Source organism: Drosophila mojavensis, unplaced genomic scaffold (genome assembly GCF_018153725.1).
Source record: "Drosophila mojavensis isolate 15081-1352.22 unplaced genomic scaffold, ASM1815372v1 contig_108, whole genome shotgun sequence".
NCBI lineage: Eukaryota > Metazoa > Arthropoda > Insecta > Diptera > Drosophilidae > Drosophila > Drosophila mojavensis.
In genome coordinates this window covers 1,266,976-1,339,064 of record NW_025318636.1, presented here as the reverse complement: position 1 = coordinate 1,339,064, position 72,089 = coordinate 1,266,976, and the positions used below count along the sequence as shown (strand labels likewise).

At 41.5% G+C, this 72,089-nt stretch overlaps 4 protein-coding genes across 14 annotated transcripts in view; 1 reads left to right on the top strand and 3 right to left on the bottom strand.

The window, feature by feature from the left end:
- Window positions 1–2,736, bottom strand: part of LOC6578211 — a 75,412-nt gene extending 72,676 nt beyond the window's left edge. For 2 of the 10 annotated variants that reach the window (XM_032728430.2, XM_032728433.2), the window contains exon 1: window positions 2,427–2,575. The gene's annotated coding sequence lies outside the window, so the exon portion shown is untranslated. The other 8 variants (XM_044010360.1, XM_032728435.2, XM_032728434.2 and 5 more) reach the window with 8 other exon arrangements.
- A 16,815-nt stretch (window positions 2,737–19,551) lies between these two features.
- LOC116803960 lies at window positions 19,552–21,081 on the top strand. Its single transcript, XM_032729256.2, has 2 exons — window positions 19,552–20,844; window positions 20,900–21,081. The coding sequence occupies exons 1-2, from the start codon at window positions 19,888–19,890 to the stop codon at window positions 20,909–20,911; spliced, it is 969 nt and encodes a 322-aa protein (XP_032585147.1). The 5' UTR covers window positions 19,552–19,887; the 3' UTR covers window positions 20,912–21,081.
- A 9,209-nt stretch (window positions 21,082–30,290) lies between these two features.
- Window positions 30,291–51,201, bottom strand: LOC116803947. 2 transcript variants are annotated; one of them, XM_032729213.2, is made up of 2 exons: window positions 51,070–51,201; window positions 30,291–31,120 (listed from the first exon to the last, which is right to left on the bottom strand). In XM_032729213.2, the coding sequence occupies exon 2, from the start codon at window positions 31,074–31,076 to the stop codon at window positions 30,516–30,518; it is 561 nt and encodes a 186-aa protein (XP_032585104.1). In that variant the 5' UTR covers window positions 31,077–31,120; window positions 51,070–51,201; the 3' UTR covers window positions 30,291–30,515. The 2 variants fall into 2 exon arrangements, with proteins under 2 accessions (XP_032585104.1, XP_043864575.1); XM_044008640.1 differs by lacking the exon at window positions 51,070–51,201 and adding an exon at window positions 37,563–38,185.
- A 16,020-nt stretch (window positions 51,202–67,221) lies between these two features.
- LOC116803883 (zinc finger protein GIS2-like) lies at window positions 67,222–67,909 on the bottom strand. The gene is made up of 2 exons (XM_032728990.2): window positions 67,388–67,909; window positions 67,222–67,332 (listed from the first exon to the last, which is right to left on the bottom strand). The coding sequence occupies exons 1-2, from the start codon at window positions 67,544–67,546 to the stop codon at window positions 67,321–67,323; spliced, it is 171 nt and encodes a 56-aa protein (XP_032584881.1). The 5' UTR covers window positions 67,547–67,909; the 3' UTR covers window positions 67,222–67,320.
- Window positions 67,910–72,089: the final 4,180 nt, after the last annotated feature.

Genomic DNA, 72,089 nt, shown 5'->3' with positions numbered 1-72,089 from the left:
ATAATTTTACGCGACGCTTAGGCACGTACTCTGTAAACTAAGTAGTTTATGCGCTTTGGTTAAATATGGACTTCTCTATTGGAATTTACTTGTACAACTTTTATTCTACATGAACTTTATTAATCTGCTCGACTAGGAGATACCCTGAATCCTCTAAACATTATGCACTTCTTTTATGCACACATACATACACTAGCATCCACACGCACGCATAAGCAGGCACTCTGTTAACTACGCAGTTAGCAGCAACTACGCTTTCTGAGAATTTATTTGTTGAATAATTTCTCTTGTAGTAGGACTTCATGAAACTTTCAGAACGTGATCATAATGTTCAAATGTATGTACATATATTCCGAAGCACAAGTCTCTAGTATTTGAAATATATTTTTACAAATTCTGTAAATTACAAAATCTTCGTATTCATCAAATGTACTAGTATATACAAAGAAAATCTGAGGCCTCCAGGTCTAAAAAAGTTCAAATTAGGCTTAAAAAAAAAAAACAAAATAAATGTATCGATTATCCTCGATATAAATATATCGAATGAGTTATCGAGAAAATATGATAAACACACACAGACATACGTACGCACGCATAAACACGAATTGGCTGCAGTGCACTGACAATGGTGGCTTACTATGGGAACTTGATTGTTTAATAAGAACTTTTTTCATGAAACTTTCAGATTATGATTATAGCATGGATGTGCGTGCATTTTCCACAAGTCTCTGGTATTTGAAATACGCCTTTTACAAAAGTGATGGTGAGGGTGGGTGGGTGTTGGTAAATTTTAATAAAAGCTGAAATTGTCTAAAATGCATATAAATATACATTTAAAATTTGGAGACTGTAGCTCCAAAGATGTAGGAGATATAATTTTATAACTGATTTTCGATTAGGTTTTTTATCGATTAAAAATATCGGGATGAATTATCGATTTTTAGGGATAATCTCGACATCCGCGCTGTAAAGACGGACATTAAAAAAAGTCTCTAACTCTTATATCTTCTGAAATCGACGCGTTCAAGCATACGGACAGACAGACGGACGGACGGACAGACAGACAGACAGACAGACGGACAGGGCCAAATCGACTCAGCTCGTCGCCCTGATCAAGAATATATATACTTTGTGATAATTGCATTATCTTATGACTAATTCCACAAGAAAATCCATATACATATGTATATGAATATATGCTTATACATATTTAATTGTTATTATATTCATGATTGCCTGATTTATACTTCTCCACTCTGCCTATTTTTCCCAACATATGTACATAACATTTCTTTCATCAATATTTAATGTTTTTATGTCCACAAAATTATATTGAACTGATATAGATGTTTTTAATATTCTGCACCAATAACTTATTTCATTCGTCTGACCACTGTGTATTTAGTAAGAAAAAAAAAAAACCCTTTGAAATTTGCGCTATTTTTAATACTTCCGAGTAACAGCGCGAGTGTACGTTTGTTGCAAAATCTGTATTACCTTATCTGCGTTGCTTTTCGAAACAAAATTCTTGACTTGCCTTAACACAATCTTCTTCAAGTATGCATTTTGTCAAAATGACATGTATTTTTTTTATCGAAACAATAGAAAACCGGGACAATTTCGGGTCAGGTCGGGACACCCGGATTTCCAGGATGGATGGTCACCCTAGTGTTGATGCATCCATTCAAATGTTAATACAGAGGAACATACATATGTATTTATTTATGTACATACTTATGTATATAGATAGCATCTATCTTTACATTTTGTAAAAATATAATATATAAACACAAGGGCATAACACATATCCTCAAATGCACTGTATATACAATTTGTACGTATTTAGATAAATATATAACTATGTACATATGTAGAAGTACACTCACACACACAAATATTTATGAATGAATTTTATAAAAACATTCTTTGCTGCACACATACAATGTATTTATATATACAATGTATGTATTTGTATTTACCAATTTTTGAACTTACAAATGTGTCTTTTACATATAATATATACATACATATATTCGTTTTGGACTGTGAATAATTTTTATTGTTTTTTAAATTTCATCCCATTTATTCGCGATGATAAACTTTACATTAAGCAGTTGCCGTGTGATTTATATTTCTTTATGTAAAGGTCTTTTTATTCAAAGCACTGCACGAAGACTAAATAAGAGTTAACAAGTATACTCTACGTAACTCTCGCAATCGCATTCTTGAAACTTATAAGTAAACCAATGGGAACAGTGATGTGCGTACTGCTACACCTCTAGAGCTCAGTATAATTTTGTATGCAAATATGTAAGTACATATTTACATGTTTGAACTTAAGAGAATCCTGTATTCATACACATACGTATACCTACATACTACGTACATACATACTTATGTATCTACATGATAAATTTTGTACATACACTCGAAAACATGTTGACGTGACTGAATACTCAAGCTAATTAAATGCTGCCTAAGTTTAAAATCCCGTAACTTGACCACTACTTTTAGGAAGCAATTTTAGGATATTTATGTGTCCATATGCATCTACATCTGTCTATAAACTGGGGTTGATTCAGCTGAAAGAGAAGAGAGTTTAGTACCTTCTCTTACAATCAACATCAACATACATATGTACACACTTATGAGGAGAGTGTTATTTTCGACTGTTTTCATGCAATTGCTTTACTCTTCGACATCAACAAAAATGGTATGGAACTTAAAAGTAAGGAGCCGACCAAATACAAAAAAAAAAAAAATTGTTTACAATTTTCAAAAAAAAGGGGGCAAAAAACTTTACACTGAACACCTAGACCGGAAACGTAGTGTAAAGCTTTTTGCAAACTTTTTCGAGCAGTGCGTCCCACACAACTATATACGTATTTGCACGACTCTTTTTATGTTCGGGCTACCAAACTACAGTGGGCCAAAAAAGTGTTGGCACACTTGTTTCATTAAGACTTGTTTAATTAAATTATTCAACAAATAAATTCTTATAATGTTGCCCACACTAGCGCAGCCCAATCGCAGTAGCTGCTTACTGCGCAGTTATTAGAGCGCGTTCTAATACGTGTGTGTGTATGTATGTGTGTCGAAAAGAAGTGCAGACTGATTAGAATATCAGATTAGAGGGTTCAGGGTATCTCCTAGTCGAACAGTCTCGAGTCTTCTTGTTTTTACTGTACTCATTTAGTACTGTACAGCATGAAATTGAGTGAGTACACCAACTGGTATTCATTTTCTTCTGTACAGGAAGATATGTGTACTCAGTTTCAGAGTGAATGATTCAATTGCCCTTTTGGATGCATCCATGCAGATGTCTATTATGTACATACACTACGCGTCATCAGGTTAGCGCCCCCCCTTACACTCATTATACCCTGAACCCATTGAAAATGGGAAATCAGGGTATAATGGTTTTGTTAAAAGTATGTAACAGGCAGAAGGAGGCGTGGCAGACCCCACAAAGTATATATATTCTTGATCAGGGCGACGAGCTAAGTCGATTTGGCCCTGTCCGTCTGTCTGTCCGTCCGTCCGTCCGTCCGTCCGTCCGTCCGTATGTATGAACGCGTCGATTTCAGAAGATATAAGAGCTAGAGACTTGAAATTTTTTTTCCTAGGTCCGTGTATATCACGCGCATATCAAGTTTTTCTTTATATATCGATAACTACTCCCGATATTTTATTATCGATTAAAAACCTTATCGAAAGCTAGCTATTTAATTATATATCCTTCACCTTTAGAGCTAGAGCTTGCAAATTTTAAATGTAGACTTATATGTATTTTATATAATTTCGATTTTTGTTGTAATTTACCCACCACCCCTATATTCACCCCCTCACCTTCACCTTTGTAAAAGGCGTATTTCAGGTACTAGAGACGTGTGCTTTGGAATGCACATACATTTTCACCATATGATTACGCTCTTAAAGTTTCATTACGATTGTACGTCTAGAAATTAAATTATTCAACAAATAATATATTATAATGTTGCCCACACTGTAGCGCAGCCCAAGCGCAGTCGCTGCTTACTGCGCAGATAGCAGAGCGCGTTCTAATACGTGCGTGTGTATGTATGTCTGTCGAAAATAAGTGCAGACTGATTAGAATATCAGATTAGAGGGTTCAGGGTATCTCCTAGTCGAGCAGTCTCGACTGGAGTCTTCTTACTTGTTTTCTTTTACATTTTTCTCTTTGCCTATTGCACGCAATTTCTTAGTTTTTGTTTAGATTTCATTATCATCATATGAGATGTCTCTCATACCAAAAAAAAAAAAAGCGCGAGTGAAAACCCGTTATGCTTTATTTTCTATTTTTCTTTATTTTCGCAAAGAATGCGTGCACTTATTTTGCGTCATCAGATTAGCGCCCCCAAATGCAATTGTAATTATCTTGCTTATTTTGGCAATTACACTCACCAAATTTTTTGTGATGCTCAAAGTATTCAATATATTTATAGTATGGGTATAGAAACAGTTTTATCTTTGGTTGAAAATCAAAGATTGAGGCATACTTTAAATCTGGACTATGCTACCATAAAATTGCTGAAAAAACAGGAAAAAACAGGAAACTAAGTGGCAATTTTCTTACAAATAGGGAAAACTATTGAAAAAACTATATAAGCGGCAATAATCAAATGATTTAAGAAGGAAATAGAAGAGCATTAGTTCGGGAAGCTTCGAATTCCCACGAATCGACCACCAAGATTAGGGATAAAATCGGTGTTAAGCCGAGCTTATCAACGGTCCAAAGAGCAATTAGGAAAGTTAATTACTTAAAGAAACAGAGTGTTAAAAAAAGACACCAGTCAATATGCTGAGAAAAGAAATACGTATTAATTTTGGCCGGGCGAACATGACGGGGTCTATCCAATGTCAGCCCGTTGTCTTTTCTGATGAGAAAAATTGAATTTGGAAGGAACTGATGGCTATAATTATTATATCCATGACCTACTCATAAAAGAACATTGTTTGGAATGGTTTCCAAGCCGCTGCGGCGGGGGGTGGTGTGGCATCGGTGTAGGTATCAATATCGTACTACAGCACTTGCAAGCTTCAATTTTTGACATCGCGCATGAACGCATAGGACTGTAACATCGTGTTTAAAACTGCTGTTCCGCATTTTTATAGCCTGTCTGAAAACCGGCATTAGATTTTCCAGCATGATAATGCTCCAATTCAGACCGCCCGATCCCAAAAAAACTGATCTCATGGAGTGGCCACCATACTCACTCGACCTTAATATCATTGGAAACGTCTGAGAATGGTTGGTCAGGAAAGTATATGAGTCCGAAAAGCATTATAGTACAAAGACAGAGTTAATCGAAGGTACTGAACACGCTTGGTCAACCATATCCTTGAATAATATTGAACAACTTTATAATTCCATTCCTAATCGAATTTTTGAAGAAATTTCAATCAAAAAACGGCACTACGCACTACTAATATTACTTAAAAATAATAATAGCTTAAAATACAGGTGCTATTATTGGTCATTAACTTAAATAAATTTAATTTAGCGCAGGGGGCGGTAATCTGATGACCAAATTTTTGTTACATGTTTTTTGTACAATGTGATTCTAAGAATATTCTAGAATATGTTTGAATGTATGTGTGCACACGCATAGGAAAACTGTTGTGGCTGTTGGACGTGCGTTTGTTAATTGGCCAAGCATTTTGTTATTTTTTAACGTCGATTGAATTAATGGAATTTAATGAAACTTTCAGTATATGATCTACATAGCCCATTGAATACTTGACACATTTAAAACAAGTAAGAACGTTGCAGTCGGGCGTTACCGATTGCGGAATACTCATTCACATCCCATCAACAATTTAGTAGTTAAGTTTCGCTCTAATACTGTAGAATATACAGGCTTTTCCGATTTGCCACGCCCCTACTGGGCGTAAACACCTCATTTTTGGTCAGTTTCTAGAACGAGATAACAGTACCCTAACTGCAAAGTTTGAATGCTTACTCTCAAAAAATTACAGGGTATTTTTCGATATGCCACGCCCCTAAAGAGGCGTAAAAATTATTTTTTGGGGAATCGATAGAGGAGGCTACCAGTAACTCAACTATCTAAATTTGAAGCTTCTAGCTATTATACTTTAGGAGATATACATTTTTGCGGTTTGCCACGCCCCCTGTGGGCGGACATATATCCGACAAAGCTTTTTGGTCTTGGGTGATCAGCCCGAGTATGTATACAAAATTTGAGATCTCTGGCATCAATAGTGTCCAAAAAATAGCAGAATTTGAAAAATCACTATATCTTCAGGTCCGATTTGCCACGCCCCTAATGGTTGTAGACTTATAATTTTATTTTTAGACTTTATAGAATCATAACATTAGCTGATATGCAAAATTTCAGCATTCTAGGTTTACAACTTTAGGAGATACAGTTTTATCAGATTTGCCACGCCCCCAATGGGCGGAGATATATCCGCCATAGCTTGTGATCTTGGGTTGTCGACGCGGACCTACATACCAAATTTCAGCTTTCTAGCTCTTCAACTTATATGATTTCTGGTATATCGGAAAATGCATTTTCCGATTTGCCACGCCCCTAGTGGGCGAATCGGGAAAATTTTAACACTTTATAAATCGGAGATATACACGAGTATGTGTTCCAAATTTCAAGTCTCTAGCTTCAATAGCGCCGAAATAGATTGCGTTCATACGGACAGACGGACAGACGGACGGACGGACAGACGGACGGACAGCAAGACGGACATTGCACAAAACCAAAAAATGCCAAAACATTCACAATTAGCTATATTAGCATCTGACTTTATTTCAGATGTTTTTAATCGATAAAAACATAACGGAATGATCTATAAATTTTTGGAGATGAGCTCGACGTCCGCGCTTGTTGCTTCTCATCAAGGAGATGACTGCCCGGATTGCCCCGACTGAAAAAGAGAGAATCTTTAAAAAATGATAGTAGTGCACACATTCACTCGCAGGGCAACAACGGTACTTCGGCCAATGGGAAGCTGCCACGCAATTTGGCGGAAAATTGCGTCACCCCAGATCACGCCACTTTACCGTTTTTATGGGCACGAACGGCAGAAAGACACCGTTACAGCACGAAGCAGGGCCTGTGGCTGGGCTATAAGAGGCCGCCCGCAGCTCCATACGGGTTAGTCAAAGAAATAGAAAAATGAGAGTGATAGTCAAATGAGTAAATTGAGAACTGAAAGACCGCCCAATGAAAAAGCAAAGAACGCGAATCGAAAATAAGGACATCGAAGAACTCCCAGCACTTCGTGGGAACAGCAAAGACATCCAGAAGCAATCCTTGCAACAACTTTCAGAGGAGAAGAGGCAAGCAGGAACGTCAGCGGCACCAACGAGGACATTGATGCGGACGAGGACAACAGCAGCAGCTTAAGCGAGGCCTGAAGATACAGGAGTGAGTAAGTTCATGTAGCCGTGCGTAAGAAAAATGTTGTGAGTGAAACGAAGCTAGTGTGTTGTGAGCGAGTCGTATAGTAGGAGTGGCCTGTACATCCGAGCGAACATCCGGATCCTGGCGTTTCCGAATCGCTCAAGTGAAACTAGCGTGGCTTAACACAACACTCTCCCAGCCTTAGTACGCTGAGCCAGCACTCAGCATCCTGTGGCAGGTGTGCCTTGCGAAAGCGAATCATCACACTATAAGTGAAGTGTAAAATTATAAACTTATTCAAGACAATATACTTAACGTTTTTGAACCATAAATCACAAGTGACTAAATATTATCGCAGAGGCTTCAACTAATAAATTTGTTGGCACGAACTCACAGTCAGTTGAAACTAGCCCAGCTTAGACTCGGGATAAACCGAAGGTTCTCTACAGCACATTCTTAGAATTTTGATTGATTTATGGACTTTCCAGCCGTTACTGTAGTTTTTCAGATGACGCTCTGTTATTAAGTTATTCTATTTTAGCAGTTGGCTGATAAAGCAAAGCAGTGGCGCGGGTGCTAAGGGCGACGGAAGTAATGTGAAAGTAGGGGAGGTTGAAAACCTCTTTGAGCTTGAATGAACGGCACTTAATACTTTTCTTTTTCTTAGTCGAATAATTTTATACATTTAAATTTGTTTTTTCTTAAATAGCCTTCAAATACATATACGGATATGCATACATATGTATGTATATGTAAGTCTGCACGCATGGCATCAAGAATTCCAGCCTTATACACGCGCTCATTTGTATTGGTGTATGTATGTACACATAAATGCTTACTCTGGCATATTCTAAGAATGTCTTTGCGATTGATTTGTCTTTGCATGTTTTTGAATTTCCAGCCGCTACACTGGCTTTTCTTTGCTATATGGCGTTATAACAATAATGTGTTGTTCGAAACGACGTGGTGGTGCTATAGGCAGAAGCGCCGGCGACCTTTATTTCAGTTATTTTGACAAACATGCTGTTTGGCTTGGGTGCGAGTTCAATCCCGCTGAAAACTCTTTTTTGTAAATTGCAAATTTTTGTTATTTTAGCTGCTTTTATATTTTTTAATTTCATAAAAATATTTTTTTTTTCCGTATTATGAATATCTGTTAAGCTTATTTATATATAATATAAATACATAAATAGATGGCTGACGCATATAAGTGGGCACTATAAATGCCGATTGCTGCGCCCCTAGTGGCCGTAGTGGCCAGTTCTTAAAACGAGAAACAGGTAAGCTAAATGCAAAATTTGAATTCTTACGCTCAACAAATTTGAAATGGGTGGAGATATATTCGCCATAGCTTATGATCTTGGGTGGTCGACGTGAGCCGTATACCAAATTTCAGATTTCTAGCTCTTTAACTAACATGATTTTTGGTATATCGGAAAATGCATTTTCCGATTTTCCTCGCCCCAAGTGGGCGGATCGGGAAAATTTTAACACGTTATATATCGAGTATGAGTCCCAAATTGTCAAATCTCTAGCTTCAATAGCGCCGAAATAGACTACGTTCATACGGATAGACCGACAGACGGACGGACAGCAAGACGGACATTACACAAAACCAATAGACTCATTTCACTTTCGTGAATGAGTATAAAAATTAACATCAGTTTCGAGTTCTGTTTGTTAATTGGCCGTGGCATATCAGGTAGACGTCAGTGACTTGTCTCGGGCGATACCGGAACTACTGATTGAACGGGCCGAGGACTGGTTTTGAGAAAGAGGACACCAGGCGCGACGTGGGAGGCTTTAGTCGTCTTTAAAAGCCACCCTTCGCCTTCCTTCACTTTTTCTTTCCGCCTCGGTATCAAGCGACTGGAAGATGAGATCCGCGCCCGGGCACAGTTCGTAGGCGACCCCTTTAGGGATTATCTCATCGCCTTACGAGTGATGATGCAGAGGGCAGGGTTTTCGGAGGAAGAGCAAAGGGATCGAGCGTACGGCAACATGTTGCCCACCTATCAGTTCTATATGAAGCGCGATGAGTGTCGGACGATGTCGGAACTGACTCGGTTTGCGGTCAGTTACTACGGGAGCTAGAGGGCCAGCGAGAACAGCCGAAGAGGTTGCCTCTAGTGGCCCACGCGCCGGGTGGACACATCAACCCCCCTTCAGGATCGCTCCGAACTCCCATCCACCTTTTGGACGTAACGCGGTGAATCAGTCGGGAAACTTACGCCTCCGGCCGCCATGTATGGCGGTGGCGAACCAAATAGGTGGCACATGTACGAGGAACGCACCGGCGGATGGGAACGGAAGGTCAACCGGACCGGTGCAGCCGAACTCAAGCTGGGAACTCGGTTGGCTACGATCGCACACCTATTTCTGCCTACAGAAGTGGTTAAACCACCAAAACCTGACGGCGATGATGATGACAATACGACGGAAATTATGCCCACTGCTGAATCAGAGGTATGACATATTAAGAAGCGCAGGAAAGCCGATATAGTGGTAGTGGATGACTCGGTAGTATATCGTTGCGGTGGTGACGACGTTGTGACGAAATCGAAGCCCAATGCCGAATCAGAGTTAAGGTGTATTAAGGAATGCAGGAAATCCATGATGCCGGTAGCTAGCAGGCCGTTAGTAGATAAATCAAATTTATTCACATAAGTTTCGTCTACGGAGATGTGGTAGAGCATCAACGACAACAGCCGGGGTCGACGAATCAAATGGGAGCCCATGCAAAACATCTGGCCAACATGTTCGAGAAGCCTACTGATAATTGCAGCATATCAACGCAAAATATAGCTGTTGGTAAACGACGACCACGCTTCAATGATCCGACTTTGAATGGACGCAGCTCAGTCGAAATGTCATTAAAATGGCATCCGCGCAGACTACTACTACTCTTACTACCACTAAAGAGAAAAAGAAAACGAAAAATCTATATACAACCAGCATAAGCCATGAGCCACCCGTGGACGAGGAAAGTCAGAACCAGTACCAGGATGCAGGGGTAGTCTAAGGGGGTAACCCAAACAATGTATTGGCCTTAAGATCAAAGGCACTCGCACCAGGTAGGGTCGACGCGGTAACTCCCACCAGCCCATGAAGTTTCATGGCGTTAGCAAAGGGGGTGTGAGGTATCACATTTTCAGGGCTGCTAAGCAATCTAGTAGCTCCAAGCACCTTTCTTGGCATGAAGAGAGATCAGGAAATCATAACATGTAGCTTAGCAAAACAGATATACCCAAAAAAAATCTAACGCGCTGAGCAAACGCACGGCCAGCATGGCAAAGCAACAACGACGAAACGGACAGAGACATTATAACGACAGCAACAACAACAAAGGCAAGCAAAAAAGCGACACAGCGCAGTATCGGACAGCAACAACGACGAAACGGACCGAAAACAACGCTGAAATCTAACAGCGCTCAGCCTAGGTACAGTCTGGAACTAAGAAAATAATTTCAAGTCTCCAGCTCTTATATCTTCTGAGATCGACGCTTTCATGCATACGGACAGACGGACGGACGGGCAGACGGACAGAGCTAAACCGACTCAGCTCGTCACCCTGATCAAGAATATATATACTTTGTGGGGTCTGCCACGCCTCCATCTGCCTGTTAAATACATTTCAACAAAACCATTATACTTTGATTTCCAATTTTCAACGGACTGCTCGACTACGAGATCCCCTGAACCCTTCGAGCAACTGATATTTCAATAATTATTCGCACATGCACACGCACACACTCAGACATACGCACGCATAAACACACATTGGCTGCAGTGGTGGTTTGCTATGGGAACTTAATTGTTTAATAACTTTGGTTTGCTATGGGAACTTAATTGTTTAATAACTTTTTTTTGACGATGGACTATCTTCATGAAACTGTCAATCTCAGAAGAGCTAGAGACTTCCATTTTTAAATGTCCGTATATATAGCGCGGATATCGAGTTTATCACCAAAAATCGATACCGCTTTCGGCGGCAGGCCATCAAGGAAAAGACTGCCCAGATTGCCCCGACTGAAAAAGAGAGAATCTTTTAAAAATTATGGAAATTTAAAAAATTGTACACTCCATTCACTTACCAGCAGCATACAGCATTGTCAGCAGTAAGTGAAAATGCAGCTGATAGCGTTTATAGCGCGTTAACAGAATGGAGCGCCGTAGAACGGAGTGGCGCCAAAGTTCAAACACGTTAGTCTCGTGTTTTCTTTATTTAAATGGAAGAGGGGAGTGTGAGGAGCAAGATAGGTATGCAAGTAGTAATGTATATGAACGTACGTGTTTGCTGTGCGTTTATATGGATATACGTGCTTATACATGCTGCTCCACTAAGCGGGAGGGGTCAAGGTCCGACTATAGTTGGCCTCTTTCGCTCCTACAGATTCAGCAATGGGCTCGCGCGGCACACGTCGATTATCGAGGACCGTTAGCAGAGATGCCGTTCGGGCCGGGTGAGAGTAGTGGGCACTTTCACTTGCAGGGAACCAACGGTACTTCGGCCAATAGGAGGCTGCCACGCAATTTGGCGGAAAATTGCGTCACCCCAGATCACGCCGCTTTACCGTTTTTATGGGCACGAACGGCAGAAAGACACCGTTACAGCACGAAGCAGGGCCTGTGGCTGGGCTATAAGAGGCCGCTCGCAGCTCCATACGGGTTAGTCAAAGAAATAGAAAAATGAGAGTGATTGTCAAATGAGTAAATTGAGAACTGAAAGACCGCCCAATGAAAGTGCAAAGTACGCGAATGGAAAATAAGGACATCGAAGAACTCCCAGCACTTCGTGGGAACAGCAAGGACATCCAGAAGCAATCCTTGCAACAACTTTCAGAGGAGAAGGGGCAAGCAGGAACGTCAGCGGCACCAACGAGGACATTGATGCGGACGAGGACAACAGCAGCAGCTTAAGCGAGGCCTGAAGATACAGGAGTGAGTAAGTTCATGTAGCCGTGCGTAAGAAAAATGTTGTGAGTGAAACGAAGCTAGTGTGTTGTGAGCGAGTCGTATAGTAGGAGTGGCCTGTACATCCGAGCGAACATCCGGATCCTGGCGTTTCCGAATCGCTCAAGTGAAACTAGCGTGGCTTAACACAACACTCTCCCAGCCTTAGTACGCTGAGCCAGCACTCAGCATCCTGTGGCAGGTGTGCCTTGCGAAAGCGAATCATCACACTATAAGTGAAGTGTAAAATTATAAACTTATTCAAGACAATATACTTTACGTTTTTGAACCATAAATCACAAGTGACTAAATATTATCGCAGAGGCTTCAACTAATAAATTTGTTGGCACGAACGCACAGTCAGCTGAAACTAGCCCAGCTTAGACTCGGGATAAACCGACGGTTCGTTACTGCACATTCTTAGGATTTTGATTGATTTCTGGACTTTCCAGCCGTTACTGTAGTTTTTCAGATGACGCTCTGTTATTAAGTTATTCTATTTTGGCAGTTGGCTGATAAAGCAAAGCAGTGGCGCGGGTGCTAAGGGCGACGGAAGTAATGTGAGAGTAGGGGAGGTTGAAAACCTCTTTGAGCTTGAATGAACGGCACTTAATACTTTTCTTTTTCTTAGTCGAATAATTTTATACGTTTAAATTTGTTTTTTCTTAAATAGCCTTCAAATACATATACGAATATGCATACATATGTATGTATGTATATGTAAGTCTGCACGCATGGCATCAAGAATTCCAGCCTTATACACGCGCTCATTTGTATTGGTGTATGTATGTACACATAAATGCTTACTCTGGCATATTCTAAGAATGTCTTTGCGATTGATTTGTCTTTGCATGTTTTTGAATTTCCAGCCGCTACACTGGCTTTTCTTTGCTATATGGCGTTATAACAATAATGTGTTGTTCGAAACGACGTGGTGGTGCTATAGGCAGAAGCGCCGGCGACCTTTATTTCAGTTATTTTGACAAACATGCTGTTTGGCTTGGGTGCGAGTTCAATCCCGCTGAAAACTCTTTTTTGTAAATTGCAAATTTTTGTTATTTTAGCTGCTTTTATATTTTTTAATTTCATAAAAATATTTTTTTTTTCCGTATTATGAATATCTGTTAAGCTTATTTATATATAATATAAATACATAAATAGATGTCTGACGCATATAAGTGGGCACTATAAATGCCGATTGCTGCGCCCCTAGTGGCCGTAGTGGCCAGTTCTTAAAACGAGAAACAGGTAAGCTAAATGCAAAATTTGAATTCTTACGCTCAACAAATTTGTAAATATACAGATACAGTTTTATCCAATTTGCCACGCCCCCAATGGGTGGAGATATATTCGCCATAGCTTATGATCTTGGGTGGTCGACGTGAGCCGTATACCAAATTTCAGATTTCTAGCTCTTTAACTAACATGATTTTTGGTATATCGGAAAATGCATTTTCCGATTTTCCTCGCCCCAAGTGGGCGGATCGGGAAAATTTTAACACGTTATATATCGAGTATGAGTCCCAAATTGTCAAATCTCTAGCTTCAATAGCGCCGAAATAGACTACGTTCATACGGATAGACCGACAGACGGACGGACAGCAAGACGGACATTACACAAAACCAATAGACTCATTTCACTTTCGTGAATGAGTATAAAAATTAACATCAGTTTCGAGTTCTGTTTGTTAATTGGCCGTGGCATATCAGGTAGACGTCAGTGACTTGTCTCGGGCGATACCGGAACTACTGATTGAACGGGCCGAGGACTGGTTTTGAGAAAGAGGACACCAGGCGCGACGTGGGAGGCTTTAGTCGTCTTTAAAAGCCACCCTTCGCCTTCCTTCACTTTTTCTTTCCGCCTCGGTATCAAGCGACTGGAAGATGAGATCCGCGCCCGGGCACAGTTCGTAGGCGACCCCTTTAGGGATTATCTCATCGCCTTACGAGTGATGATGCAGAGGGCAGGGTTTTCGGAGGAAGAGCAAAGGGATCGAGCGTACGGCAACATGTTGCCCACCTATCAGTTCTATATGAAGCGCGATGAGTGTCGGACGATGTCGGAACTGACTCGGTTTGCGGTCAGTTACTACGGGAGCTAGAGGGCCAGCGAGAACAGCCGAAGAGGTTGCCTCTAGTGGCCCACGCGCCGGGTGGACACATCAACCCCCTTCAGGATCGCTCCGAACTCCCATCCACCTTTTGGACGTAACGCGGTGAATCAGTCGGGAAACTTACGCCTCCGGCCGCCATGTATGGCGGTGGCGAACCAAATAGGTGGCACATGTACGAGGAACGCACCGGCGGATGGGAACGGAAGGTCAACCGGACCGGTGCAGCCGAACTCAAGCTGGGAACTCGGTTGGCTACGATCGCACACCTATTTCTGCCTACAGAAGTGGTTAAACCACCAAAACCTGACGGCGATGATGATGACAATACGACGGAAATTATGCCCACTGCTGAATCAGAGGTATGACATATTAAGAAGCGCAGGAAAGCCGATATAGTGGTAGTGGATGACTCGGTAGTATATCGTTGCGGTGGTGACGACGTTGTGACGAAATCGAAGCCCAATGCCGAATCAGAGTTAAGGTGTATTAAGGAATGCAGGAAATCCATGATGCCGGTAGCTAGCAGGCCGTTAGTAGATAAATCAAATTTATTCACATAAGTTTCGTCTACGGAGATGTGGTAGAGCATCAACGACAACAGCCGGGGTCGACGAATCAAATGGGAGCCCATGCAAAACATCTGGCCAACATGTTCGAGAAGCCTACTGATAATTGCAGCATATCAACGCAAAATATAGCTGTTGGTAAACGACGACCACGCTTCAATGATCCGACTTTGAATGGACGCAGCTCAGTCGAAATGTCATTAAAATGGCATCCGCGCAGACTACTACTACTCTTACTACCACTAAAGAGAAAAAGAAAACGAAAAATCTATATACAACCAGCATAAGCCATGAGCCACCCGTGGACGAGGAAAGTCAGAACCAGTACCAGGATGCAGGGGTAGTCTAAGGGGGTAACCCAAACAATGTATTGGCCTTAAGATCAAAGGCACTCGCACCAGGTAGGGTCGACGCGGTAACTCCCACCAGCCCATGAAGTTTCATGGCGTTAGCAAAAGGGGGTGTGAGGTATCACATTTTCAGGGCTGCTAAGCAATCTAGTAGCTCCAAGCACCTTTCTTGGCATGAAGAGAGATCAGGAAATCATAACATGTAGCTTAGCAAAACAGATATACCCAAAAAAAATCTAACGCGCTGAGCAAACGCACGGCCAGCATGGCAAAGCAACAACGACGAAACGGACAGAGACATTATAACGACAGCAACAACAACAAAGGCAAGCAAAAAAGCGACACAGCGCAGTATCGGACAGCAACAACGACGAAACGGACCGAAAACAACGCTGAAATCTAACAGCGCTCAGCCTAGGTACAGTCTGGAACTAAGAAAATAATTTCAAGTCTCCAGCTCTTATATCTTCTGAGATCGACGCTTTCATGCATACGGACAGACGGACGGACGGGCAGACGGACAGAGCTAAACCGACTCAGCTCGTCACCCTGATCAAGAATATATATACTTTGTGGGGTCTGCCACGCCTCCATCTGCCTGTTAAATACATTTCAACAAAACCATTATACTTTGATTTCCAATTTTCAACGGACTGCTCGACTACGAGATCCCCTGAACCCTTCGAGCAACTGATATTTCAATAATTATTCGCACATGCACACGCACACACTCAGACATACGCACGCATAAACACACATTGGCTGCAGTGGTGGTTTGCTATGGGAACTTAATTGTTTAATAACTTTGGTTTGCTATGGGAACTTAATTGTTTAATAACTTTTTTTTGACGATGGACTATCTTCATGAAACTGTCAATCTCAGAAGAGCTAGAGACTTCCATTTTTAAATGTCCGTATATATAGCGCGGATATCGAGTTTATCACCAAAAATCGATACCGCTTTCGGCGGCAGGCCATCAAGGAAAAGACTGCCCAGATTGCCCCGACTGAAAAAGAGAGAATCTTTTAAAAATTATGGAAATTTAAAAAATTGTACACTCCATTCACTTACCAGCAGCATACAGCATTGTCAGCAGTAAGTGAAAATGCAGCTGATAGCGTTTATAGCGCGTTAACAGAATGGAGCGCCGTAGAACGGAGTGGCGCCAAAGTTCAAACACGTTAGTCTCGTGTTTTCTTTATTTAAATGGAAGAGGGGAGTGTGAGGAGCAAGATAGGTATGCAAGTAGTAATGTATATGAACGTACGTGTTTGCTGTGCGTTTATATGGATATACGTGCTTATACATGCTGCTCCACTAAGCGGGAGGGGTCAAGGTCCGACTATAGTTGGCCTCTTTCGCTCCTACAGATTCAGCAATGGGCTCGCGCGGCACACGTCGATTATCGAGGACCGTTAGCAGAGATGCCGTTCGGGCCGGGTGAGAGTAGTGGGCACTTTCACTTGCAGGGAACCAACGGTACTTCGGCCAATAGGAGGCTGCCACGCAATTTGGCGGAAAATTGCGTCACCCCAGATCACGCCGCTTTACCGTTTTTATGGGCACGAACGGCAGAAAGACACCGTTACAGCACGAAGCAGGGCCTGTGGCTGGGCTATAAGAGGCCGCTCGCAGCTCCATACGGGTTAGTCAAAGAAATAGAAAAATGAGAGTGATTGTCAAATGAGTAAATTGAGAACTGAAAGACCGCCCAATGAAAGTGCAAAGTACGCGAATGGAAAATAAGGACATCGAAGAACTCCCAGCACTTCGTGGGAACAGCAAGGACATCCAGAAGCAATCCTTGCAACAACTTTCAGAGGAGAAGGGGCAAGCAGGAACGTCAGCGGCACCAACGAGGACATTGATGCGGACGAGGACAACAGCAGCAGCTTAAGCGAGGCCTGAAGATACAGGAGTGAGTAAGTTCATGTAGCCGTGCGTAAGAAAAATGTTGTGAGTGAAACGAAGCTAGTGTGTTGTGAGCGAGTCGTATAGTAGGAGTGGCCTGTACATCCGAGCGAACATCCGGATCCTGGCGTTTCCGAATCGCTCAAGTGAAACTAGCGTGGCTTAACACAACACTCTCCCAGCCTTAGTACGCTGAGCCAGCACTCAGCATCCTGTGGCAGGTGTGCCTTGCGAAAGCGAATCATCACACTATAAGTGAAGTGTAAAATTATAAACTTATTCAAGACAATATACTTAACGTTTTTGAACCATAAATCACAAGTGACTAAATATTATCGCAGAGGCTTCAACTAATAAATTTGTTGGCACGAACGCACAGTCAGCTGAAACTAGCCCAGCTTAGACTCGGGATAAACCGACGGTTCGTTACTGCACATTCTTAGGATTTTGATTGATTTCTGGACTTTCCAGCCGTTACTGTAGTTTTTCAGATGACGCTCTGTTATTAAGTTATTCTATTTTGGCAGTTGGCTGATAAAGCAAAGCAGTGGCGCGGGTGCTAAGGGCGACGGAAGTAATGTGAGAGTAGGGGAGGTTGAAAACCTCTTTGAGCTTGAATGAACGGCACTTAACACTTTTCTTTTTCTTAGTCGAATAATTTTATACGTTTAAATTTGTTTTTCTTAAATAGCCTTCAAATACATATACGAATATGCATACATATGTATGTATGTATATGTAAGTCTGCACGCATGGCATCAAGAATTCCAGCCTTATACACGCGCTCATTTGTATTGGTGTATGTATGTACACATAAATGCTTACTCTGGCATATTCTAAGAATGTCTTTGCGATTGATTTGTCTTTGCATGTTTTTGAATTTCCAGCCGCTACACTGGCTTTTCTTTGCTATATGGCGTTATAACAATAATGTGTTGTTCGAAACGACGTGGTGGTGCTATAGGCAGAAGCGCCGGCGACCTTTATTTCAGTTATTTTGACAAACATGCTGTTTGGCTTGGGTGCGAGTTCAATCCCGCTGAAAACTCTTTTTTGTAAATTGCAAATTTTTGTTATTTTAGCTGCTTTTATATTTTTTAATTTCATAAAAATATTTTTTTTTTCCGTATTATGAATATCTGTTAAGCTTATTTATATATAATATAAATACATAAATAGATGTCTGACGCATATAAGTGGGCACTATAAATGCCGATTGCTGCGCCCCTAGTGGCCGTAGTGGCCAGTTCTTAAAACGAGAAACAGGTAAGCTAAATGCAAAATTTGAATTCTTACGCTCAACAAATTTGTAAATATACAGATACAGTTTTATCCAATTTGCCACGCCCCCAATGGGTGGAGATATATTCGCCATAGCTTATGATCTTGGGTGGTCGACGTGAGCCGTATACCAAATTTCAGATTTCTAGCTCTTTAACTAACATGATTTTTGGTATATCGGAAAATGCATTTTCCGATTTTCCACGCCCCAAGTGGGCGGATCGGGAAAATTTTAACACTGTATAAATCGGAGATATACACGAGTATGTGTTCCAAATTTCAAGTCTCTAGCTTCAATAGCGCCGAAATAGATTGCGTTCATACGGACAGATGGACAGACGGACGGACGGACAGGCGGACAGGCGGACAGACGGACGGACAGCAAGACGGACATTGCACACAACCAATATACTGATTCACTTTCGTGAATGAGTATAAAAATTTGGAGAATCTAGCTTTAAAGTTGTAGGAGATATAAATTTATTACTGGTTTTCGATAAAGCTTTTAATCGATAACAAAATAATGGGGCAAGTTATCGATATTTAAAGCAAAACTCGATATGCGCGTGATATTCAAGTCTCCAGCTCTTATATCTTCTGAGATCGACGCGTTCAAACATACTGACAGACGGACAGGGCTATATCGACTGAGCTCGTCGTCCTGATCAAGAATATATATACTTTATGGGGTGTGCCTTGCCTCCTTCTGCCTGTTACATACACTTCAAAAAAACCATTATACCCTGATTTCCCATTTTCAATGGGTTCAGGGTATAACAAGTGTAGCAGGCTACTAGCCTATGTATACTGTAGCTGGTTACTAGACTATGTTATATTAGATTTAAGTTAACAGCATTATGGTTAACCATCGATAGATACACATCTATCGATAGTTAACCATATCGGTGGCTGAGGAGGCTGTCGATATGCAACATGCCATTTTGAGTATTAGAAAGAGGAGAATCGATACATTTTAAGCTTGAATGTGAACAACAGCAGACGTGTGTATATCAAGAAATTATGAAATAAAGAAATTAAATAAAAGGCCTACTACAATCTCAGAAGTGGGATAAAGTACACTAATTTTTCAAATTAAATAAAATGAATTTAAGCATAAATGAAATTAAGCATAGACGAAGTATCTGTGGTGCAGTTGAAGAATTGGCTAGCTGCATTGGGCTTGTCGACTCAAGGGTGCAAGACTGAACTTGTCGCTCGCCTCAATGGCGTGCAAATTTGCGCGGCAGCGCCCCCGAATTGGAACAGGGAGAGGAGGAGTCAGATCAAACTGGAGTATCGCAGACAGTGCAAATGCAACAGGAGGAAATAGACAGGAATGAAAATATTTTGCGAGAGCTAAGTGAGCAGATTGACGCAGCAAAGAAGCAGCTAAAAAATTTTCACACACGACAATTGGACAGAGACGGCAATAGCAAGCGTGCCGAAATTAGGGCAAATGGCGTCAATGCAGAAGTTGAATTCGAAGAACGCGCGACTGACGCGCGCCAAAAGGGCGCCAGTGAAAATTGTGTAATAAATACAACGCACAACGATGAAGTGATGTCAATGATGTTTGAACTAGCTAAAGAAATTATGGTGGAATTCACTGGGGAGGAGTCTATTAGCAACTGGATAGCGCAATTGAATAATGTATCTCAATTATATCAACTAACGGACATGCAAAAAAAGTTGCTATGCATGGCCAAATTAAAAGGGAAAGCCATGCAATGGATACATGAGGATTCATCGAGGATTGTGCAACCGTTGGGCACATTATTGGATGGATTGGCAGCAGCATTCGGAAGCAAGATATCCAAGGCCGAAATGCGTCGCAAGTTTGGGGCACGTATATGGAGTGTCGATGAGAAGTTTACCCAGTATTATGAAGAGAAAATACGTTTAGCAAGGGAAATTTGGTTAGATGTAGACGAGCTACTGGAGGGTCTCATTGAAGGAATCCCAAATGCAGTTTTACGCGCGCAGGCCAGGATACAGTGCTTTGAAGATCCCAGCAAATTGGTAAGGGCTTTTGCAGAGGTGCGTTTGCCACTGCAACGATCTACTGGAGGAAAAGGGACAACAGCAGTGGGACCAGGGCTCGATAATGCAATGAAGGAGACGCGTTGCTTCAATTGCAACTATAAGGGGCATTGGGCAAGAGATTGTCAGAAGCCCAAGAGGGAGAAGGGTACGTGCTACCACTGCGGCGCTAAGGATCATATGGTGGCACAATGCACGAAGAGGAAGGATGATATTGGAAACAATTTCGTAAGGTTAATCAGTATACATATTAAGTCCAAAGATAAAGCCTCAATTATTGCAGAATGCCTCATAGATTCAGGAAGTCCTATTTCGTTTATTAAAAAATCGTGTGTCCCAGTTGGAATAAAACTTAAAGCACACGCAGAAAATTACTTTGGGCTAAATGAAAGCCAGTTAAATGTGATTGGAAAAACATTTGTTCATATTTTCAAGAAGTTTGAGAAAATAAATTTTTGGTTAATAGTTGTGCCTGATGAATCTATGAGGTCTGAAGTAATTTTGGGGAGAGATTTCATGGAAGCTTGCAATTTATATGTTGACCCAATCGCCTTGAGAATGATTTCAGTGGAAAGAGCAGCCGGCACGTTAGATAAATCGTTAGAAAATACATTGTTAGGAAACACATCATTAGATAAATCGTTAGAAAATACATTGTTAGGAAACACATCATTAGATAAATCGTTAGAAAATACATTCTTAGGAAACACATCGTTAGATAAATCGTTAGAAAATACATTGTTAGGAAACACATCATTAGATAAATCGTTAGAAAATACATTGTTAGGAAATACATTAGTAAATAAATTGTTAGAAAATGAAGAATTAGGAAAGAAGTTAGTAAGTAAATTGTTAGAAAATGAAGAATTAGGAAAGAAGTTAGTAAGTAAATTGTTAGAAAATGAAGAATTAGGAAAGAAGTTAGTAAATAAAGTATTAGAAAATGAAGAATTAGGAAAGAAGTTAGTAAATAAAGTGTTAGGAAACAAAGACTTAGAAGAGAAATTGTTAGACAAATGGTCAAAAAATAAAGAATTAGAAGAAAAATTATTAGACAAAGAAGAGAACGATAGGTCAAAAGAGTGTTTAGAAAAGTCAATGGAAATAAATAGCAAAAGCGTTTTTGACGATAATTTTGAAAACAGCATGCTTCAAATTAATGTGGTAGAAGGAGACAATGAAAAAGAGATATATATTATCGGTGAAAACATTAGTTATGATGTACGGGAAAAACTAATTAGATTGCTGAAAGTGGAATATGTAGATGCTGAAAGGCCAGTGAAACCTGAAAAGAAATGCGAAATGAATATACGAATTGAGAAAGCAAAACCGTTTAGCTGTTCACCAAGAAGGTTATCATACGCTGAAAAAGAAAAATTACAGATAATGTTAGACGAATACCTTAGAAATGGCATTATACAACCTAGTTGCTCAGAGTATGCTTCACCAATAGTATTAGTAAAGAAAAAAACAGGAGATTTAAGAATGTGCGTTGATTTTAGAAAACTCAACAAGATCATGATCAAAGACAATTATCCTTTGCCGTTGATTGATGATTTGTTAGACAGACTAGTGAGGAAGTTTATCACGAAGCTTGACCTTAAGAATGGATATTTTCATGTTTTTGTAGAGAAAGAGTCTGTAAAATACACATCGTTTGTTACGCCGTTAGGACAGTTTGAGTTCTTGAGAATGCCTATGGGATTAAAAACAGCTCCGCAAATTTTTCAGAGGTTCGTTAATGATATATTTGCAGATTTAATAAAGGAAAGCAAGGTAATTATATATATGGATGATATAATGATTGATTTACAAAAGAAAGAAGACGGAAAACTGCATCCTGTATTTTATTTTTCAAAGCGAACGACAGAAACGGAAGCAAAATATCATAGTTTCGAGCTGGAAACTTTAGCCATTATTAATGCACTTAGGAGATTTAGAATATATTTGCAAGGCAGAAAATTTAAAATAGTAACGGATTGTAATTCTTTAACTTTAACTTTGAATAAAATAGATCTTAACCCTAGAATTGCAAGATGGGCATTGGAAATGCAAGAATTTGATTATGAATTAGTGCACAGGGCTGGAAGTCAAATGCAGCATGTAGATGCATTAAGTAGATATAATAATACCATTATGGTAACAGAAGCAAATAGTTTTGAGACTAATTTAATTATTTGCCAGACAAAAGATGCAAAGTTACAAGAAATTAGAAAATTGTTAGAGAAACAAGAGCATAAATTATTTGAAATGAGAAATGGTGTTATATTTAGGAAGACAAATGATGATAGACTATTATTTTATGTACCAGAAAAGATGGAAGAACATGTATTGTACAAATATCACAATGAATTAGGGCACGTTGGAAGGGACAAGATGCTTAATGCAATAAGTAAATCATATTGGTTTCCCAATATGAAAAAGAAAATTTTAGAACATATTGAAAATTGTTTGCAATGCATAGCATTCTCGCCTAGAACGGGCAAAGCAGAAGGGTTGCTGCATAGCATTCCAAAGGGGAATAAACCGTTCCAAATAATTCATATTGACCATTATGGACCAGTGGATAACGGCAGATCAAAGAAATACATTTTTGCAGTAGTAGATGGGTTTACAAAGTTTGTCAGATTATTCACTACTAAAACAACAAGCACTAAGGAAGTTGTAAAGGCATTGAGAGAATATTTTAGAACATACAGTAAGCCAGAATGTATTATATCAGATAGAGGAAGTTGTTTTACGTCAACGGAGTTTGACCAATTTTTAGAAGAAGCAAAGGTAAAGCATATTAGGATTGCAACGGGATCGCCACAAGCGAATGGTCAGGTGGAGCGAATAAACAGAAGTTTAGGTCCGATGATAGCTAAACTAATAGAAGGTGATAATGGACAGCATTGGGATTCAATAATTGAGAGGGTGGAATATGTTTTGAATAACACTCAACATTGTAGCACCAAGCAATTGCCAAGCGTAATGTTATTCGGAATAGCGCAAAAAGGGGAAATTAGTGATAGTTTAGGAGAGCAATTAGAGAAAATAATAGGATTAGATATATGCAGTTCACAGAATTTAGAAGATATTAGAGAACAAGCACAACATTATCAATCTGCAGCACAAACACGGAATGAAGAGAACTTTAATAATGCTAGGAAAGCTGCAAAAGTATACAAGCCAGGAGATTATGTAATGGTTAAGAATTTTGACAACACGGTGGGAATATCAAGGAAATTAATACCTAAATCCAAAGGACCATATGTCATAGATAAAGTACTGAAGAACGATAGGTATTTGATAAAAGACGTTGACGGTTTTCAATTATCCAGGAATCCTTATCAAGGTGTTTGGAGTGCAAGCAATATAAGACATTGGATAAAAGCATAAGAGAGATAATAACTTATATTTTAGATATTAATTTCATAACTAGTGTGCAACATTTAATTAATAATTTAATTTTTATAACATGTAAATAGAATATCTGTAAGAATTTTTTTTGTATCAAACATGTAAACACAATATTATTTTTAGGAAGTTAAGTATCAAATATTATATAAAGTTAACAGAGATAGACGGCTATCTCAGAGTCAGGATGGCCGAATTGTAGCAGGCTACTAGCCTATGTATACTGTAGCTGGTTACTAGCCTATGTTATATTAGATTTAAGCACTAACCAGAGAACACATAGACTAGACAACTAGTGGAAAGCTTTTTGCACGCTTTTTTTGAGGCTTTAGAACCCCTGACAGCTTTGGACTCGCTCGGCTCCTTACTTTTAGGCTCGAGCTACGAAAAAATACGAACGCACAATCATTTCGCTTCATGCGCTCGACCGAGATGGTCAACTTTTGAACAAAAGATCCCTCTATGCTCAATGTTCCCTTGCTCTCTCTCTCTCTCGATGCTCTCTGCTCTCTCGAATGTGTATATGTATGTATGCATGTGAGCACAAGCAGCAGCTCACGAAAATTGAAATTTCTTCGCAGCAAGAACCCATGCCTTCCCTTCTGTGTGAAGAGTATACCGAGCTTTTCAAAGCGTTTGCCATGCGTTTTCGGTATTATTTGTGGGAAGGGTATGAAAGCGTTGGTGCGCATAATTAAATTTTTTCGCGACGAGCATGCACACACACACTGTCCCTTGCTACATGTACTCTGTATGTACTGCATGTGAGCACAAGTAGCGCTCACAAGAATTGAAATTTCTTCGCAGCAAGAACCCATGCCTTCCCTTCTGTGTGAAGAGTATACCGAGCTTTTCAAAGCGTTTGCCATGCGTTTTCGGTATTATTTGTGGGAAGGGTATGAAAGCGTTGGTGCGCATAATTAAATTTTTTCGCGACGAGCATGCACACACACACTGTCCCTTGCTACATGTACTCTGTATGTACTGCATGTGAGCATAAGTAGCGCTCACAAGAATTGAAATTTCTTCGCAGCAAGAACCCATGCCTTCCCTTCTGAGTGAAGTGTATTCCGAACTCTTCAAGCCGTTTGCCATGCGTTTGCGTTATTATTTGTGGGAAGAGTATGAAAGCGTTGGTGCGCATAATGAAAATGTTTTCGCGACGAGCATGCACACACACACTTACAGTATGCTACATGTACTATGAGCATTTGTATGCCTGTGTGCAAAGCCCTTGCTGGCTATAGCAATTTGAAATCCTAGCATTTGCATTTGGTCGATCTTGTGAAGTGCTCACACTTACATAAATATGTTTGATTGTGTGTACGCAGGGGCCGCGATGCTCACAAATGATGGGGTTATCATTGTAGAAGCAGTTCAGTGCCTTTATATGTATGTGCGTGTGTGTATGTTTATAAGTATATGCATGCGACATGAGCATTGACGTGTGCCTACGACAACTTAGAATTGTGTGAACGATTTTGGGTTTGACCGGAAGAGGCGCGCTTATATTTAAGTAGATGATTAACTAAAGTAACAAGTGCACTTCCTATAACTTTTATAGGTATTTTTTAATTGCATGATTTTTATGACATCTAACGGATGCACTCTTTAAAATGGGTCCATTTAGCCAGTATATGTATGTATGTACATACATATGCTTCTTATTAAAAAGGTAAATTTCACCTGTATATGTGCAGGTACAAGGGATCGAAAATCGTATTCCAATTTGGCCACTGGGATTGATCAGGTACTACATTTCTAGCAAAATTCATTCTGATAGGCAAACCCACGATCATTGAAATAAAATCATCTACTTAAATATAAGCGCGCCTCTTCTGGTCAAACCCAAAATCGTTCACACAATTCTAAGTTGTCGTAGGCACACGTCAATGCTCATGTCGCATGCATATACTTATAAACATACACACACGCACATACATATAAAGGCACTGAACTGCTTCTACAATGATAACCCCATCATTTGTGAGCATCGCGGCCCCTGCGTACACACAATCAAACATATTTATGTAAGTGTGAGCACTTCACAAGATCGACCAAATGCAAATGCTAGGATTTCAAATTGCTATAGCCAGCAAGGGCTTTGCACACAGGCATACAAATGCTCATAGTACATGTAGCATACTGTAAGTGTGTGTGTGCATGCTCGTCGCGAAAACATTTTCATTATGCGCACCAACGCTTTCATACTCTTCCCACAAATAATAACGCAAACGCATGGCAAACGGCTTGAAGAGTTCGGAATACACTTCACTCAGAAGGGAAGGCATGGGTTCTTGCTGCGAAGAAATTTCAATTCTTGTGAGCGCTACTTGTGCTCACATGCAGTACATACAGAGTACATGTAGCAAGGGACAGTGTGTGTGTGCATGCTCGTCGCGAAAAATTTAATTATGCGCACCAACGCTTTCATACCCTTCCCACAAATAATACCGAAAACGCATGGCAAACGCTTTGAAAAGCTCGGTATACTCTTCACACAGAAGGGAAGGCATGGGTTCTTGCTGCGAAGAAATTTCAATTTTCGTGAGCTGCTGCTTGTGCTCACATGCATACATACATATACACATTCGAGAGAGCAGAGAGCATCGAGAGAGAGAGAGAGCAAGGGAACATTGAGCATAGAGGGATCTTTTGTTCAAAAGTTGACCATCTCGGTCGAGCGCATGAAGCGAAATGATTGTGCGTTCGTATTTTTTCGTAGCTCGAGCCTAAAAGTAAGGAGCCGAGCGAGTCCAAAGCTGTCAGGGGTTCTAAAGCCTCAAAAAAAGCGTGCAAAAAGCTTTCCACTAGTTGTCTAGTCTATGTGTTCTCTGGTTAGTGATTTAAGTTAACAGCATTATGGTTAACCATCGATAGATACACATCTATCGATAGTTAACCATATCGGTGGCTGAGGAGGCTGTCGATATGCAACATGCCATTTTGAGTAATAGAAAGAGGAGGATCGATACATTTTAAGCTTGAATGTGAACAACAGCAGACGTGTGTATATCAAGAAATTACTAAATAAAGAAATTAAATAAAAGGCCTACTACACAAGTAAGAAGACTCTAGTCGAGACTGCTCGACTAGGAGATACCCTGAACCCTCTAATCACTCTGCACTTCTTTTCGGCACACATGCATACACACGCACGTATTAGAACGCGCTCTGCTAGCTGCGCAGTAAGCAGCGACTGCGCTTGGGCGCAGTTGTGGGCAACATTATAAGAATTTTTTTGTTGAATAATTTAATTTCTAGACATACAATCTTAATGAAACTTTCAGAACATAATTATAATATTAAAATGTGTGTCCAAAGCACAAGTCTCTAGTACTTGAAATACGCCTTTTACAAAGGTGAAAGTGAGGGGGTGGATATAAATGTTGGGGGTAAATTACAACAAAAATCGAAATTATATAAAATACATTTAAGTCTACATTTAAAATTTGGAAGCTCTAGCTTTAAAGGTGTAGGAGATATAATTAAATAACTAGCTTTCGATAAGGTTTTTAATCGATAATAAAATATCGGAAGTAGTTATCGATATATAGAGAAAAACTTGATATGCGCGTGATATACACGGACCTAGGAAAAAAAATTTCAAATTTCTCTTGCTCTTATATCTTCTGAGATCGACGCGTTCATACATACGGACGGACGGACGGACGGACGGACAGACAGACGGACAAGGCCAAATCGACTCAGCTCGTCGCCCTGATCAAGAATATATATACTTTGTGGGGTCTGCCACGCTTCCTTCTGCCTGTTACATACTTTTAACAAAACCATTATACCCTGATTTCCCATTATCAATGGGTTCAGGGTATAACAAGTAAGAAAGCTATAGTCGAGACTGCTCGACTACGAGATCCCCTGAACCCTTAGAGCAATAGCTATTTCAATAATTTTTCGCGACTTTCAGCTTACACAAGAAATACGCACGCACGCACACGCAGGCATACATACACACACACACGCATACACACACGCAGGGCACAGGTATCAAGATTGTACAGCAGAGCGACGTATATTTTGTAATAGTTCGTTCATGAAATGCAACAACCATTCAGCCTGTGCACCGTCGATCAAACGACGCAAACAAATGAAGTCGACATCAACCAACACATAGTAGGTTTTCAATCCGCCAACTATACAAACGATCCAATTACGACCTCACCACTTTATAATTTTCATTTCGAAACAACGCACACACAAATAAGCTCAACATCTCGCTCTCAGCTACGGTGCCTTTCAGTAAAAAAACATCGTAAGATAGAGCAGAAGCAACTAATGTCAGCCGTCAATGCAAATGCACAAGATATTAGGCCATATACAGATGTTTCTTAGGAAATAGTATTAATGCCTTGGTGGTGAATTTTCTAATTACGTTCTTAATTATAACATTGTATTTAAGCCTCTGAATTCAGATGTACGTACTGCAGATAGGAACGCGCATAATATTATTGGCAAAATTACTACAGAAATCAATTTAAACAAGTAAGAACGTGTAAGGTGGCTCTCCTGCGACCCACCTTACATTGCACTCGCGACGTTAGTAGGAGTTTGTAGGTAGTAAGATTTGTAGTTAGTAGGAGTTCGTAGGTAATAAGATTTGTAGTAGAGTAAGTTGAAGTCGTTGGATTATATTTTTGTAGTGAGTACGTTAAGAAATAAGTAAGATAAGTATGTAGTCTGTTAATTAGTTAATAAGTAACCGTAGGTGCCATAGCAATTAGTTTCGTAGGGTAAGCTAAATTCAAATTGGTGGGCGGGCGCGTGATCAGCAATGCAACCATGCAACTCAAAAGCTCGCGTTAGTGAAGTTGCACTGCTGACGCTGCGGGGAAATCTGCGCAGAAGGCAGAATAGAAGCGAAAGCTGCGAGCGCAGATTAATTAGTTTTGAGTCTTCGAAGCGAGCAGACGCGTTTTGGCAATTATGCATTTTAACACGCGGCGCGAGCATCTGAGAGGAGTTAAGCTAAGAGATTTTGGAGTGGATTTCTATTAAAATAAAGTAAGCATATGTGGACATGATGGTGTATTCATTTGTAGTCAATTTGCGCGTTTCATTAACCTTTAACACTAACAGTAGTCAACTACAGTAATACTAACTGGTAGTTTGAACGTGGCTTCGGCCCCTTCGCCGGATGAGCAAATCTCCGGCAGTAAAACTGTGCGGTCTCGGAGCGAACGCCGGCGGCAACGCTGGGCGTCCCTCGACCCGCGGTCTACCACCCGTAGTGGCCCCACTAACGTCATACAGCGCGCCCGCGCAACCCCGACCCCAGTAATCTCGAGAGCGCTTGGCCTTGCCCCGCGTGGTCGTGGTAGGTGAGTTTACACCGCGTGGCTGCCTAACCTCAAATGGTACCCTTCCCCTCTCCCATTTCTCTAACACTGCATGTCCCGTAGAAACTTACAAATTTCTTGTATGCTCTGGCCCTGGTGAGGTCCTGGTGGTCTTACCCCGGCCTAAGAAGAGTAAGCTTACAAGTGGTGCCCGAGCAGGGACTGCGGGGCTGGAGAGAGTGTGGTATACGGGCGGCGTAAAAACCGGCCGGCGTACCCAAATAGAGGTGCTAGGTAATAGAGGTGATCGTAGAATTGTTAGTGGCGGTTATTTTGAAAAATGTGCGTGTACAAGCATCGAAAATCGAGAAAAATCCATAGCAAAGTGTAAAAATTGAAAACGGATATACCCGACGGCGGCCAGAAATTTCGGGTTAGAAATTTCGGGAAACGGCAAGCGAAAAATGGAAAAACAGTTACCGCGCCGAGAAGTACAGTGCGCGCGAAAAATGTTGCGCAGAAGCGCAAGTCGAAGACGCACATGCACAAGCATGGGCACGCACGGGGGCAGCGTGGCACGCGATGCCGAGATCTAGAGTGAGAAAAAAGAGCAACGAGCAGTGACATATACAGAGCGAGTATATGCGCACACCCCGGGAGTGAAAAAAAGATAACTAATGTGATGATATATAATAGTGGCCGTCCTTCCAAAAGGAGTCTGGTCCGTCGATGGGCCAGTGTATAATATATTCTTTAAGATGCAGACGCAACTTGCGGTCTCTCTAAATAGGCACGAACGAAGTGCTGGCACCGGTGTTCAATTTTGTAGCGCAACTTGCACCGCAGAAAGCTCATCTAAGCGCGAGCAGCAGGAGAGCGATTCTTTGGCGAGCGACACTCGCGTGCTAGCGCGTACAACAACAACTACTTATAGTGGTTTCATTTCCATTCTTAACCTATACAATTTTAATAATTCAATTTCTTCATTTTTTTTTTTTAATTCTATATAATAAAGAGGGCATATATCCAAATGCCTCAACATCGGCCGCGTTGAAAGGCCGCAGGGCTTCAATAATATGGGGTATTAGTTGAGTGGCAGTGGGGCAACACGATGAATTGCCCTTTTGTATGTGCCATTTTTTGTCTTAACGACAATTACGCGCATTCTACCATCTCCTTCGGCTATGGCTTCCGTTACCACGCCTAGCATCCACTGTTGTGGAGGAGCGTTGTCGTCTCCCACGAGCACGACTGCTCCGACCTGTAGGTTCTGCCTCTCCTTCGTCCATTTTGACCGCTGCTGGAGGCTGAGCAGTCGATCCAAAACCGACGCTTGATGTTGGATATCAGCTGCCATCTTTTTAAGAGTGTCAGCTTGGCGTCGTCGACTGGTTCTGTGGACACGAGTTGCAGCGGCGCGAGCGTTCCCCCTATTAGGAAGTGCCCTGACGTGAGCACTTCGCCGTCGTTGGGGTTGCTGCTGGGAGCCATCATTGGCCGCGAGTTGAGTACGGCCTCGACCTCGACCAGCACGGTGGCCACCTCGTCTTGCCGTAATCGAGCGTTGCCCATCGCTTTCAGCAGCAAACCTTTCGCGGATTTCACCGTCGCTTCCCCAAAGGCGGCCAAAATGCGGCGCTCGAGGAGGGATGAAAACAAACTCCATGCCCCGCTCCGCAGCAAACGTTTCCATAGCCGCTGTGTTGCCATGAAAAGTTGCCTTGAGGTCCAGCGTGCGTGCAGCACCCACGAAATTGATGGCATTGTCGCAATACAGCTTCCGGACAAGCCCACGTCGACCAACGAACCTGGATAAACACATCAGAAATGAATTTGAGGTTAAATCGGTGACTAATTCAAGAAACTAGTATTGGACCACAAAAGTCCACTCGACTGATCTCAAATGGCCTATTACCATGTAAGCGGTCAGCGGGAAGATTGCACATTATTTGGGATAAGAGTTTCGGTTTGTAGCGAAAACAATGTACGCATTTTCTAACTACTGCACTGCAAGCCTCTCGAGCATTGACCAGCCACACCTGCTGACGAAGCAGGCCCATTAGTACCAGTGGATTGGCGTGGCAATGAGAGCGATGCAAATGCTCCAAATAAAATAGACGACCTCCGACTCGTAGCAACCACAACACACGCCTGCCATGCTGATGTGGGTGCAAAAAAGGCGTCAGTTTTTGCAATGACGGTTGCAACCCGATTGATTTCTTTACTTTCTTAATTTCTTCGCTGAATTCAATGTGTTGAATTACAGATATGACTGCAAGGAATGCGAAGCTTAACTCAGAAGCTGTAGGAACAAGTGAAGAATGACTCTCTTGTTTTCCATTGATAAAGCGGAACATATATGCAACGATGCGGAGTAGCTTAGAGAATGACGAAGTTGATTCAATAAGTTGTATGACTGGATTTGTTACCTCATGGACCGTGATCATAATAATTGCAGTTCTACGCTTCTCTAGCAGCTCTAACTCTTTTGATAAGGTAATTTGTGGGTTGGCTGGCTTTAAAAAAAGCTTTAAAAATCCTGGTCCGCAAAACCACAATGATGTCTTAAGCTCCTCAACTGAACATCCCCGAGATACAATATCTGCTGGGTTATCTTTCATTGGTACATGACATGACATGACAACATTAGTTGTCAACTCTTGCAACGCGATTGGCAACGAATGTATTCAAGCTAGATGAATGCATTCGCAGCCAATGAAGCACCACCTCAGAGTCTGACCAAAATGTGACTTGATTAATAGGACAATCAAGTATTTTCTTTACCGCATCCCACAAGGTAGCTCACAATTCTGCAGCACACAACTCCAGCCGCGTAACAGATTTTGTTTTCAAGGGCACTACCTTAGATTTGGCGACTAACAGCCTGGTAGTGATACCCTTATCTGTTTGCATTCTTACGTATAAACAACAACCGTAAGCTCTCGTTGAGGCGTCAGCAAATCCATGGATTTGACATCCCTTCGATTTAAGTGTGCCAACGAAACGAGGTATATGCAACGAGTTTAGATTTGAGAAACAGCTAGTTACAGCCTCAAATTCTTGCCTCATTTGAGCAGGCAATTGGTCATCCCACCCAAGTTTGTGCAACCACATTTCTTGTAAAAGGACCTTCGCACAAGTTACGATCGGACTTAACAAACCTGAGGGGTCGTATCACCTTGCTACAAATGACAAAACGGATCTTTTGGTCTGTTGAACTTCTACTGGACAGTTCATGGAATATCTAAAACTGTTATTCATCGGATTCCAAATTATTTCCAATGTTTTTGTGTCCTCTTGATGACCAATAACTATATCGCTTCTAGCTGGTTGTGCTGCAAGTTGTTTACAATTGGACGATCATTTTTTCAGAGAAAACCCAAACGTTTGAAGAATTCCCTCCACACAAAAAGTTGAAAGTTGCGGTGGGACTCATCAAGCTCAATTTGACGGTACATTTTAGCGATGTCTGCTGTAGCAGCCCAAGGACGAAGTCTAAATCTTAGCAAAGTCTCCCATAACTGCGGCTGGATGGTCGGACCCACCATGAGTAGATCAGATTCAGCGACAATTGAGAGGAGGACTTGCTAGATGCATCAAACACTACTCGAAGTTTAGGGGATACGCTGTGCGGTCTTAGCACGCATTGATATGGGATGAAATAATGTGGCTCTCTCGGAATTTGATTGTCAGTTGGGCTCATGTGACCCAAGGCCATGTACTCTTTCATAAAGTCAATGTACATTGGCCGAATGTCTTCTTGCTTGCTCATTCTTCTTTCCAAGGCCAGAAATCGTCGCTTGGCTATCTTATAAGACGTACCAAGACAATGTGGGCTTGATTTGAATGGCAGCGACACTCTGAAACGACCCGAGGTAGTTTGGCAAATAGTCTCTACAAATGACTTCTCGCACAGTTGTTGCTCTGGGGTATACAAATTCGAATCAATTCGAATTAATTGTATTTGGCTTTTCTTCCAACTCCCAGAATTTGCGAACTATTGAATCTATAGCTATGTCGTCGTTTACGTTAACTAGTAGCTGCATTCAATGTTCGGCAGCGACCAGATACAATCCAACCAAAGGCAGTCAATTGCAATGTTGGGCTGTTATCAGGTCTCTTTATTTTGCCTTCTCTTAATATATCAAAAAAGATATCAGCACCGAGCAACAAATCAATACGTTGTGGCTTGTGGAACTGAGGATCAGCTAATTGTACGTTCTCAGGTACCTTGATCTCTTCAGTGTGCTTCTCTGGTTGATACGACGAAATGGAACGTAACACACAAAAGTCTGTTCGGATTTCTAAGTCGTCCGTTCGCGACGCTATCGAAGTTTGAACGCTGTGACGAACAGATGACTGACAATTGGCAATGCCCAACAATTGAATCCCAGATCTTTGCCTTTCTAATTTCAACTGTTTTGCAAGTTCTTCAGTTATAAAATTAACTTGCGAGCCCGAATCTAATAAGGCTCTAGCTAAGTGATAAGATCCAGATTGATCTTTTATCTTCACAATTGCAGTTGCCAAAAGAACTTGATCAGAGGCTATCCGTGCGTGATTTAAGACTCTGTGACTGACTTGGCAGAGCGACAGCAAGTGAAGTTTTTCCAATTCTTTTCTTACTATCCTGAGCTACCTTACGACTTGGACCAGATGATTCTTCAGCACTTAAATGCTGATACCGTCGGTTTAAGGCAGCTTCTTAATCTTGCCACAATGGATGTTTATTGTAGTCAAGATTCTCTTCCCACCTAGAGCGCGTGCCAGTGTCCGCTTTCATCATTACTAAATGGATGAGCATGGCATTCGAAATCTGCTTATCAGATCCTAGCGATAATAGAGACTCGTAAATGGCACGTACTGAGTCAATCAGCATGCGCAAAGATGACGCTGATGGTTTAGACATGTGTGGGAGGTCAAATAATTTCGAAATACTGTTAAAAAATATGAGACACTGATTGCGGTACACATTTTTTAAAGCAGCTAACGCTTTTGGGTAATTAGCATCTGTCACCTGATATGCCTTGACAGTACCTAATGCTTCCTTGTCCAAGCATGACAACATGTGATTGAACTTCTCTATATTTGATAGCCCTAGCTCGTTGTCAACTAAACTCTCAAAAAGTCCGATGAAATTCTTATATTCCGAATATTCTCCGCTAAATCTTGGCAACTTTAGATTCGGTAGATTCCTAGAGATTCATCGTAGAGTTAGCGGGACTCTCACTTTTAGGTTGGCCATCACTACCTCGCTTCATTAGAAGAGCCTTTGTTGACACACACAAATCCTCTAATGTTGACCGAGGCACTAAATCTGCGTTAATGTCGTCCAACTCTACTTGTGTTTTAAAGGCCTTTTCTATGTAGCGGTTCAATATCTCAAGTCGACATTCAATTTCAAATGGCTCTACTGGTTTAGTGTAATCCTTTAATGATTTGTTTATGCGAGTTATATCGTTTGTAACATTTTTGTATACGGCCAACAGAGCTTCGACACGCTCCGTTGATGACTCGTCCATAGACCGATTCTTTCCTCGCTTATTAGTCATGATGCTCAGTCGAAACCAATTTCAATCGAAACAAATAAAAATTCACTTAATGTATGTCAACAAGCGAAGAGCAACTCAAGAATATAAACAAATGCGCGAGATCGTAATAATTCTCAATATATTACGCTGGCAGTGTTAAACTATACTTGAGTGACTGTTACAGACAGCTGCTAACGATATAGCGAAGACAACAACCAGAATGTTGAGTGACTATTAGTATGGGTATATTGAGTTATTTGTATATTTGACTGTAGAGCGATTGAGTGCAATGCATTCACACATACACATGTACAAGCGAGAGCGCGCCGATATGTGCAAGTGAGAACGCAACGATATTGCAGGCTTGAAATAAAAATGTAGGTCGAGCTCATACGTTGAGCGCAAAGCGAGAGTGTAAGTTTTGAGCGGCAATAAATCCAAGTGACAAGCGCAAGTTTTGAGCGCAATGCGAGAGCGCTACTGTGTGTAAGCGCGAGTGCAAACGATATTGCCAGCGAGCATGCAAATGATGAGCGTAAATTAAAGCGAAATTTACTGTGTAAGCGCGAGTGCAAACGATATTGCAAGCGCGCATGCAAATGAAGAGAGTAAATTAAGAGCGCAATTATTTGTGCAAGCGAGAACGAACTTTAACGTGCGAGCGATAGCGAGCTGTGAGCGCAAGCGCAAAACGAAAGTGCGAGACGAAAATGAGCAAAAAACTGTAACACACAAAAATATCCTTCCAAAAGGAGTCTGGTCCGTCGATGGGCCAGTGTATAATATATTCTTTAAGATGTAGACTGCAATTTGCGGTCTCTCTAAATAGGCACGAACGGAATACTGGCACCGGTGTTCAATTTTGTACTACTTTTATTGAATTTTAACAGCAACGCAAGCGCAGCTTGCACAGCAGAAAGCTCATCTAAGCGCGAGCAGCGGGAGAGCGATTGTTTGGCGAGCGAAACTCCCGTGCTAGCGCGTACAACAACAACTACTTTACAGTGGTTTCATTTCCATTCCTAACCTATAAAATTTTAATAATTCAATTTCTTCATTTTTTTTTTTAATTCTATATATTAAAGAGGGCATATATCCAAATGCGTCAACAGTGGCCATAGAGCGAAATTATAATGACAGTGGAAAAAACTAATAATAAATAAGTAAGAACGTAGCAGTCGGGCGTTACCGACTGCGGAATACTCATTCACATCCCATCAACAATTTAGTAGTTACGTTCCGCTCTAATACTGTAGAAAATACAAACTGTATTGTATGTTTCGAATTGCCACGCCCCTACTGGGCGTAGATAGCTCATTTTTGGTCAGTTCTTAGAACGTGATAACGGTACTCTAACTGCAAAGTTTGAATGCTTACCTTCAAAAAATGTGAAAATTACAGGATATTTTTCGATATGCCACGCCCCTAAAGAGGCGTAAAAATTATTTTTGGTCGATATCGATAGATGATGTTACTGGTATCTGAACTATCTAAATTTGAAGCTTCTAGCTAATATACTTTAGGAGATATCAACTTTTGCTGTTTGCCACGCCCCCTGTGGGCGGACTTATATCCGACAAAGCTTTTTGGTCTTGGGTGATCAGCCCGAGTACATATACAAGTTTTTAGGTCTCTGGCATCAATAGTGTCCAAAATATCGCAGAATTCGAAAAATCATTATATCTTCAGGTCCGATTTGCCACGCCCCTTGTAGGCGTAGATATATAATCTTTCCACCCATCTTTATAGAATTAAAACATCAGCTTACGTGCAAAATTTCATTCTAGGTTTATAACTTTAGTAGATATAGTTTTATCCGATTTGCCACGCCCCTAATGGGCGTAGACTTATAAAGTCTTAAGACTTTATAGAATCATAAAATTAGCTGACGTCCAAAATTTCAGCGCTCTAGCTGTAAAACTCTTAAAGATACAGTTTTATCCGATTTGCCACGCCCCCAATGGGCAGAGATATATCCGCCATAGCTCGTGATCTAGGGTGGTCGACGCGGACGTACCAAATTTCAGCTTTCTAGCTCTTCATCTAAGATGATTTCTGGCATATCGGAAAATGCATTTTCCGATCTTTCACGCCCCTAGTGGGCGGATCGGGAAAATTTTAACACTTTATAAATCGGAGATATACACGAGTATGTGTTCCAAATTTCAAGTCTCTAGCTTCAATAGTGCCGAAAAAATTGCGTTCATACGGACAGACGGACGGACAGCAAGACGGACATTGCACAAAATCAATATACTAATTCACTTTTGTGAATGAGTATAAATACAATAGTGAACATAGTAGTAATCGTGAAAGAAATTATATTAAGAGCGGAAAAAATATATATATGAATTGTAACGAGCCTTCGGTTTATCTCGAGTCTAAGCTGGGCTAGTTTCAGCTGACTGTGGATTCGTGCCAACAAATTTATTTCTTGAATATATGTTGTTAAATTTACACGTCTCTTATTTTATGATCTTATGCTGGTTTGCTTTAGCAAGGCACAACGGCTGGGTGCTGGTTCAACGCACTTTGGCTGGGAGAGTGTTGTGCTAAAACACGCTAGTTTCAGTGGAACGATTCGGAAAACGCCAGGATTTGTGTCTGTGAGCTTCGGCGGTTCGGTCGGCTATACAGATCTCTCTTACTATTCCACTCGCTCCAGCTTCGTTTCACTCACAAAACTTCTCTCTTTTTACGCACGGTTACGTGAACTTACTCAGATATGCAGGCCTTGCTTAAGCTGATGGGCTGCACCAATGTCTTGTTGGTGCCGCTGACGATCCTGCTTGCCTCTTTACTCGTCGCAAGGATTCCCACTGAATGTCCTTGCTGTCCCACGATGTCCTTGCTGTTCCCACGTTGTCCTGGGAGTCCTGATCTACCACTCGCGTTGACTCTCACTTTACTGTTTCACTTCGGCACTTTTGTTACTCTGACTTTCACTCTTAATGATCACTATTTTACTTTCTTCGACTGACCCCGTATGGAGCTGCCGGTGTCCTTTTATAGCCCAGCCACAGGCCCTGCTTCGTGTGGTAACGGGGCCTGTTCGGCTCTGGAGCGGGGCCTTTCTGCTGTTCGTGCCCATAAAAACGGTAAAGTAGCGTGATCTGGGTGACGCCAAATCAAATTGCGTGGCAGCCTCCCGTTGGCCGAAGTACGGTTGGTTCCCTGCAAGTGAAAGTGCCCACTAATCTCACCCGGCCCTAACGGCACCTCTGCTAACGGTCCTCGATGATCGACGTGTGTGCGACGCGAGCCAATTGCTGAATCTGTAGGAGCAAAAGAGGCCAACTATAGTTGGACCTTGACCCCTTTCCAGTCGCGAGGGTCGCTCCTACAGTACTCGCGTCGCTGTGTGGAGCAACATGTATATGCACGTATATGCATATAAACGCACAGCAACTACATACATTCACATACATTAATACGTGCATACCAACATTGCTCCTCACACTCCCCTCTTTCTTCGGGAAAACACGAGACCATCGTGTTTGAACTTTGGCGCCCGCCTCAGCTCGCCGCTCCCTCGATGCTCCATTTTGCGCTGATCGCTGCTGTTAACTCGCTGTCAACAACATCAGCTGCTCTTTTATTTACCGCTGGCAATGCTGTATATTGCCGGTAAGTAAATGGAGTTAATATTTTTTTAAATTTCAATAAAATTTAAAAAAATATTATTTTTCAGGCTGGGCATCTTTTCTCCATGCCCCTTGGCCTGATGGCCTGCCGCTGCCAATGCCCACGCCGGGTGCTGCTGCAAAGCTCGCCTTTCGGTTTTGCAACCCTCGGTGGCATTGGCGCATGCGCGCACGGCAATTGCCATTTCGGCCATTTCACGCCTGCTGTCCCTCGCCGCTGGAGACGTCTCTCTGCTGGTTTCTGCTGCTCTTTGGACCCTTGGGGATACTCCGGTGGGGCTCTGCAGTCATTTCATGTACTGCTGCTAGGAGATCGGGCCACAGACGTCGTTCGCAAATGGACAAAAATTTATTTGTCGTTAACTTGCACAAGTGAAAGGGTTAAAAAATCGCATCCCATTTTGCCCACTGGGATTAATTAGGTACTACATTAAAAAAGAAATTTATTCTGATAGGCAAACCCACGATCATTGAAATAAAATCAGGTACTTAACAAGTAAGAAAGCTCTAGTCGAGACTGCTCGACTACGAGATCCCCTGAACCCTTGGAGCAATAGCTATTTCAATAATTTTTCGCGTCTCTCAGCTTACACAAGAAACACGCACACACACACACACACACACACAGGCACGCGCGCACACACACACACACACGCACGCGCGCATACACACACACATACATATAAACATTTACAATCACATACACACACAAGCATAGACACGCATGGGCGGCAGTGTGCCCTTACTATGAGAACTCAATTGTTTAATAACTTTTTTTGTGGACATACGATCTTCATGAAACTCAGATTATGATTATAACATGGATATGCATGTATTTGCCAAAGCACAAGTCTCTAGTATTTGAAATACGCATTTTACAAAAGTGAGGGTGAGAGGGTGAATATAGGGGTGGAGGGTAAATTTTAACAAAAACCGAAATTGTATAAATTGCATATAAGCATACATTAAAAATTTTGAGACTCTAGCAATAAAGGTGTAGGAGATATAATTTTATAACTGGTTTTCGATAAGGTTTTTATCGATAAAAAAAAGATCGGGATGAGTTATCGATTTTTAATGATAAACTTGATATGCGCGCTGTAATTACGGACATTAAAAAAAATTGAAGTCTCTAGCTCTTATATCTTCTGAAATCGACGAGTTCATACATACGGACAGACAGACGGACAGGGCCAAATCAACTCAGCTCGTCGCCCTGATCAAGAATGTATATATTTTGTGCGGTCTGCCACGCCTCCTTCTGCCTGTTACATACATTTCAAGAAAACCATTATACCCTGATTTCCCATTGAAAATGGGTTCAGGGTATAAAAATAAACGCGAGTCTGCAATTTGAACCGAAAATCGTTCAGGCAGCAAGAGTTTCACACACAGGCATACAAATGTTTATACATGTAGCAAGGGACAGTAGTGTGTGTGACGCTTTGACGCATTGGCTGTAGTGTGTGCCTACAATTGGAACTTAATTGCTTAATAACTTTTCTTGTGGATGGAATTTATTTTTGCGGACATTAATATAAAAATCAAGTCTCTAGCTCTTATCTTTTTAGATCGACGCGTTCATACATACTGACAGACAGACGGACCGGGCTAATTCGACTCAGCTCGTCGTCCTGATCAAGAATATATATACTTTTATTCCCTGATTTCCCATTTTCAATGGCTTCAGGGTAATAAAACTGAAATGGCTATATTTCTGGCTATTCTTGAATTTTATCTAGCCGTTACTTGCAGGTTTCAAAGGTTAATGTAGCATTTTCTTGCCTGGAAAAGTTGGCAGCACTGGTGTTCTGGGGTTAGTGTCGTGCTAAAATTTTCCCGATCCGCCCACTAGGGGCGTGGCAAATCGGAAAATGCATTTTCCTATATACCAGAAATCATGTTTGTTGAAGAGCTAGAAAGCTGAAATTTGGTATGTAGGTCCGCGTCATCCACCCAAGATCGCGAGCTATGGCGGATATATCTCCGCCCATGGGGGGCGTGGCAAACCGCAAAAGTTTATATCTCCTACAGTTTAAGAGCTAGAAGCTTCAAATTTGAATAGTTTAGTTACTGGTAGCCTCCTCTATCGATTCCCCAAAAATAATTTTACGCCTCTTAAGGGGCGTGGCATATCGAAAACTACCCTGTAATTTTCACATTTTTTGAGCGTAAGAATTCAAATTTTGCATTTAGGTTACCGGTTGCTCGTTCAAAGAACTGGCCAAAAATGAGGAGTCTACGGCCACTAGGGGCGTGGCAATCGGCATTTATAGTGCCCATATTGCGGCATTTATGCGTCAGCCATCTATTCCCGTCAAATTGCGTGGCAGCCTCCCGTTGGCCGAAGTACGGTTGGTTCCCTGCAAGTGAAAGTGCCCACTAATCTCACCCGGCCCTAACGGCACCTCTGCTAACGGTCCTCGATGATCGACGTGTGTGCGACGCGAGCCAATTGCTGAATCTGTAGGAGCAAAAGAGGCCAACTATAGTCGGACCTTGACCCCTTTCCAGTCGCGAGGGTCGCTCCTACAGTACTCGCGTCGCTGTGTGGAGCAACATGTATATGCACGTATATGCATATAAACGCACAGCAACTACATACGTTCATATACATTAATACGTGCATACCAACATTGCTCCTCACACTCCCCTCTTTCTTCGGGAAAACACGAGACCATCGTGTTTGAACTTTGGCGCCCGCCTCAGCTCGCCGCTCCCTCGATGCTCCATTTTGCGCTGATCGCTGCTGTTAACTCGCTGTCAACAACATCAGCTGCTCTTTTATTTACCGCTGGCAATGCTGTATATTGCCGGTAAGTAAATGGAGTTAATATTTTTTTAAATTCCAATAAAATTTAAAAAAAAATATTATTTTTCAGGCTGGGCATCTTTTCTCCATGCCCCTTGGCCTGATGGCCTGCCGCTGCCAATGCCCACGCCGGGTGCTGCTGCAAAGCTCGCCTTTCGGTTTTGCAACCCTCGGTGGCATTGGCGCATGCGCGCACGGCAATTGCCATTTCGGCCATTTCACGCCTGCTGTCCCTCGCCGCTGGAGACGTCTCTCTGCTGGTTTCTGCTGCTCTTTGGACCCTTGGGGATACTCCGGTGGGGCTCTGCAGTCATTTCATGTACTGCTGCTAGGAGATCGGGCCACAGACGTCGTTCGCAAATGGACAAAAATTTATTTGTCGTTAACTTGCACAAGTGAAAGGGTTAAAAAATCGCATCCCATTTTGCCCACTGGGATTAATTAGGTACTACATTAAAAAAGAAATTTATTCTGATAGGCAAACCCACGATCATTGAAATAAAATCAGGTACTTAACAAGTAAGAAAGCTCTAGTCGAGACTGCTCGACTACGAGATCCCCTGAACCCTTGGAGCAATAGCTATTTCAATAATTTTTCGCGTCTCTCAGCTTACACAAGAAACACGCACACACACACACACACACACAAAGGCACGCGCGCACACACACACACACACGCACGCGCACACACACACACACACATACATATAAACATTTACAATCACATACACACACAAGCATAGACACGCATGGGCGGCAGTGTGCCCTTACTATGAGAACTCAATTGTTTAATAACTTTTTTTGTGGACATACGATCTTCATGAAACTCAGATTATGATTATAACATGGATATGCATGTATTTGCCAAAGCACAAGTCTCTAGTATTTGAAATACGCATTTTACAAAAGTGAGGGTGAGAGGGTGAATATAGGGGTGGAGGGTAAATTTTAACAAAAACCGAAATTGTATAAATTGCATATAAGCATACATTAAAAATTTTGAGACTCTAGCAATAAAGGTGTAGGAGATATAATTTTATAACTGGTTTTCGATAAGGTTTTTTATCGATAAAAAAAAGATCGGGATGAGTTATCGATTTTTAATGATAAACTTGATATGCGCGCTGTAATTACGGACATTAAAAAAAATTGAAGTCTCTAGCTCTTATATCTTCTGAAATCGACGAGTTCATACATACGGACAGACGGACGGACAGACAGACGGACAGGGCCAAATCAACTCAGCTCGTCGCCCTGATCAAGAATGTATATACTTTGTGCGGTCTGCCACGCCTCCTTCTGCCTGTTACATACATTTCAAGAAAACCATTATACCCTGATTTCCCATTGAAAATGGGTTCAGGGTATAAAAATAAACGCGAGTCTGCAATTTGAACCGAAAATCGTTCAGGCAGCAAGAGTTTCACACACAGGCATACAAATGTTTATACATGTAGCAAGGGACAGTAGTGTGTGTGACGCTTTGACGCATTGGCTGTAGTGTGTGCCTACAATTGGAACTTAATTGCTTAATAACTTTTCTTGTGGATGGAATTTATTTTTGCGGACATTAATATAAAAATCAAGTCTCTAGCTCTTATCTTTTTAGATCGACGCGTTCATACATACTGACAGACAGACGGACCGGGCTAATTCGACTCAGCTCGTCGCCCTGATCAAGAATATATATACTTTTATTCCCTGATTTCCCATTTTCAATGGCTTCAGGGTATAAAAACTGAAATGGCTATATTTCTGGCTATTCTTGAATTTTATCTAGCCGTTACTAGCAGGTTTCAAAGGTTAATGTAGCATTTTCTTGCCTGGAAAAGTTGGCAGCACTGGTGTTCTGGGGTTAGTGTCGTGCTAAAATTTTCCCGATCCGCCTACTAGGGGCGTGGCAAATCGGAAAATGCATTTTCCTATATACCAGAAATCATGTTTGTTGAAGAGCTAGAAAGCTGAAATTTGGTATGTAGGTCCGCGTCATCCACCCAAGATCGCGAGCTATGGCGGATATATCTCCGCCCATGGGGGGCGTGGCAAACCGCAAAAGTTTATATCTCCTACAGTTTAAGAGCTAGAAGCTTCAAATTTGAATAGTTTAGTTACTGGTAGCCTCCTCTATCGATTCCCCAAAAATAATTTTACGCCTCTTAAGGGGCGTGGCATATCGAAAACTACCCTGTAATTTTCACATTTTTTGAGCGTAAGAATTCAAATTTTGCATTTAGGTTACCGGTTGCTCGTTCAAAGAACTGGCCAAAAATGAGGAGTCTACGGCCACTAGGGGCGTGGCAATCGGCATTTATAGTGCCCATATTGCGGCATTTATGCGTCAGCCATCTATTTATGTATTCATACACATAAATAGGCTTAATAGGCATTGATAGCACGGAAGGAAACATTTTTCTAAAATAAATAAAATATAAAAAAAGCTTAAATAACAAATAAATTTGCAATTTACAAAAACGAGTTTTCTCGCACCACTGCTTTGTTTGACCAGCCAGTTGCTAAAATAGAATAGCTTATTATGAGAGCGTCATCAGACAAAACTACAGTAACGGCTAGAAAGTCCAGAAATCAATCGAAATTCTAAGAATGTGAGAAAAGGCGCGCTTCTGTCTGTACGCATAGAATAGACGATGAGTGTGTGCACATGTATAGGAAAATCGCGCTGATCTGCTGCTAGCTTGAAGCCGGTATCCAATATATGGATATAAACACTGACCAGAGAACACATAGACTAGACATGTAGTACAAAGTTTTTCAACACCGAAAAATCTGTCTCCTAGGGCCTATCAATTTCGTATTTGCTCGGCTCTTCACTTTTTAGGTTCGGGCTACGAAAATATGCGAAAGTACAATCATTCCGCTTCATGCGCTCGACCGAGATGGTCAAATGTTGAATGAAAGATGCCTCTATGCTCAATTTTTGTTCTTGCTCTCTCGCTCTCTCTGCTCTCTGCTCTCTCAATATGTATATGTATGTATGCATGTGAGCACAAGCAGCAGCTCACGAAAATTGAAATTTCTGCGCGTTAGACTGCCGTTTCTTCCCTTACGTGAAGTGTATTCCGAACGCTTCAAGCCATTTGCCATGCGTTTTCGTTATTATTTATGGGAAGGGTATGAAAGCGTTGGTGCGCATAATGAAAATGTTTTCGCGATTAGCATGCATACACACTCTCGCTTGCTACATGTACTATGAGCATTTGTATGCCTGTGTGCGAAGCTCTTGCCGCCTGTAGCAATTTTACAGTCCCCAGCATTTGCATTTGGTCGATCTTGTGAAGTCCTCATATACATATGTATGTATGTATGTATATACATTTGATTGTGTGTACGCATGGGATGTGCTGTTCACAATTATGGGATATCACTTGTAGAAGCATTTGAATGCCTATGTGCCTTTACATGTGCGTGTGTGTATATCTTTGTTTGTATGCTTGGGAGATGAACATTGGCGAGTGCCTACCTCAACTTTTAATGGTGTGAACGATTTAGGGTTTTAATTGAAGAGGCGCGCTTATATTTAAATAGCGGACTAACTAAAGTGACAGGTGCACTTCCCATTACTTTTGACACGTCTTTTACTTGCATGCACCTGTAACATATGTATGTACATATATGAACGGGTACAGGGGATCGAAAATTTTATCCCATTTTTCCCACTGAGTTTAATCTTTAAAAATGCATTCTGATAGGCAAACCCACAGTCATTGAAAAATTGTTGGTAAAACCAGCATAAGTAAAAGGAAATTAAAAACAAGTAAGAAAGCTCTAGTTGAGACTGCTCGACTACGAGATCCCCTGAACCCTTGGAGCAATAGATATTTCAATACTTTTTCGCGACTTTCAGCTTACACAAGAAACACGCACACACACACACACACACGCACGTACGCACACACAGGCATACATACACACACACGCATACATACACAAACGCATACACACACACACATACAGATGGGTAGTTTGCCGTACCCGAGCCGTGGAGCAGCCTAAACGCTGTTTCAAGTGCCTCGATTACGGTCATATGGCAGCAAACTGCGGCAGCGACTGTGACTTAAAGGGCGCCTGTTTCAGGTGTGGAGAAATGGGTCACAGTGCCAAAGCATGCACCAAGCCACCAAAATGTAGCCTCTGCATCCGGAAAGGTGAAAAGCAGACGGACCATTCAGCAGGCAGCTTCAAGTGCCCATCTTACCGTGAAGCTGCTCGTAAAATGAAATGTTAAGGTTTTTGCAGCTTAACTTAAATCATTGTGTTGCTGCCCAAGATCTTCTAGAGCAGACCATAAGGGAAAAATGTATAGATGCAGCTTTTCTCAGTGAGCCTCACCACTGTAGAACCAGCTACCCCAGGGACATGGTCAACAGACGTTAATGGCAAAGCTGCGTTGTGGGTATGCGGCAACTCAACGAACGTACTTTCGAATGTTAAGTCATTCAATGGGTTCGTACGTGGCCGATATGGTAGCTTGTGGCTTTACAGTTGCTATCTGGCCCCCAGCATGCAGCTCAGTGAATTCACGACGGTGCTCGACGAGCTTGCCGAGGATGCTAGGGGTCGGAAGGCCATTATAGCTGGAGATTTTAACTCCTGGGCGCTAGAATGGGGTAGCCCAACAACAAATGCCAGAGGTCGTATCCTACTGGAGATCTTCGCGACACTAGATGTTGCACTGCTCAACACTGGCCATGAGTACACCTTCAGTCGGGCGGGATACGGGTCTGTTATCGACATTACTTTTGTCACTTCATCCCTCTTTCGGGGAGCAACATGGAGCCATTGCGATAGCTATACAGGCAGCGATCATACTGCACTTCTGTTCACAATAGGTGAGCCACCTGCCAGGGCGTCAACATTGTGGAGGGAGTCGTATCGGCTAGATACTTTTGATCCCGCGGTCTTTTCAGAGGCCATTCAGTCTCTGGGTACAATTGGTAATGCTGAGGCCAGAGCATGCCAAATGGTAGCCCAAATACAGAGTGCCTGCAATAGCAGCATGTTACGCCGCAAGCAGTTCACGCGACAACATGAGCCTACGTATTGGTGGAATACGCAAATAGGTGACATTCGTCGCAAATGCATCCAGGCGAGAAGAAGCTACCAACGGGCTCGCGGTAGGCCAACGTTTCTTGAGAAACAGTTAGCTTACCAGGCAGCTAGAAGACAGCTGAAGAAGGCCATTCGGGCAAGCAAAAGAGAATGTTTTTTACAGTTGTGCGACTCAGCCGAATATGACCCTTGGGGCAGGGCATATAAGATAGTAGTTAAAAGACTATACGCAGGTAGACAGGTGCAGCCTACGGATTGTCTGGAGCTTAAATCGATTGTGGAAACACTCTTTCCCGAAAGTTTAAGCTCCATTCACGCCCCTGAGTCCGAGTCTGCTGATCAGGGCTCAACGAGCACTGAAATTGCTGAAATTGTTTTAGTTACAGAGGAAGAAATATCAGTAGTTCTCCGAGGTCTTAGAACCAACACAGCTCCGGGGCCGGACGGGATCCCAAATCGTGCGCTAAAGCTAGCCCTCGCCTTGCACCCAAGTACGTTCGCCGAATTATTTAACGAATGCCTGATCCAAGAGACGTTCCCGGCAAAATGGAAAGCCCAGAATCTGGTATTGCTACCCAAGGCTGGCAAACCACCAGATGAGCCATCTTCGTACAGACCGATCTGTCTCTTAGACACCATGGGAAAGGTGTTTGAGAAACTGATCTGCTCTAGGCTGGAGACTGCGATTGCAAGCGCCGGAGGCCTGTCACCAAACCAATTTGGATTCCGGAAGGCCCGGTCAACAACGGACGCGCTTAACAAAGTTGTTGGTCTGGCCACTTCCGCTATTCAAGGCACCAGATGGAGGCACGGGACGAAGGAATACTGTATCATCGCGACCCTGGATGTAAGGAATGCCTTCAACACAGCTAGTTGGGATATGATACTGAATGCGCTGTCACAATATAATATCCCTAAATATCTAAGAGAGATAATAAAGAGCTACTTCAGAGGAAGAACACTGGTATACAACACGAGTGAGGGTCCCCAAACTCATACAGTGTCAGCTGGAGTACCCCAAGGCTCAGTGCTGGGGCCTCTCCTATGGAACATCATGTACGACGGCGTACTGCGCTTGGAACTACCAGAAGGCGCGCACACCATTGGCTTTGCTGATGATGTAGCTGTCGTAGCCATAGGAAAGGAGCTCAAAGATACAGAGGATATGTGCAGCGAAAGTATCAATCGCATACGAAGCTGGTTGACAGGAGCTGGGCTCGAGCTTGCGGCACACAAGACCGAAGTTGTACTAGTCAGCAGTCGCAAAGAGAGTGGAAACTGCCAATATAAAGATCGGCAGCGTCACCATTGCGTCAAAGAGGGCGATAAGATATCTTGGTGTCATGATAGACACAAGATTAACTTTCCGCGAGCACTTAGAATATGTGCATAAAAAGGCAGCTGATTCCTGTAGAGCTCTCTCGAGAATCATGCTTAACACGCGGGGACCTAAACAGCAACGACGTCTCCTCCTAATGAGCGTCATTAGGTCTGTCATCCTCTATGCTGCGCCAATATGGGCAAGAGCGATGGTAACGCCGAGCTACAGCCGAGGCATTTGCGCGATCTACAGGCTGAGCGCAATCAGAGTCAGCTGCGCTTTCAGGACTATCTCCGATGACGCGGCGCTCGTCATAGCCGGTATGGTGCCACTGGAGTATTTGGTCGCCGAAGCCGTGGAGCGGAATTCGCACGGGCCTACGCGACTCAACGCTGTCAGGGCGAACAGCATCGCACGATGGCAAAGAAGGTGGAATAGCTCAGCTAAAGGGCGGTGGACGCACAAGCTCATCCCGGAGCTTGAACCATGGGTTAACCGCAAACATGGCGAGGTTAACTTCTACCTTACGCAGATCCTCTCGGGTCATGGATGCTTTCGGAGCTATTTGAAGCGCTTTGGCCACGAGGAATCTGACGAGTGCCAATGGTGCGAGCGAGGGCATGTGGAAGACGCCAACCACATTCTTTTCGAATGTGGACGGTTCCTGGAGGAGAGGCGTCGTCTGGAAGAGGCAGTGGGCCGCTCCATCAGAGCGGACAACTTAGTCAACGCCATGCTGGAATTGGAGGAAGCTTGGGAACTAACAAGCACCTTCGCGGCCACGGTGATGATGGAGCTCCGCAGAGTCGAGCGATCGAGAAGACGAGCTGTCCCAGGCTAAGGTAGCGCATAGTGCTTGCGAAGCAATGCTTTACGGCCGTCCCGCAAGCACCGCGCGCTATCCTAGCCACCACGCAACTTGCAATTTGTTACATAAGTTTGTCAATAAATGAATACAAAAAAAAAAAAAAAAAAAAACACACACACATACACACACACATACACACACACATACACAAACACATACACACACAAGCAACCATGCATAAACACGCATGGGCTGCAGTGTGCGCTTACTATGAGAACTTAATTGTTTAATAACTTTTTTTATGGACGTACGATCTTCATGAAACTTTCAGATTATGATTATGACATAGATATGCATGTAATTGCCAAAGCACAAGTCTCTAGTATTTGAAATACGCTTTTTACAAAAGTGAGGGTGAGGGGGTGAATTTAGAGGTGGGGGGTAAATTTTAACAAAAACCGAAATTGTATAAATTGCATATAAGCATACATTAAAAATTTGAAGACTCTAGCAATAAAGGTGTAGAAGATATAATTTTATAACTGGGTTTCGATAAGGTTTTTTATCGATAAAAAAAGATCGAGATGAGTTATCGATTTTTAATGATAAACTTGATATGCGCGCTGTAATTACGGACATTTTAAAAAAAATTTGAAGTCTCTAGCTCTTATATCTTCTGAAATCGACGCGTTCATACATACGGACAGACGGACAGACGGACAGACAGACGGACAGGGCCAAATCAACTCAGCTCGTCACCCTGATCAAGAATATATATACTTTGTGGGGTCTGCCACGGCTCCTTCTCCCTGTTACATACATTTCAACAAAACCATTATACCCTGATTTCCCATTGAAAATGGGTTCAGGGTATAATAATACATCAATAGGGAATTTTACTTTATATTAATTTTGGCACAATTCTCAACAGTAGAAAACAGTGAAAAGATAATAAAAGGTCGGTTAGCATTCCCCTTTTCAGATTTAATTCGAAATCGCTCGCACAATTAAAAGCCCTTGGCAGGCATTCGCCAATTTTCACGTATTATGAACATACATACATACATACATATGTATGCATGCACATACATAATATACATACATACGTACATAAATTTTTCACAGGAGGCATGACTAGAGATTCGCACATATGTACATACATATGTAATTGGATGTGTATGCATGTAAGAAAAACATACTCATTATGCACAGTACAAATAATAACAATAATCTTAAAATCTGACATTATCATTGTAAACTCTCAACAGTATGGCAATGGAGGAAATGACGACGAACCCATCGTCGCCAAGAAATCATAATGAACGCAACTGGCTTGTGCGTGCAAACACACATAGAAATTTATATTTCTAAATTTATTATTAATTTATCTTGTTAATGTTATTGAATTATAAATTTATTGAATTATCTTGTTAATTTTATTAAATTATCCTTGTTTTTATTGATTTCTTTATATTAAATTTAATGTTTTCTATTTTTATATTTATTAAATTAGTGAAATAATATTAAACAGATTCCTATTTAAAACAATTGTTTTTATAAATTGTTAATAGAAAATAAAAGGTACTTAAATACAAGCGCGCATCTTAAATTAAAACCCTAAATCGTTCAACCAATTCCAAGTTGAGGTAGGCACACGCCAATGTTCATGTCCCATGCGTACACACAATCAAATGTATGTACATACATACATACATATGTATATGAGGACTTCACAAGATCGACCAAATGCAAATGCTGGGGACTGTAAAATTGCTACAGGCGGCAAGAGCTTCGCACACAGGCATACAAATGCTCATAGTACATGTAGCAAGCGAGAGTGTGTATGCATGCTAATCGCGAAAACATTTTCATTATGCGCACCAACGCTTTCATACCCTTCCCATAAATAATAACGAAAACGCATGGCAAATGGCTTGAAGCGTTCGGAATACACTTCACGTAAGGGAAGAAACGGCAGTCTAACGCGCAGAAATTTCAATTTTCGTGAGCTGCTGCTTGTGCTCACATGCATACATACATATACATATTGAGAGAGCAGAGAGCAGAGAGAGCGAGAGAGCAAGAACAAAAATTGAGCATAGAGGCATCTTTCATTCAACATTTGACCATCTCGGTCGAGCGCATGAAGCGGAATGATTGTACTTTCGCATATTTTCGTAGCCCGAACCTAAAAAGTGAAGAGCCGAGCAAATACGAAATTGATAGGCCCTAGGAGACAGATTTTTCGGTGTTGAAAAACTTTGTACTACATGTCTAGTCTATGTGTTCTCTGGTCAGTGATATAAATATATATTGTTAAAAGTCAAAATTGTATAAATTATATATGTATGTAATTTGAATGCAATGATGCAATGATCATAGCAATAGCTATCGATGATTTTCCAATTTTAATGGGATCATGCCCTGTTTTCTGTTGCGCACTAGACTTTAAAATTGCACTATATACTCTGGTTGACAGCGTTTGGGCTGTGAATGTGTATTCTGCAATCGGTATCGCCCGACTGCAACGTTCTTACTTGTAATTTATCCACCACCCCTATATCCACCCCTCACCTCTAAGTTTGTAAAAGGCGTATTTCAAACACTAGACACTTGTGCTTTGGTATATACACGCACTTTATTGTTATATTAACGACCTGAAATTATGAACAATTAAACTTCCATAGTAAGCCCACACTGCTGCCAATTAGAGGTGGCAAACTATCGATAGTGAGTGATTGTAAATTCGGAAGCATCGATAGTTGTCGATAGTACCCCGATAGCCGCTAATATGAAACAAATGTAATTAAGTATTTAAAAACTTTGCCTATTCCATGTAATATAAAATAACATAATATATGTAAATAACATTATATAAAATAACATAAAAAATCAGTTATTTTACTAAATAAAATGATGTAAAAATTGTAGAATAGCAAATGATAAAAAAGATAATGTGGCATTTGGGCTTTTGATCACTCCTTTTCACACGTCAAACACTTAGCAAAATTTTTGTCGCTCGATTTTTATACCCTGAACCCATTTTCAATGGGAAATCAGGGTAAAGTGGTTTTGTTGAAATGTATGTAACAGGCAGAAGTGGGCGTGGCAGACCCCCACAAAGTAAATATATTCTTGATCAGGGTGACGAGCTGAGTCGATTTGGCCCTGTCTGTCTGTCTGTCCGTCCGTATGTCCGTCTGTCCGTATGTATGAACGCGTCGATTTCAGAAGATATAAGAGCTAGAGACTTCAAATTTTTTTTTAAATGTCCGTAATTACAGCGCGCATATCAAGTTTATCATTAAAAATCGATAACTCATCCCGATCTTTTTTATCGATAAAAACCCTTATCGAAAAACAGTTTTAAAATTTATGTTCTACACCTTTATTGCTAGTCTCCAAATTTTTAATGTATGCTTATATGCAATTTATGCAATTTCGGTTTTTGTTAAAATTTACCCCCACCCACTAAATACACCCCCTTCACATTTGTAAAAAGCGTATTTCAAATACTAGAGACTTGACAAATACATGCATATCCATGTTGTAATCATAATCTGAATGTTTCATGAAGATCGTACGTCCACAAAAAAAGTTATTAAACAATTAAGCTCTCATAGAAAGCGCTCACTGCAGCCCATGCGTGGGTGCTTGTGTGTGTATGTGTCTGTGTATGTGTGTGTAAATGTTTGTGTATGTGTGTGTATATGTTTTGTTTTTTTTTTTTTTTTTATTTATTGACAATCTTATTATATTACAAGTTGCAAGTTACGTGGTGGCTAGGATAGCGCGCGATGCTTGCGGGACGGCCGTGAAGCATTGCTTCGCAAGCACTATGCACCTTAGCCTGGGACAGCTCCTCTTCTTATTCGCTTGACTCTGCGCAGCTCCATCATCACTGTTGCCGCGAAGGTGCTTGTTAGTTCCCAAGCATCCTCCGATCCCAGCATGGCGTTGACTATGTTGTCCGCTCTGATGGAGTGGCCCAGTGCCTCTTCTAGACGACGCCTCTCCTCCAGGAACCGTCCAAATACGAAAAGGATGTGGCTGGCGTCTTCCACATGCCCTCGCCCGCACCAGGGGCACTCGTCAGTTTCCTCGTGACCAAAGCGCTTCAAATAGCTCCGAAAACATCCATGGCCCGAGAGGATCTGCGAAAGATAGAAGTTTATCTCGTCGTGTTTGCGGTTAACCCATGGTTCGATCTCCGGGATGAGCTTGTGCGTCCACCGCCCTTTAACTGAGCTATTCCACTTTCTTTGCCATCGTGCACTGCTGTTCGCCCTGATAGCGTTGTGTCGCACAGGCGCGTGCGAATTCCGCTCCACGGCTTCGGCGACCAGGTACTCCAATGGCACCATGTCGGCTATGACAAGCGCCGCATCATCGGAGATAGTCTTGAAAGCGCAGCTGACTCTGATTGCGCTCAGTCTGTAGCTCGGCGTTGCCATCGCTCTTGACCATATTCGCGCAGCATAGAGGATGACAGATCTAATGACGCTCATTAGAAGAAGACGTCGTTGCTGTTTAGGTCCCCGCGTGTTAAGCATAATTCTTGAGAGAGCTCTACAAGAATCAGCTGCCTTTTTATGCACATATTCTAAGTGCTCGCGGAAAGTTAATCTTGTGTCTAACATGACGCCAAGATACTTAATCGCCCTCTTTGACGCGATGGTGGCGCTGCCTATCCTTATATTCGCAGTCTCCACTTTTTTGCGACTGCTTACTAGGACGACTTCCGTCTTGTGCTCCGCAAGCTCGAGCCCAGCTCCTGTCAACCAGCTTTGTATGCGATTGATACTTTCGCTGCACATATCCTCTGTATCTTTAAGCTCCTTGCCTATGGCGATGACAGCCACATCATCAGCAAAGCCAATGGTGTGCGCACCTGCTGGTACTTCCAAGCGCAGTACGCCGTCGTACATAATATTCCATAGGAGAGGCCCCTTGGGGTACTCCAGCTGACACTGTATGAGTTTGGGGACCCTCACTCGTGTTGTATACCAGTGTTCTTCCTCTGAAGTAACTCTTTATTGTTTCTTTAAGATATTTAGGGATATTATATTGTGACAGCGCATTCAGTATCATATCCCAACTAGCTGTGTTGAAGGCGTTCTTAACGTCAAGGGTCGCGATGATGCAGTATTGCTTCGTCCCGTGCCTCCATCTGGTGCCTTGGATGGCGGAAGTTGCCAGGCCAACAACTTTTTCTAGAGCATCTGTTGTTGACCGGGCCCTCCGGAATCCAAATTGATTTGGTGATAGGCCTCCGGCACTAGCAATGGCAGTCTCCAGTCTAGAGCAGATCAATTTCTCAAACACCTTTCCTATGGTGTCTAAGAGGCAGATCGGTCTGTATGAAGGTGGATCGTCTGGTGGTTTGCCAGCCTTGGGTAGCAATACCAGGTTCTGGGTCTTCCATTTTGCAGGGAACGTCTCCTTAATTAAACATTTGTTGTATAATTCGGCGAACGGACTAGGGTGCAAGGCGAGGGCTAGCTTTAGTGCACGATTTGCGATCCCGTCCGGCCCTGGAGCAGTGTTGGCTCTAAGACCTGTGAGAGCTAGTAAGATTTCTTCGTCTGTAACTAAAACAATTTGAGTGCTCGTTGAGCCCTGATTAGCAGACTCGGACTCCGGGGCGTGAATGGAGCTTAATATTTCAGGAAAGAGCGTTTCCACAATCGATTTAAGCTCCAGACGATCCGTCGGCTGCACCTGTTTACCTGCGTATAGTCTTTTAACTACTGTCTTAAATGCCCCGCCCCAAGGGTCATATTCGGCTGAGTCGCACAACTCTAAAAAGCATTTTCTTTTGCTTGCCCGAATGGCCTTCTTCAACTGTCTTCAAGCTGCCTGGTAAGCTAATTGTTTTTCGAAAAACGTAGACCTACCCCGAGCCCTTTGATAGCTTCTTCTCGCCTGGATGCATGTGCGTCGAATGTCACCTATTTGTGCATTCCACCAATACGTAGGATCTTGTAGTCGCGTGAACTGTTTGCGGCGTAACATGCTGCTATTGCAGGCACTCTGTTTTTGGGCCACCATTTGGCATGCCATGCATTACCAATTGTGCCCAGAGACTGAATGGCCTCTGAAAAAGCCGCGGGATCAAAAGTATCCAGCCGATACGATTCCCTGCACAAGGTTGACGCCCTGGCAGGTGGCTCACCTATTGTGAATAGAAGTGCCGTATGATCACTGCCCGTATATCTATCGCAGTGGCTCCATGTTGCTTCCCGAACGAGGGATGAAATGACAAAAGTAATGCCAATTATAGATCCGTATCCAGCCCGACTGCAGGTGAACTCGTAGCCAGTGTTGAGCAGTGCAACATCTAGTGTCGCGAAAATCTCCGGCCTCTGGCATTTGTTGTATGGCTACCCCATTCTAACGCCCATGAGTTAAAATCTCCTGCTATAATAGCCTTCCGACCCCTAGCATCCTCGGCAAGCTCGTCAAGCGCCATTGTGAAATCACTGAGCTACATGCTGGGGCCAGGTAGCAGCTGTAGAGCCATAGGCTACCGTGTTGGCCACGTACGAACCCATTAAATGACTTAACATTCGAAAGAACATTCGTTGTGTTGCCACATACCCACAACACCGCTTTGCCATTAGCATCTGTTGCCCAGCTGGTTCTACAGTGGTGAGGCTCGCTGAGCAATGCTACGCCCATACATTTTTCCCTTATGGTCAGCTCTAGAAGATCTTGGGCAGCAACACAGTGATTTAAGTTAAGCTGAAGGTACTTGAAGCTGACTGCTGAGTGGTCCGTCTGCTTTTCACCTTTACGGATGCAGAGGCTACATTTTGGTGGCTTAGAGCATGCTTTTGCACTGTGACCCATCTCGCCACACCTGAAACAGGCGCCTTTTAGATCACAGTCGCTGCCGCAGTTTGCTGCCATATGACCGTAATCAAGGCACTTGAAACAGCGTTTAGGCTAGTGAGCTATCCTTCAACTCCGCCCTAATTGACTCCAAGATCTCCTCTTTGCTCGCTAGCTCATCTAGGTCACGAATCTCAATTTGTGCCGATTCGGTAAGTGTTTCAACTACCGCTCGGTCACCCAAGGCCTTGCCTACAGCTTCGTGAAGGGCCTCAGCACTATCCTCCGGCCTTCTGCTCAGTTGCAACAAAAGTCCCCCTTAGCTGTCTTCCTAATGCCTTGAACGTCGCCGCTTAGATGCTTTAGATTTGGGTCGCTCTTGACTACACGAAGCATGTCCGCATAGCTGCAACCACCCACGCTTGAAATCACGATTGCGTCACTTCTGGGTCGTTTTTGCATGGGCTTGCGTCCTTTAACGACTGTCCAACTGTTCGACAGACTGTCGACCTGCCTGATTTGAATTTTCAGCTGTAGCCCGTAGAGCCATTGGTTCTTTTGGGTTCGCTGCGCCTTTATTGGGCCTCGCCTTTTTTGAGGGTGTTTTCCTCTGATCGGTGGCAACTTCCCTCGACCGCTTTGGCGTATTGCTACCTGAAATCGCGCTAGTGCTCGCTTTCTGCACTACTTTCTGGAGCGGCATGGTCTGCACCTCGCAGTTTTTAACCGGTCGGTTGCAGAGCTTTTCGGCCGTCTTAATGAGATTGACCAGCCTAGTCAGCTCCTCTCTCATTAGAGCATTAATATGCCGCTGACCCCCAAATAAGGCAGTCAAGCCCTCTAGAGTAACTCCTATTTAGGCTAACGCTTCTTTTAGTGAGTTGGGTGCCTGGCACTCAGCCACTGGGGACTGATTAAAGGTCGACGGCTGCGGCAGCGCCCTCTGTTGTTGCTGCGGTGATCGCTGAAACGAGGAACGACGCGCGAAAGCTTGCAGCTCGTCCTCCATCCTGGAATCCATTTTTTGCTCCGACTACAACGACGTGAAGCCTGTAGTGGGCAATGGCTACTAATATAATAGAGAGTTCTCAGTGAGAGTTAACAGACGTGTTTACTATTGTGCTCTTCAATTATTCTTGTTTTCTTAGTTAATTATTCTTATTAAATTTCACATAATTGCGGTTCGGTTGTATATAGCAAATATCTATATTTTCCTGTGCAAGGTTTGATCCGTTGTTCACTGTGTTTTTAATAATTTGCTTTTTTTAATTTGTGAAGCTTTGTGTGCAGTGTCGGTTCATTAGTTTCATTATTTGCATTTTTGCTTTAGTGTTTCTATTTGTTGGCGCTCTCCCCAGTTCACTCTTTCTAAGTTTGTGTGAGTGTGTGCATAAGTTGCTCTCACTATCTACGGTTGTTGTATTTGCCTCTCTTGAATCTTTGATTTTTGTGGTGTGCAATTATACTCTCTCGTTGAGGACTTTTGATCTGCTCTGTAACGGCTGTTTTTGTTGTTGACTCGCTCTCTCAACATATATTTTCGTTGCGCTCTGTAACGGCTGTTTGTTGTTGGACTCGCTCTCAACACATTTATACCTCTCTTGGTTTTTACATTTCTGTTTACATTCAGTAATTTTGTGATCTATCCGAATTGCCAATATGAGTTGCTGCAAAAAAGCTTGCACTTTCAGGCAAACAGTTGATTCTGCACAAGCGCAATTTATAAGTTGCTGTCTGTGTGATAACATGATGCATACTAAGTGTGCAGGTCTTACTGGGCGTGAATATGACAAGATTATGTCTACTACTAAAGCTGGTTGTGGAGGCATACGCTGGTCTTGTCCGATTTGCTTGGAAAAACAAATAAACTTTTCTAAAATGTATAGTGCTGTGAGGGCTCAATTTTAAAAACTGAAGAAGATTTCTATGCAGTTGACCAGTGATATGGCTGCCGCTGAGGAAATCTTAAATCAGTACGGCTTTGAAACTCCTCTCTCTCAATTGGAGACTCCTTTGTTGTCGGTAACTCCTTCTGTAATAGTACCGTCACCTAATTCGCTTGCTCCTCCCTCACCTTGCGCTTCTGTTTTGTCATCGGCTCCCAATTCTCTAGATCCTCCTTCACCTTGTCCCATATCTGTTTCTCCTATTGAGGCTTCTATTGAATCTCAGGCCCCTGTCCCAAATTTGGATGCTACTTCTCTTGTTGCTCAAACAAAGAGTGACAATAAGTCAGCCTCTCCTAGCATTACCTTATCTGTTGTCTCTCCTAGAAAGCAAGTTTTCTTATCTAGGCTTTCATCTGACACTACCATTGAGGCAGTATCGGCTTTTATCTCAAATAAGATTCCGGCTAATGTTTTTATATCGAAGTTTAGTTTTGCGACACCGCGTGAAATTGCTTCGTTCAAAATCAATGTGCCTGTAGAATACTTTAAAACCCTTTGTGACCCTAATTTCTGGCCACCTCATGTAGTTGTTCATGAATTTAAACCCAAAAATCGTAACAGATCGATGCCTATTTCAGTAAATTTACCTTCGGTGCAATCTTCATCAAAGGTTGTACCAAAAAACTAAATTACTTACAAACCTCTTCTCAGCTGTCCCTGATTTATCAAAATGTACGTGGCTTAAACTCAAAACTTAAAAGTCTTTTCTTGCATAGTTTCAGTGTACAATATGATATTATCGCTTTCACTGAAACATGGCTAAGTAGTAATATTCATAATAGTGAAATTCTTTCAAGTAATTACACTATTTATAGACTCGACCGTTCGTCGCGTAGAGGTGGTGGGGTGTTAATTCCGATTAAGTCCATTATCCACTCTGAATTGTTTACCTTTTCGACCCTTCATGATGTGGAGATTATAGCGGTTAAATTAACTCTCCCATCGTACTCATTGTACATAACATGTTCTTATATCCCTCCCTCTTCTGATGTACAAGTTTATGCTCACCACATAAATTGTATTAAACAAGTTAATGAACATGTAAATGATAGAGATTGTCTTCTTGTGTTGGGTGATTTTAATATTCCGAACACTTCTTGGTCTTCAACTTGTAATGCAAATTACTTTATTCCGACAATTGATCACTATCTTTTTGATGAATTGTTTAACCTGTCTATGTTTCAGATGAACTCTATTTCAAACCATCTTAATCGTACTCTTGATCTTGTGTTTGTTAATCATTATTCGCTCATTAATGTCGCGAGATCAACTCCTTTCTCCTTACCTGAGGATATATATCACCCCACTTTAGAGGTTTTATTAACTATCGATAATCCTCCCTCTACTACTCCAATGCCTTCTAAACTTAGTCGCTGTTATCGTAAATGCAATTTCGTTTTGCTTAACGAACTAATTAATTCAACAGACTGGTCTATTTTATATGAGTCGGTTGATATTAATTTAGCAGAATCGTTTTTTTATTCTACCTTAAACTCTATTCTGGATGTTTGTGTCCCTATCCGCCGTATTTCGCCAGTTTCAAATAAGCCACCTTGGTTCACCAAAACTCTTTCGAACTTGAGAAACATTAAAACTAAATGTTTTAAAAATTACAAAAAGTCTGGTTCAAGTATTGACTGGTCCAAATATTCCATCGCCAATTAAACTTCAATCTTTTAAATTCTAGCTGTTATGAGAATTATCTTACACGTTGCAAACGTCAGTTTACTCGAGATCCCAAACAATTTTTCTCATTTGTAAACTCGAAGCGTAAATCCGCTGGTTTGCCGTCCTCATTTGTCCTTGGAAGTGAAAAAACATGCAATGATCATGATTCCTCTGATCTATTTGCTGATTTTTTTCAATCCACTTATTCTTCTGCTGATCTCTACAGCAACTCATATCCATATTCTCTTCCTGAATATGGATCTATAAATACTCCCAAAGTTACTGCATCCTCTCTGGCTGCTGCCATTAGGACATTGAAATCATCTTTCTCTCCTGGTGCTGATAATATTCCTAGTTGTGTGATTAAAGAGTGCAGTGTTTCTCTTCAGTCACAATTACTAAAATTGTTTAACTTGTCCTTGGATACTTCTGTGTTCCCTTCAATTTGGAAAGAATCTTTCATCATTCCCTTATATAAAAAAGGTGGAAGATCTGATATTTCCAATTATAGAGGCATCGCGAAATTATCTGCTATTCCGAAGTTATTTGAGAAAATCATAACATCGGCCTTGCAGCACTTTTGCAAATCGATTATTCAACCATCTCAACATGGTTTTGTTCAAAATCGATCCACGTCCTCTAATTTACTTGAGTTCACTTCGCTTTTTAATGACAGCTTTTCCAAAAAAATGCAAACCGATGTTATTTATACGGACTTCAGTAAAGCATTTGACTCAGTACATCATTACATACTAATTCTTAAGCTTGAACGTTTAGGATTTTCACCCAGTCTTGTCTCTTGGATTTCATCCTATTTAACGGGTAGAACCCAAAGAGTCTTGCTGAGAACAGCTATGTCTAAACTTATCTTTGTTTCGTCTGGTGTACCTCAGGGTAGCCATTTGGGCCCATTGCTCTTTTCCCTTTTTATAAATGACCTTCCTAGTTTTATCTCGTATTCCACTATATTTATGTATGCTGATGATGTAAAACTTTGCCTTCCATACTCCAGGGCAAATGGACATCTTCACCTTCAAGATGACCTAAATGCATTTCAACTTTGGTGTGCGGCAAACCAGCTTGACCTAAATTGCTCAAAGTGTATGACAATGACCTTCAGTCGTACCGTTCCTCTAATTGTTGATTATAAAATTAGCAATATTTCCTTAGAACGCATCTTTACAGTCAAAGATCTTGGTGTGTTCTTTGACTGTAAACTTAACTTTAATCTTCATATTTCTACCATCATTAATGAAGCCAAAAGTGTGCTTGGCTTTATTAAACGTTGGTCTAAGGAATTTAAAGATCCTTTTATTACCAAGCGCTTATTTACTTCGCTTGTGCGTCCTATCCTAGAGTATTGCTCTGTCGTATGGTCTCCGCAACATAAACTGTATCAGGATCGTATCGAATCGGTACAAAAAACAGTTTCTTCTCTTTGCCTTAAGAGACCTTAGATGGGACAGTAATTTACGATTACCGTCTTATCATAGTAGGCTCCAGCTAATTGATCTTCCATCGCTAACCAATCGCAGAACAATTTTAGGAATTGTTTTTCTGCATAAATTGATTAGTGGTGATATTGATTCGTCCTCTTTGTTGAGTCGTCTAAATTTTTTGGTTCCGTCCCGTGCAACTAGACACTATCGTCCGCTTCATTTACCTGTGTGCACTAGGGATTATTCTTTGCACAGTGCGTTTCATGTTCTTTGTGTTAATTTTAATAAATATTATCACGTTTTTCCCTTAGAGCTCTCTCCTCCTAAAATAAAAAGTTTACTATCAGCTTATCTTAGGGAAATCACTCACAATGCCCAGGCATAAGCATTGGCATACGTTTTTGCTGCTAATGTTGTGTTAGTGATTTCTCAATTCTATTCTTATATTCTATTTTTGGCTCTTCCCTTACTCTTTTCTTTTTATTATTTCTTATTCTTTTTATTAACTTTTCTTACAACTTCTTTTATTACCGTCCTTTTTCTTTTTCTATACTTCATCTCTTCTTATTTTATTCTTTTTTTCTTTTTTTTTTTATTATTGTTTTTTTTTAACTCCTTTCATTTATTTATTTATTTATTTTTTTATTATTATTATTATTATTTTATTTTTTATTATTATTTTAAGAATTATTTTAATTATGCTAGATATTGTTAATAACCTACATTTTAATATTTTATTTTTTTAAGTTTTCTTACTAGCACTTTCTTTTCATAGCTTCAATAGTATCACTGACCATATTTGGCTGTGAGACGTGGGCATAGCCGGCCGGACTGGCAAATAAAATACCCCCATCGGGTTGGTGTTACTATTGAAATTATATCGTGTACTTTGTATAGGCTTTTTTAAATTAAAATTGACTCTCGTTTTTGTCAATAGCTTTAAGAAATAAATAAATAAATAAATAATTTGAGTTTACAGACCGCAGTATCCTAAACTCAGCTTAACTACAGCAAGAGCCCGAAAGTATGCACTACTTTTAGTAACTGCGTCTTCACTCCAGATGTTAGGTTGCTGTCTTTGCTAAGACCTAGCAACTCACCAAAGTTAGTGAGCGGCTGGTTGTCCGCTACAATTTCCAGCACTACTAACAGCTGTTAGAGTGAATGCACCTGATTTTTATTAATTGCGCAAGTGTGACGCCTAGTGACAAAACTTTTCGCGCTTGAAAAAGAAAAGGAAAGAGAAAAGCCCTGACGCCAAAACAATGACGCTATTGCCCCCCTTTCTTGCACCACTGGATTCTACCACCGGGGTATTCTACGAACCGCCGCGCAATAAGTCTTTGGTAGCTTTTGAGGTCGCTGGGTACGTTGCGCCCACTGCATACACGTTTTCTTTAGATATTTCCACTTTCGCAGGGAAAAACTAGGAACAAGCTATAGTCAACGATGGATCACAATAACATCGACCGAACTCCACGAAAACGCAACTCGAACTCCCGCCTGTGTGTGCGTGCGTGCGTGTGTGTGTGTGTGTGCGTGCGTGTTTCTTGTGTAGCTCTGTGCGCTACCTTAGCCTGGGACAGCTCGTCTTCTCATTCGCTCGACTCTGCGGAGCTCCATCATCACTGTGGCCGCGAAGGTGCTTGTTAGTTCCCAAGCTTCCTCCGATTTCAGCATGGCGGCCCACTGCCTCTTCCAGACGACGCCTCCCCTCCAGGAACCGTCCACATTCGAAAAGGATGTGGTTGGCGTCTTCCACATGCCCTCGCTCGCACCAGGGTCACTCGTCAGATTCCTCGTGGCCAAATCGCTTCAAATAGCTTCGAAAGCATCCATGTCCTGCGTAAGGTAGAAGTTTACCTCGCCGTGTTTGTAGTTGACCCATGGTTCGATCTCCGGGATGAGCTTGTGCGTCCACCGCCCTTTAGCTGAGCTATTCCACTTTCTTTGCCATCGTGGAATGCTGTTCGCCCTGATAGCGTTGAGTTGCGCAGGCGCGTGCGAATTCCGCTCCACGGCTTCGGTGACCAAGTACTCCAGTGGTACCATACCAGCTATGACGAGCGCCGCGTCATCGGAGATAGTCTTGAAAGCGCAGCTGACTCTGATCGCGCTCAGTGTGTGTGTGTGTGTTTAACAATATTCTCACTACATTTAACAATTACTTTCTAAATGCAGAACTATCGGTGGCACTATCGACAAATATCGTCAGTGCGGTACCATCGATAGTAGGCCGACTCGATAGTGGTCCACCATCGATATGAATTATTGTGAAATATCAATTCTTCGAAGGGTTCAGGGGATTTCGTAGCCGAGAAGTCTCGACTAAAGCTTTCTTACTTGTTATTCTGTGAGTTTTGGTGCAGCGTCGGTTTGATACTTGCATTTATTATACCCTGAACCCATTTTCAATGGGAAATCAGGGTATAATAGTTTTGTTGAAATGTATGTAACAGGCAGAAGGAGGCGTGGCAGACCCCACAAAGTATATATATTCTTGATCAGGGTGACGAGCTGAGTCGATTTGGCCCTGTCCGTCTGTCTGTCCGTCCGTCTGTCCGTCTGTCCGTATGTATGAACGCGTCGATTTCAGAAGGTATAAGAGCTCTCGACTAGAGCTTTCTTACTTGTTATACCCTGAACCCATTGAAAATGGGAAAGCAGGGTATAATGGTTTTGTTAAAAGTATGTAACACGCAGAAGAAGACGTGGCAGACCCCACAAGGTATATATATTCTTGATCAGGGCGACGAGCTAAGTCGCTTTGGCCCTGTCCGTCTGTCTGTCCGTCCGTCCGTCCGTCCATATGTATGAACGCGTTGATCTCAGAAGATATAAGAGAATTGACATTTTTTTCTAGGTCCGTGCATATCACGCGCATATAAAGTCTTTCTCTATATATCGATAATTACTCCCGATATTTTATTATCGATCAAAAACCTTATCGAAAACTAGTTATTCAATTATATCTCCTACACCTTTAGAGCTAGAGCTTCCAAATTTTGTATGTAGACTTATATGTATTTATTGTAGTAGGCCTTTTCTTTAATTCCTTTATTTGTTAATCTCTTGATTTACACACGTCTTCTCTTGTTCACAATCAAGCTTAATATGTATCGATCTACCTCCTCTTCTTCTATTACTCAAATTGGCATGTCCCATATCGACAGCCTCCTCAGCCACCGATATGGTTAACTATCGCTCGGCTCCTTACTTTTAGGTTCGAGCTACGAAAATATACGAACGCACAATCATTTCGCTTCATGCGCTCGACCGAGATGGTCAAATTTTGAACAAAAGATCCCTCTATGCTAAATGTTTCCCTTGCTCTCTCTCTGCTCTCTGCTCTCTCGAATGTGTATATGTATGTATGCATGTGAGCATAAGCAGCAGCTCACGAAAATTGAAATTTCGTCGCAGCAAGAGCCCATGCCTTCCCTTCTGTGTGAAGAGTATACCGAACTTTTAAAATCGTTTGCCAAGCTCCTACAAAATATTTGCGTTTTCGTTATTATTTGTGGTACTATGTACTATGAGCATTTGTATGCCTGTGCATTAGGTCGATCTTGTGAACTGCTCACACTTACATACATATGTTTGATTGTGTGTACGCAGGGGCCACGATGCTCACAAATGATGGGGTTATCATTGTAGAAGCATCTGAGTGCCTTTATATGTATGTGCGTATGTTTGTGTATGTTTATGTGTGTATGCATGCGACATGAGCATTGACGTGTGCCTACGACAACTTAGAATTGTGTGAACGATTTTGGGTTTTAATTGAAGAGGCGCGCTTACATTTAAGTAGCTGACTAACTAAAGTAACAAGTGCACTTCCCATTACTTTTATAGGTATTTTTTAATTGCATGAGTTTTATGACATCTAACAGATGCACCCTTTAAAATGGGTCTATTTGGCCCGTATATGTATGTATGTATGTACATACATATGCTTCTTATTAAAAAGGTAAATTTCACCTGTATTTTGTGCAGGTGCAAGGGATCGAAAATCGCATTCCAATTTGCCCACTGGGATTAACCAGGTACAACATTTTAAAAAAAATCATTCTGAAAGGCAAACCCACGATCATTGAAATAAAATCATCTACGTAAATGTAAGCGCGCCTCTTCAATTAAAACCCAAAATCGTTCACACAATTCTAAGTTTTCTTTTATCATATCCCAATGCTGTCCATTATCAACTTCTATTAGTTTAGCAATCATTGGACCTAAACTTCTGTTTATTCGCTCCACCTGGCCATTCGCTTGTGGCGATCCTGTTGCAATCCTAACATGCTTTACCTTTGCTTCTTCTAAAAATTGGTCAAATTCCGTTGACGTAAAACAACTTCCCCTATTCGATACAATACATTCTGGCTTACTGTATGTTCTAAAATATTCTCCCAATGCCTTTACTACTTCCTTAGTGCTTGTTGTTTTAGTAGTGAATAATCTGACAAACTTTGTAAACCCATCTACTACTGCAAAAATGTATTTCTTCGATCTGCCGTTATCCACTGGTCCGTAATGGTCATATGAATTATTTGGAAAGGTTTATTTCCCTTTGGAATGCTATGCAACAACCCCTCTGCTTTGCCCGTTCTAGGCGAGAATGCTATGCATTTCAAACAATTTTCAATATGTTCTAAAATTTTCTTTTTCATATTGGGGAACCAATATGATTTACTTATTGCATTAAGCATCTTGTCCCTTCCAATGTGTCCTAATTCATCGTGATATTTATACAATACATTTTCTTCCATCTTTTCTGGCACATAAAATAATAGTCTGTCATCGTTTGTCTTCCTAAATATAACACCATTTCTCATTTCAAATAATTTGTGCTCTTGTTTCTCTAATAATTTTCTAATTTCTTGTAACTTTGCATCTTTTGTTTGGCAAATAATTAAATTAGTCTCAAAACTATTTGCTTCTGCTACCATAATGGTATTATTGTATCTACTCAATGCATCTACATGCTGCATTTGACTTCCGGCCCTGTGCACTAATTCGTAATCAAATTCTTGCATTTCAAATGCCCATCTTGCAATTCTAGGGTTAAGATATATTTTATTTAATGTTAAAGTTAGAGGATTGCAATCCGTTACTATTTTAAATTTCCTGCCTTGCAAATATATTCTAAATCTCCTAAGTGCATTAATAATGGCTAAGGTTTCCAGCTCGAAACTATGATACTTTGCATCCGTTTCTGTCGTTCGCTTTGAAAAATAAAATACAGGATGCAGCTTTCCGTCTTCTTTTTTTTTGTAAAAGCACTGCTCCAAATCCCAACGCACTGGCATCACAATGCAATTCTACGTCATCTTTTTGATTATACAACGCTAATACCGGTGCTTCTAACAATTTATCCTTCAGGCATAAAAAACAATTGAGTTCCTTTTCTTCAAACTGGAATTTCCTATCTTTCCGTAATAAGTCATACAACGGTTTTGCCAAAGTTGAAAAATCTTTTATAAATCTTCTGAAATATGAACACAACCCGAGAAAACTTTGTACTGCCTGAACTTTATTAGGTATGGGGAAATTTTTTACCGCTTCTAATCCCTTATCATCTGCTTTAATGCCATCTTCTGATATTACAAATCCCAAATATTTAACCTTGTTCTGCTAAAATTCGCATTTATCCAGCCTTAACTCTAATTTGTTCTCTACTAATCGTTTTAAAACCTCTTCTAGTATCTTGAGATGCTCGGACACATCTTCGCTGGCAATCATTATATCATCCATATATATGATTACCTTGCTTTCTTTTATTAAATCTGCAAATATATCATTAACGAACCTTTGAAAAATTTGCGGAGCTGTTTTTAATCCCATAGGCATTCTCAAGAACTCAAACTGTCCTAGCGGCGTAACAAACGATGTGTATTTTACAGACTCTTTCTCTACAAAAACATGAAAATATCCATTCTTAAGGTCAAGCTTAGTGAAAACAGACTTTCCCAAAGGTCTGTCTAACAAATCATCAATTAACGGCAAAGGATAATTATCTTTTACCATGATCTTGTTGAGTTTTCTAAAATCAACGCACATTCTTAAATCTCCTGTTTTTTTCTTTACTAATACTATTGGTGAAGCATACTCTGAGCAACTAGGTTGTATGATGCCATCTGTAAGGTATTCATCTAACATTATCTGTAATTTTTCCTTTTCAGCGTATGATAACCTTCTTGGTGAAGGTTACCTTCTTGGCATGTTCATTTCACATTTGTTCTTAGGTTTCACTGGCTTTTCAGCATCTACATATGCCACTTTCAGCAATCTAATTAGTTTTTCTCGTACATCATAACTAATGTTTTCACCGATAATATATGTCTCTTTTTCATTGTCTCCTTCTACCATATTAATTTGAAGCATGCTGTTTTCAAAATTATCATCCAAAACGCTTTTGCAATTTATTTCCATTGACTTTTCTAAACACTCTTTTGACCTATCGTTCTCTTCTTTGCCTAATAATTTTTCGTCTAACTCTTTATTTTCTAACAATTTATCTAACAATTTCTCTTCTAATTCTTCATTTTCTAACAATTTATCTAACAATTTCCCTTCTAATTCTTCATTTTCTAACAATTTATCTAACAATTTCTCTTCTAATTCTTCATTTTCTAACAATTTATTCTCTACCGTACTTAATTTCCCTTTTGCCATATGGTCGTTTCCTCTAAGTTTTGCTATGATAGGCTTCGATTCGACCAACGTGCCGGCTGTTCTTTCCACTGAAATCATCCTCAGAGCGTTTGTACATTGACATAAATTGCATATGAAATGAAAATTGAAAATATGAACAAACGTTTTTCCAATAACATTCAACTGGCTTTCATTTAGCCCAAAGTAATTTTCTGTATGTGCTTTAAGTTTTATTCCAAATGGAACACACGATTTTTTAATAAACGAAATGGGACTTCCTGAATCTATGAGGCATTCTGCAATAACTGAAGCTTTATCTTTGGACTTAAAATGTATATTGATTAACCTTACGAAATTGTTTCCAATATCATCCTTCCTCTTCGTGCATTGTGCCACCATATGATCCTTAGCGCCGCAGTGGTAGCACGTACCCTTCTCCCTCTTGGGCTTCTGACAATCTCTTGCCCAATGTCCCGTATAGTTGCAATTGAAGCAACGCGTCTCCTTCATTGCATTATCGAGCCCTGGTCCCACTGCTGTTGTCCCTTTTCCTCCAGTAGATCGTTGCAGTGGCTAACGCACATCTGCAAAAGCCCATACCAATTTGCTGGGGTCTTCAAAGCACTGTATCCTGGCCTGCGCGCGTGAAATTGCATTTGGGATTCCTTCAATGAGACCGTCCAGTAGCTCATCTACATCTAAATGGATTTCCCTTGCTAAACGTGTTTTCTCTTCATAATACAGAGAAAACTTCTCGTCGACATTCCATATACGTGCCCCAAACTTGCGACGTATTTCGGCCTTGGATATCTTGCTTTCGAATGCTGCTGCCAATCCATGCAGTAGTGTGCCCAACGGTTGTACAATCCTTGATGGATCCGGATGTATCCACTGCATGGCTTTCCCTTTTAATTTGGCCATGCACAGCAGTTTTTTTTGCATGTCCGTTAGTTGATATAATTGAGATACATTACTTAATTGCGCTATCCAGTTGCTAATAGACTCCTCCCCGGTAAATTCCGCCATAATTTCTTTAGCTAATTTAAACATCATTGACATCACTTCATCATTGTTCGTTTCATTTAATACGCAATTTTCACCGGCGCCCTTTTGGCGCGCGTCAGTAGCGCGATCCCCGAATTCAGCTTCTGCATCGACGCCATCTGCGTCAATTTCGTCACGCTTGCTGTTGCCGTCTCTGTCCAATTGTCGTGTGTGAAATTTTTTTAGCTGCTTCTTCGCTGCGTTGATCTGCTCGCTTAGCTCTCGCAATACTTCTTCGTTCCAGTGTATTTCCTCTTGTTGCATTTGTAATGTCTGAGATACTCCAGTTTGAGCTGACTCCTCTTCACTCTGCTCCAATTCGGGGGCGCTGCCCCACTTCTGAGATTGTAATAGGCCTTTTCTTTAATTTCTTTATTTGTTAATCTCTTGATTTACACACGTCTTCTCTTGTTCACAATCAAGCTTAAAATGTATCGATCTACCTCCTCTTCTTCTATTACTCAAATTGGCATGTCCCATATCGACAGCCTCCTCAGCCACCGATATGGTTAACTATCGATAGATGTGTATCTATCGATGGTTAACCATAGTGCTGTTACCTTATAGTATAACATACTATTTCGATTTTCATTTTAATTTACCCCCCACCCCCTCACCATCGCCTTTGTAAAAGACGTATTTCAAGTACTAGAGACTTGTGCTTTAGAATGTACATACATTATGATTATGTTCTAAAAGTTCCATTAAGATTGTACGTCTAGAAATTAAATTCAACAAATAAATTCTTATAATGTTGCCTACACTGCAGCGCAGCCTAAGCGCAGTCGCTGCTTATTGCGCAGTTAGCAGAGTGCGTTCTAATACATGCGTGTGTATGTATGAGTGCAGATAAGAGAAGAAGAGTGATTAGAATATCAGATTATATATCTATCCGTCTGTCCGCCTGTCCGTATATATGAACGCGTCGATTTCAGAAGATATAAAAGCTAGGGACTTCAATTTTTTTTTAAATGTCCGAAATTACAGCGCGGATATCAAGTTTATCATTAAATATCGATAAATCATCCCGATCTTTTTTATCGATAAAAACCCTTATCGAAAACCAGTTATAAAATTATATCTCCTACATCTTTATTGCTAGAGTCTCCAAATTTTTATACTCATTCACGAAAGTGAATCAGTATATTGGTTTTGTGCAATGTCCGTCTTGCTGTCCGTCCGTCTGTCCGTATGAAAGCAATCTATTTCGGCGCTATTGCAGCTAGAGACTGAAATTTGGAACGCATACTCGTGTATATCTCCGATTTATAAAGTGTTAAAATTTTTCCGATCCGCCCACTAGGGGCGTGGCAAATCGGAAAATGCATTTTCCGATATACCTGAAATTATGTTAGTTAAAGAGCTAGAAAGCTGAAATTTGGTATTTGGGTCCGCGTCAACCACCCAAGATCACGAGCTATGGCGGACATATCTCCGCTCGTTAGGAGCGTGGCAAATCGGACCTGAAGATATAGAGATTTTTTAATTCTGCTTTATTTTGAACACTATTGATGCCAGAGACCTCAAATTTTGTATATATACTCGGGCTGATCACCCAAGACCAAAAAGTTTTGTCGGATATATGTCCGCCCACAGGGGGCGTGGCAAACCGCAAAAGTTTATATCTCCTAAAGTATAATAGCTAGAAGCTTCAAATTTAGATAGTTAAGTTACCAGGAACCTCCTCTATCGATGACCCAAAAATAATGTTTACGCCTCTTTAGGGGCGTGGCCTATCGAAAAATACCCTGTAATTTTCACATTTTTTGAAGGTAAGCATTCAAACTTTGCAGTCAGGGTACCGTTATCACGTTTTAAGAACCATAGCTCGCAAATAACTGTTAACACTTTTTCGTTGTCTGCAAATAAGTGTCTTTCATTGACACAGTCAAAAAAACTCAGACAGAAACTGTTTTTGTCGCGTCTGGCTTAGCTCGCTCGCATTCTGAGGGAGACAGTTATTTCTGTTTTCGTTTCTTCAAGTCAAACACTGAACGTTTGCTTGAGTTAAATGACGCAAACTTTGCGTTTGTATGGGTAATCACGCGCGATTGCTACGTTCTTTTTGTAAGTATGTATGCGTGTATTTACATGCACACGAAGGCAAAAACAATCTCTGCTGAGTTTTTTAGTCAAACTGTTTTTTGCTGAGAGTCTTTTTGTGAGGGAAAATCGTGTTAGTCTTTACGCGACACTCATGTGAGAGCGTGTAAGGCGGCCTTTTTGCCCACCTTACATTTTTGTAGGTAATAAGTAAAGATATGGAATGAAATAGAGTTTTGTTATGGTGAATGGGATTTGAATAAGGATTTGAGGCATAGTTTGATTTTGTAGTGATTAAGGGAAATGAAATGGATTATGTTGCAGATTTTGATTTGGTAGATAGTAAGGTTATATTCTGAAGTGTATTATTAGAATAAGAGTTAGTTTGTAAGAGTGGATTTCGATATAGATTTTGGTTTACATTTTGAAGTCATTTATAAGTTGATAGGAGTTAGTTGTTATTAGAATAAGCGTTAGTTCGTAAGGTAGCACTAAGTAGTTAATAATTAGATGTAAGTGCCGTAGCGATTAGCCTTAGAAAGTAAGCGAAATTCAAATGAGTAGGCGGGCACGCGATCAGCAATGCAACCGTGCAGCTCGAAAGCTCGCGGTGGTGAATTGCATTGCTGGTCGCGTGGTAAAATCTGCACAGCGGCAGAAGAGGCTTGAAAGCTGCGTGCAGTATTTAGTCAGTCGGGAGCTCTCGATGTGAGCAGACGCGCTCAAAAGGGAATTAACTAGCAGGTATAAAGGTTATAAGGCGACAAGGTTAATAAAGTAAGGAAATGTACGTAGAGATGGTTGCTTATTTATTCGTAGCTAGTTTAATAATCAATTTGTTAGTTAACTAATCACAACTAACATTAACTGGTAGTTTGAACGAGGGCAAATCCTGTTCGCCAGAAGGTTAAAACTCTGGCAGTAAAATCGCGTGGTCTTGAGTGAGCGCCGGCGGCAACGCTGGGCGTTCCTCGATCCGCGGTCTACCGATCGTAGTAACCCCACTAACATTCCACGACACGCTTTCGCAGCCCCGACCCCCGCAATCTGGAGTGCGCTTGATCGCGCCACTCGATTGCGGCCGCCCTCCCGCGTGCAAACGCGTGAGCGTGGGCGTGGTCGGCGAGCTCAGGCCACGTGGTCGCCTAACCTATACAACTTCCCCCCCCCCTCCCATTTCTCTAACTCATTACGTCCCGTATCTACTTACAAATTTCTTGTGAGTTATGGCCCTGGGCAGACTGAGACTCTGACCCCGGCTGGAAAATAATGTAACCTTACAAGTGGCGCCCGAGCAGGGACTGCGGGGCTAGAGAGAGTGCGGTATACGGGCGGCGTAAAATCCCGCCGGCATACCCAAATAGAGGTGACGGGCAGTAGAGGCGATTGTGTAGTTATTTGGTGGTTAATTTGAATATAGGCAGTGTGCGTATAAAAGCAGCAAAAGGCAAGAACAGTCATGGTAAAGTGCGAAAATTAAAAAGTGAAGACACCCTACGACGGCCGCGGGGTCGGGGGGTCAGAAATTTCGGGAAGCGTCGAGCGAAAAACGGGACTAGAAAAGTACAGTGCGTGCGAAAATATTACGCAGAAGCGTAAAACCGAAAACGCATGTGCATAAGCATGTGCACGCGCGGGGGCAGCGTAGCGTACGTCGCCGAAATGCAGCAACGACAAGTGGTAAGAGCAGAGTGTGTATGTATGCACACATCAAAAGTAAGTAACAGAGGACAAAAAAAAAAAGCGAGAAGGTGGTCAGAGTGAACGAAATTAAAGATCAGCAAGATTATTGATGCCGCTGCAATTGCACCAAGGAGTTAATAGTTGAGTATAAAAGTGGTTATAAGTGAAGTAAGAGAAAAGTGAGAGCATTTAGTGCCGACGGCAAGCGAATATACCCGCCATGAGAAAGTGTAGTTGTGAAAAAGAAATAGTCAAGAAAACGCGCATAGTCAAGGGTGCAAGG

Coding starts and splice junctions, on each gene's coding strand:
- LOC116803960 (XM_032729256.2), top strand. CDS start 19,888: ATGCAACAGGAGGAAATAGACAGGAATGAAAATATTTTGCGAGAGCTA.
- LOC116803947 (XM_032729213.2), bottom strand. CDS start 31,076: ATGCCATCAATTTCGTGGGTGCTGCACGCACGCTGGACCTCAAGGCAA.
- LOC116803883 (XM_032728990.2), bottom strand. CDS start 67,546: ATGAAGGAGACGCGTTGCTTCAATTGCAACTATACGGGACATTGGGCA.